We start from the raw sequence: 72089 nt of genomic DNA, 5'->3' as shown, positions 1-72089 counted from the left end.
GGTTTTCCCCTTCTGCCTATACCAACAGCTGTAATGCATAGGCACATCCATATCACCATTAACAAAACCATGAATTGCAGCTGTTCTAATCAAATGCACATCCAACTTAGATACTTGAACCTTCCTCTTCCAGTAACACCAACCACCACACCAACACAGCAGCTGCCTGTTTTTGGTTACTCTTTTAGGGACAAAAGCACCTCCCACTCTAAGGCAGATGTCAACCAAACTATCCTTGTCACCCATTATCTACCCACCAGTGAAAAACATATAAAACATATTAAAAGCCATGTAACTATACATGCACAATACGAATAAACAAATCCATCACAGCCACACAAACAAACACATAAAAAAATTGAAAATAAACATATACAAGCCAATGTAGGTGCTCAGTAACATAAATTAATCAACAAACCACACTTGCTAGTTTAATTAACAATAAACCACCTTAATTAATCTCTACTTTCAATTACGAAATCCAATTAACCTAAGTCGCATAGTCAGTTACAGAAATTGATTTATCAAGGCTTTCCTACTGTGGTCCCAAAATTTACCCTAATTACCCAATTATTGCAAGGTTTACAGCAATGAAGCACCAGTAATTGACGAAATTGCTATCAAAGGAGAGCAATTTTACCTTATTTTCTGTGAATTTCAAGCGGCTTTCGCACTTTTGTAGTTGAAGAAGATGATGAAGAAACCCTCCTGAGCTTATCTTCTCCAACGTTGACACCACCCTACACTCCACTTCTCAGCCAAGATCTCCTTTGGTTCAAAAGCGAAATCAATGAAGGTTCAGAAAGAATTCAATGCAGAAGGTTGCTGCGAATTCAATGAAGAAAGAAGTTTCGTGTTTTGCTGGGTGAAAATTGAAGTTCAAGCCAATTTGTGGGACCCACGTTAAATTTCCGTGACGGAAATCGTTAACTGGTGTTAACTTCCAACTTTTATATTTTTGGGAGGTGTTAAAATAAAAGTTTTTTTTTGGGGGGTGTTAAAAAACATTTTCAGCCTTTTGTAAGGTGTTAAAATCCAAAATATCCCATATTTTATATATGATTAGACAAATGAATGATACCGCCAAAAGAGCTAAGACCATTAAGTTGAATCAAACCTACTTGTGGCATTGTCGTCTTGGCCACATTAACATCAAACGCATCAAGAAACTTCTTCATGAAGGTGTTCTTGACTCATTCGACTTGGAGTTGTTTGAAAATTGCGAAGGATGTTTTATTAGGCAAGATGATCAAGCAACCATTCTCCAAGTTAGGAGAAAAGGCTAATGACTTATTGGCAAGGTTATCGATATTTCATCACCTTCACCAACGACTATAGTAGATATGGTTATGTCTACCTTATGTCGAACAAATCTGAGTCTTTTGAGAAATTCAAAGAGTTTAAGAGTGAAGTAGAAAATCAGCTTGGCAAGAAAATCAAAGCACTACGGTCGGATCGAGGTGGTGAGTATTTAAGCCATGAATTCGACAATCATCTAAAAGAACATGGTATTATCTCAGAATTGACACCTCCCGGAATCCACAATGGAACGGAGTGTCCGAGAGGAGGAATCGAACCTTGTTAGACATGGTCCGATCAATGATGGGTCTTAGTCCTATCTCTTTTCGGGGACACACACTTCTAACCGCGGCACTAACACTGAACTGTGCTCCATCAAAAGCTGTCGAAAAGACTCTATATGAATTATGGACAAAGAAACCTCCACGGTTGTCTTTTCTTAAGATTTGGGGTTGTGAAGCATATGTCAAGAGATTAATTTCTGACAAACTTCACCCAAAATCAGACAAGTGTTTCTTTGTGGGATACCCCAAAGAAACCAAAGGTTATTACTTCTACAACAAATCCGAGAACAAAGTGTTTGTTGCTCGTGATGGTGTCTTTTTGGAGAAGGAACACCTTTCCAAAATGACAAGTGGGAGGACAATCAAACTCGACGAGGTTTGAGAGGACGAGCAACAAAGTCAACCTGACAAAACTGACAATCAAAGTGCTTTAGAAGCAGCTGATGACATTGTTCAGAGTCAAACCGACAATGCAAATGCTCAACCTATTACCCTGCGTAGGTCGCAACGGCCAAGACCTCAACCAAACAGATACCTCTGTGTTGTCTTAACCGAAGATCAAGACATCCTTATTATGGATGGAGATGAGCCAGCGACATACAAAAAAGCTATGACAAGCCTCGACTCTACAAAATGGCAAGAGGCCATGAAATCCGAGATGGACTCCATTTTTGAAAATCAAGTCTGGGACTTGGTTGATTTGCCCGAAGGTTACACACTTATCGGTTTTAAGTGGATTTTCAAGTTGAAAACCGACAGAGACGGAAACGTATCTATACTGGTAAGGTTACAGGCAAATTCACGGTATTGATTATGATGAAACCTTTTCGCAAGTCGCCATGCTTAAGTCCGTCCAGATTATCCTAGCAATTGCCGCATATTATGATTATGAAATATGGAAAATGGATTTCAAAACCGCCTTCCTTAATGGGATTTTGGGAGAAACTGTATACATGACACAACTAGAAAGTTTTGTCGATTCAAGCAATGCTCGAAAGGTATGCAAGCTTAAGAAGTCCATTTATGAACTAAAGCAGGCAAGCAGAAGTTGGAATCTACGATTCGATGAAGCCATTAGTAAGTTTGGTTTTATCAAGAATCCAGATGAGTCTTGTGTTTACAAGAAGGTCAGTGGGAGTGACATCACATTCTTCGTCTTATATGTCGATGATATATTACTCATTGGAAACAGCACTAAACTGTTAGAGTCCGTAAAGAGCTGGCTTGGTAAGTGTTTTTTAATGAAGGTCTTGGGAGAGGCATAGTACATATTGGGCATCAAGATCTATAGGGATAGATCTAAAAGGATGATTGGATTGAGCCAAAGTACTTATATTGATTAGGTACTAGCATGATTCAACATGGAAGGGGCCAAGAGAGGGCACCTACCCATGTCACATGGCATAACTCTAAGCAAGAAGCAGTGTCCAAAGACACCTGATGAGCGAGAGATAGGGGTGAGCACAACCGGGTACCCGGCTAAGTTCATGGGACCTGGTCCCGGAATCGGTTGTACCGGGTATCCAGATCGTGGACCCGGTCCCACAACCAGTTGAAGCGGGTCCAGGAATTTCAGAACTGGTCCCGGAACCGATTGGAACCGGTTCCAAGACCGGGTACTCGGTTTTTCTTCCTTATTTAATTTTTTTAGCCACCACCCGAGCTTGGAGTCACAGAGGCTGCTGCGCGAAAGAGAGGAGAGGGGGAGACTGGAGGACACCGGCGGACTGCTGCGCAAAATACCGGCGAGGCGACGAGGCGGCCAGTCGTCGACGACATTGCGACAGATCTGCCGTTGAGACATGTGGAGATAAATCTGCTGTTGAGAGGAGAAGTGGAGATAAATTACTGGGTTACTGGGTTGGTATGATAATTTAAAATAAATTAGGGGTTTCATGGTTTGTATGATGACTTGTAAAATTAATTAAAAACTAAAAAGGTATTGGATTTAAATTTAAAATGATAAATGGTGTTAAAAGGTGACGATAAGAACAGAAACCAAAGCCAAAGGTTTGACTCAAAGGACAATATGACTTTGGGGTGTCGTGTATTTGTGTAAGCCAAACAAAACAAGAGTACAAGACACGTTTAATGCCATTTGAACCAATACCAAACCGGGTACCCAGTGGGTATCGAGTCCAAATTTTTGGACCCGGTCCCGGAACCGGTTGGATCGGTTCCGGGTTTGGAACCACCGGGTCTGAACCGGTTCCGGATCTGGTACCGGGTACCCTGGGTCTTTTCTCACCCCTAGAGAGAGAGGATGAGTCAGATTCCATATGCTTTTCTTAATGGATCGATCAGTATGCCATGATATGTACTAGGCCGGATGTATCGTATGCCTTGAGTGTTACGAGCCGATGCCAATCAGACCCAGGAGAGGCGCATTGGACTGCGGCTAAGAATATCCTAAAGTACCTGAAAAGGAACAAGGATAAGTTCCTATTCTATGGTGGTAGTGATGATTTGGTTGTTGAAGGTTATACCGACGCAAGCTTCCAGACTGACAGAGACGACTCCAAGCTTCCAGACAATGTAGCCGATCCCCTGACTAAACCTTTGCCTCAAGTGAAGCAAAACAAGCATGTTGAGGCAATGGGAATCAAGCATGTTGGATATTGGCTTTGATTTCCCTGTATGTGTGTTTTAATTAAACTTGATGTCTTAATGTAAAACACTATGTTGAACCATTCGGTTTTGGAGCAATTATTTTTTTGCGAATTTATTATTACTCCATTTCTATTTAATTGTGGTTTAGAACAGTTGATTTCTGAGAATATTCAAAACAGGGTATCAAGACCACGTCTTGGATAAAGAAACACCTGTTAAGTGAACATTGAATATTTCAATCGAAAATTATCCATAATCAAGGTCATTTAAATGATGGACGATTAATGACCACTTGAGATTAGTGTGTAGTATGATTTATAGCACCGTTTATTGTGCTACGAGGACATGATTGTCATAAATCATTTGCATAGGTATTGGTTTGGAACTGTACCGGATCGACCTATGAGAATACTTTAAAAGATTTAAAATTGTCATAAGTACATTTCTCATTATAGCCATCGGAACCTTATTCCTCGACCATGAGTATTGTAAGTTCTCTTGTTTGAGTACTAGTCTGTTTTGATGTTGTCAGACGTTTGCCGTAAATGGGGATTATAACGGCAACACTCGGGCGACTAGGTCCTCTTAGTAAGGGAAGCTTACAATACAAGACTAGGAATGTCCCCCTATTAATAATAGGGAATATGTCTTTGTTGTTTACAAGGCCTCTTGAAGAGCGAGACTGTGAAAATGCATGGCCATGCTCAGATGGATTTTAGAAATCATCTACATATTGACAGTCGAACTCGTGAATCGAGAAACACTTCTGGACGTAATAAGGATGACGAAGAATCTTACCTTATAGTTCATGAAGAGACATTAAGTGACATAGGAAAAGGGTTATACACTAACTACACACTTGTCTGGAAGAACAAGTGGGAGATTGAAAGGAATGGTGTCCTTCCAACAAGTGTATTATTTAGATAAAGGGTTCGGAATTATTAGAAATCTAATTCTTCAGTGAGGTCAAGTGATCGGAATTCCTAGGTGGAGGCCGCTTCCGATCAGTAATATTAATGTATAATTAATATTACGGCTTAATCTTGACTGAACCCTTCGGGTCGCACCCCAATCGTATAACCAATCCGAGACGACGAATCAATTAGAGTATTATGAACAAAGACGTCAGATATCGATCTTAGAGCGTCGAAACCGAGCGTCATAAGTCGAGTCGAATTCGGAATTCGACGAGACGTGGAATCAAGCAAGCGACAAGTACGAGCCAAGCCATAACATCACATTGGCCTAGCCATGCGAGTGCTAGGCTAGGCGAGGTCCCAAACCGCATGCGTGCTAGCGTGCCTAGCATTGTCCACTACACGCACATCGCACAGCACGAGCATCGCAAGCTGCGTGCCATGCGTGTGTGTTGTGGCTATGCGGGCATGGTTGTGCGTGCTTGCTAGCATAGCAGCACCAACCGCATCATCACCAGCACGAGCATCGCATCAGCGTGTTATGCGTGTTGTGCTGTGGTGATGCGTGCTAGCATAGCAGCATCATCCATAAGGGGATGTGCCTCGCATCGCAGCACTCTCGCACACTCGTAACACATCGCAGCAGCAGCCCGCAACGCATGCGTAGCCTGCTTGCTACACGCATGCGTGTGCAAGCTGGCTGGGTAGCCCAGCCTTGGTGCTAGGCGCCAGCTAGGCACCCTTGGCAGCCAAGGCAGGCTGCTAGCCAGTCAAGTGTGCGTTGGTCAGCCAGTCAAGGAGGGGACCATTTTCTTGGTGGATTTTGCTTGGGGAGCAAGGGGATTTTGGTCCCCCCCCCTTTGGTGGTCCTCACCAACCCTTGCTCACCATGTGCCACTTGGAGCTTGTTGATTGCTTTGTATTTTAACTTGTTTTTGATTAAATTAAATTGAGGGAAAATGCAACTCTCTCACATTGATGGGAGAAGGGAGATCAAGGCTTCCTTCCCTATAAATACCCAAGTTTTGGGTTTGGGAAAAAACACTTGAATTGAACTTAATAAGGGTTTATCGTTAGACTTGACCAAAGATAAACTAGAGTATTACAAACTTAAAGGTTTTCTCACTAATGATGAGAGGATTTTAGTAGGATTACTTCAAAGCACCATTAAAAAATGAAGGGAGTAACTATTTATGATAAAGACCGCTCGGGTCGGGTCAAGGGTGCGAGCCGCTGGAGGCCTTCGCACTTACGAGGCTAGAGCTTTGAAGTAAGAGCTCGTAAGCGAGTGAAGCACGCGTCGAGTGTAAGAATGTCATTTCTCTTTCTCTCTCTTTTGTTGTTTAATTATGTGATTGCATGTTTAGTTGCTTTAATTAAAGGACGGGTCTTGGGCGGGTTTCTCTTCCGCGTAGTGTCGGACACAACGAAACCCAACACACGATGAGCAGCACGATAATTTTGGCCCACATGACGGCACGCGGCACGGCACGACCCGTGCAAAACGGCTATATTTTGCTGCTTCCAATAGTCATAAAACGGCTATAAAACGCCTATAATAATAAATTAATAATAAAATTAACATAAATAATAATAATGAGTAAAAGAACTATAATAATAAAAATAAGAATTGTAAAAAGAACAATAATAATACAATAATACAAAAACATAAACATAAATTAATAAAATTATTTAAATATACTCATTTTAAAAGTTGTTCAAAAAAAATATATATAGATTTTTTTAAAAAAAAAATTAAAAATTCTAGGCGGCTCGCTGCCCGACACAGCACACCAAACACGTAGGTTGTGCCGTGTTGTGGGCTGGGGTGTGCCAAATGGTGGCCAGACACAGCGAGGCATGGCCCGCGGTGGCCCGGCACGACACGCTGCCGACCTCTAGTACGGAGTATTAGACTAATCGTATTAGCCTTCGTAACATATATCCATTATAAATTACACATTTAAATACAATCAAACTTATTACAAATTAAAATTAACGAAAAACCTTAGCCGTTTTCTTTCTAGGGTTCTTCAAAATAAATGTTTCATAGGCTGGAAATAGCCAAATTTCCACCCTTTCCCTTTAGTTTCCTTATGTTTTTGTTATTGAATTCATTAAAACTACACTCTTCAAAGGTAGTAAGTACTACGGGTGAGCAAACCGGATACCCGGTCAAAATTTTAGGATCTGAACCCGAAATTGGTTGAGACCGGGTCCTAAAATTTGGAACTGGTACAACCGGCTCCTAAAATTTAGGAATTGAAATTGGTTCCACCGGGTACCGGTTCCGATTCCGAGTACCCACTTATGTACATACTTGTTAAAATATAATACAAATCATAATATTTTTTTGGTTTATTTTAACTTTTAGCGTTTAATACTTATATTTTTATATGCATAAGATATTTTATTTATGTTAAATATTAATTTTTTTTTTAATTTTACTAACTAGATACATTAAAGATTTTTTGTTTTTTTTTTTAAATTTATTTAATCCAATATATGTTGGGTAATCAGGTACCCAACCGATTGCGGTGTCAAAAACTGAGAATTGGAATTGGAACCGGTTGCAACCGGATCCTTATATTATTACCCGAAATTGGAACTACCGGGTCCAATTCCAATTCCAGACCCGCCGGTGCCTAACCGGTTCCGGTTCCAATTCCGGATACCCGGAATTTTTGCTCACCCCTAGTAAGTACCCTTATAGTGGATTTGAGTGTAGTAAGTGCCCCTATGGTGGGATTTGTTCTAGTTTTGTTTTTGTTTTGTAAGTTTAGTATGGTACAAGTTGTTTCATGGGTAAAGATTTGTGCGGGATCAATAAAGAGGTTAATTCTTCGATTACAATCAGATGAAATAAACAAAAAATTCCTTCACAACTACAACAAATCGATAGACCACCTTGGCGAAAAAAAAAAATTGTAAATCACAAAGATATAATAGAGGGCATTAAAATGTACAATTTTGCAACAACGGCCGTAACTCTGCTAAAAGGATGTTTTTATTTAAGTTAATTGTCATGTATTTATTATATTTAAATCTCTTTGTAAATGTCGTATGACTTTCATTTATGAATCAATCATTATTTAAAAAAAAACTTATTACAAAATAAAATTTACCTTTATAGGAATTACAATCTAATCTAATACATATATATAAAGAAGGCATTTTTGGAGAACATTCGGAGCGCCACATAAGCAAAGGTATACTTTCGATCAATTAAAAATTAGATTTCTATTTTATTTTGGAATTAAAAAATTCGTTTGCCACTTAAACAAAAGTGACGAATGAGATTTAAGAATTTTGCCACGTAAGTAAAAACAACGAATATTGATTTATTAGGATTTAATTTATTGAAAAAACTAAAAATTATCTTTTAAAATAATCATCTTTAAATATAGGATTTATATACCTACGATAAATTTTGATAGTGTTTATGATAAGAAATAAAAATTAATCCTTAATTAAAATTAAATTAAAAATTGTGACATTTACCATTATAAAACCCATGTTTAAATGTATATTTGTGATTATTGCTTAAATGTGTTTATTTGGGATACTTAATGATTATATGTTTATGTTTTGTAAACTGAATTTATTTTTACATCCAAATCTAATTTAATCAGAGAATTATATTCGTGCAAAAATCTTTGGAATATCAAAGTACGAGCTTCTCGCCTGATCCTATTGGATGAGGAGGTATTATATCTTTATAAATCGTTTACATTTATTAAATCTTTTAATGAACCTTTTAGTTTTTATCAATTAATTTTATGATTAAAACAAATTTTTTTGTGATTTAGGTAGCTTAATTAAGTCATAAAATTAACTTAATTTTTTATTTTTAATTACAAGGTGATTACGTTCATGCCTCAATTTAAGTCAACTTTGTTCTACAATTTGTTCAAAATTGATTGAAGGAAAATTTTACTCTATTAGATACTTTTCAGTCGTTACAAATAAGAAGCAATATCACACGCATTATCAGCGACAACAAAATAATAATTCAATTTTCCAAAATACTATTGTTTAGGCGATTGGGGACGATGAAAAAATTCCAATGCATAGATTTAATTTTGTATAATTACAATTTTTAGGTTAATTTCACAACAATTATTCACTTTCTGGTACATATTTTAATTTATTTTATAAGACTATAAAGATTAATTTTATATAAATTTTATTTTTGCTAACATGTTCTATTTATTCACTTTTATTAGATGGAAAAGATATGGGTGCGAACAAAGTTGGTGATCCTATCGAAATTTTTTTTAATACAAATTTTTTTACATTGAAATATTACATCTAATAACTATTATTTTTAATGTTCTTATCAAAATATTTATTAGGGGAATACATTACAGAAAATTAATAAAAAAATTATCCCTAACAAACAATAGCAAAGTAATAAAAATATTATGAGTATGATCTAATTACAAATACTATTTTTATGAGATTTTATGTATAAAAAACCGTGGGATATTGGGATTTAAATTATTAAAAAAATAATAAAAATTATCTTATGAAATTAATGGTTTTATCTAAATACCCGATTAATAAGATGTTTTTTTCATAAAAAAAATTTAAAACTTATAACGTACAAAAAAAAAAAAAAACTTTTCCTTCTTTTAACATTTTATGTTTAAAAAATTAAAAAGACAGATAATTTGTTAGAGATTAAGAGATCATAAGAAATATACAAAATGATATATAGATTCGAGAGTTTAATTTCAAGTGTAAAAAGCAACGAATAATGATTTAGAATTTAAATTATATTAAAAATGAAAAATTATCATCTTTTCACATTAGAGATTTTATCCTAATATTTAATTAATGAACATATTTACAATTTTTTTTTTGAAAGATCATATTATTGTCATATAACTAACAACAACGAATAAAATACAAAACAACAATAAAATACGCATTATAAATTACATTAAAAAAATTATACTTTTGTAATTGACAATATCATTTTGATTAAATTATTATTTGTTTTTTTTTTGTCTGAAATAATTAAATTGTAAAATAAATAAAATAATTATATAAAAAGAAAAAAAAAACTTAGAGTATATAGGAAAATATCTTTTCTTGAGATATATGTATGAAAAATCATGCATCGCACGGGCCTTTATCTAGGATTTATATAGGATTTATATTTTATTTTAACATCGCACGGGCTTTTTTTAAATGCAGATCTAACACATCATACGACACAAATAAAATTTCGTATCAATACAAAGCCACATCAAGCGAATTTTGTGTTAGTAATTTTGTGTTAGTTTTAGGTCATAAATGTCCGGGTATTATGTTTAAATGTATATTTGTAATTATTAGTTACATTGTATTTATTTAGGATACTTAACGATTATTTGTTTATGTAATGACACACGATTTGATTTTGTATACTTAATATATGGATGGGTTTGGTTATTTTTGGAGATGATGAAAAAATTCCAATGCATAAATTTGATTTTATATCGCAACAATTTTTCATTTATTGGTAAATATATTGATTTATTTTATATAAATGTAAAGATTTAATTTATATCAATTTCAGTTTGGCTAACATTTCACGGTTCAATTTATCCATTGATGTAGTAGGTTGATTGTGGATGAGGTTGGTGATTTTATTGAAATAAAAGATATGGTAAAACAATGAATAATGATTTAAGATTTAAATTATTACAAAATCTATCATTTCACATTATATAACGGAAAAAATATCTTTTCTTGAGATATATGTATGAAAAATCGTCCATCGCATGGGCTTTCATCTAGTTTATAAATAAATTAGGCATTTTTGGAGAGCATTCGGAGCGTCACGTAAGAAATATAATTATTTCGCCAATAAGAAGAAAAATTTGTATTTTATTTTTGAATTAAAAAATTATGTCGCCACCTAGATAAAAGTAACGAATTAGATTTGATATATCTAAAATTTTAATGCCACGTAGATTATAATCCACGAATTAAATTATTTTAATGAAAAAAAATAAAGTAAAAATATAGGAAAAGATAAATTTATTAATTCAATACTACAAGTATAAGAAATCCAAAAAAATTATACTAAAAAATATTTAAATCATAAACGCTTATAATAAAGTTTGATACCTATCATTATAAGATAAATTTTGATGGTATTTATGATAAAAAAAATATAAATTGTTCGTTAATTATAATTAAATTAAAATTTGTGATACCTACCACTATAAATTGACACATTATACGACACAAACAAAATTTCGTATCAATAAAAAAAGCCTATCAAGCGAATTTTGTGTTAGTATATTTGTGTTAATTTTTTGTCATCAATGGTCGGGTAATTTTTAGCTTAATTTTTAAAATCCTATGTTTAAATTAGTATTTCTAATTATTACTTACATTGTATTAATTTCGGATACTCAACAACTATATGTTTATGTTTTATTTACTAAATGTTTTTTTACATGCAAATCTAACACATCATACTACACAAACAAAATTTTGTATCAATAAAAAACCCCATGAAGCAAATTTTATGTTAGTAATTTTGTGTTAATTTGGTCATCAATGGCCGGGTAATTTTTAGCTTAATTTTTAAAATCCTATGTTTAAATTAGTATTTCTTATTATTACTTACATTGTATTAATTTGGGATACTCAACGATTATATGTTTATGTTTCATTTACTAAATGTTTTTCATGCACATCTAACACATCATATGACACAAATAAAATTTCGTATCAATACAAAATCCCATCAAGCGAATTTTGTGTTAGTTTTAGGTCATCAATAATGTCCGGGTAATTTTTAAAATCTTATGTTTAAATTTATATTTGTAATCATTAGTTACATTGTATTTATTTAGGATACTTAACGATTATTAGTTTATGTAATGGCATACGATTAGATGTTGTATACTTAATAGGAATATTCATTGGAATAATCCCACCTTTGGGCCATTCGTTTTTAATAATCCCACCTTTGAGATATTATTTAATAATCCGACCTTTATCCCCCATTCTTTTTTATTGGACTTATTTGACCAGAAACCGGTTGAGTAGGTAATTTTTTTTTAAGTTTAATTTACATGTGTCACAATTTGATTTGTCCAAAATTAAAAAAAAAACCCTACCCTGAACCCATCCATCAGATCTTCCCCTGCCACCCCTGCCGCTCCTCCTCCCCTGCCTCACCCTCCATCACACCCTTACACAACAACCCCAACCTTCGCCTACTCCCCTGCTCCCCACCGCAACAACCACCTAACCAGCCCGTTGCAACAAACCGCAACCAGCCAGCCATCTCCACCTTCCCTCAACAACCGCTCAGCCGCTACTCCAGCCACCTCCTCACCGTAGCCAATTCCGGCACCAACGAACCACAACCCTTCTCCGTAACACCTAACCACAATGGCTTTGGGCTGATTTGTGGGTTGTATTGCGAATTCTAGGCGCTATTTCTGTTTGAATTGGTGGCTGTTGGGATTATTTTTGGGCTGAATGAATGGTGGAGCGGTGCCGTTGGTGAGGTGCGTGGGGGTTTCTGGGTTGGTTGATGGTGGTGCAAAGGTGGGATGGTGGGTGTGAAGAACTCTAAAAAAAATCAATTTGGGGCTTTTTGTTTGGTTCAGCTACTCTTGTAATTCATTGCACCAAATGAATCTTCGTTGGATTGTGAGCATTTTGATACAAATTTCATGCATTTTGGTGAAGAAATGAGTAGGTTACCATTATGCCATGAACTCCATATGTGAGCTTCAATGGAGTTTCCTCCATTGTTGTCTTCTTTAAGCTTAAAAATGGGGTTGTCGAGGAAGGAAGGGAAGGGGAGGGAGGCCGGCGGCTGGCGGCGCATTTGCCGGAGTAGGTACCGCCAGGGGGCTGGCTTAGGCTGGTGGTTGGGCTGGCTCCCTAGAGGCTAGCTGTTTGTTTGTTTTTTTTTTTTTTTTGGTTTTTTTTTTTCTGTTTTTTTTTATTTTGTTATTTTTTTTCAGTTTTTATTTTGTTATTTTTATTTTATTTTTGACCAATCACAGGACGCCGCGTGTCATGTAACCGGTTATAACAGGTTACATGACCGGGTGGGACCAATAAAAAAGAATGGGGGGTAAAGGTCGGATTATTAAATAATATCTCAAAGGTGGGATTATTAAAAACGAATGGCCCAAAGATGGGATTATTCCCATGATTTTTTCCTACTTAATATATGGATGGCTTTGGTTATTTTTGGAGATGATGAAAAAATTCCAATACATAGATTTGATTTTATATCGCAACAATTTTTCATTTACTGGCAAATATATTGATTTATTTTATATAAATGTAAAGATTTAATTTATATCAATTTCAGTTTGGCTAACATTTCACGGTTCAATTTATCCATTGATATAGTAGGTTGGTTGTGGACAAGGTTGGTGATTATATCGAAATAAAAGATATGGTAAATTTAAATTATTAAAAATTGATTTTATATTATGGAAAAAATATCATATTTACAATATATTTATATTTAATAAATTCATTATAAATTATAGTAAAAAAAAATATTAAACTTTTGTAATTTTGTCTGAAATTATTAAATACAATAAATCAAATAATTAAAAATCTTAGATGAAAAAATCGTGCATTGCAGGGGCTTCTATCTAATTACCATTAAAATTATCAAAGTTACACTTAAATTAACCAACTTATAATAAAATTAAGGGAAATTATCAATAATACCCTCCAGGTTTTGGCTTTTATCAATAATACACATCATTAAACTTTCATTATCACCGGTACGCCTAAACTTTTCCCTAATTTACTACAGTAAGCTTAACATTAAGTAAATGTTAATTATACTTTGTTGTCAGTGTTTTTAAGGTTAGGAGGCTAAAAATACTACATTGCCCCTCTCATTTAATTTCCCTCCAAACTTTTCCGTAATTCTCTTCAGTTTCTTGGCTGATTATCGGCCTGCGAAAGCCACTATCCTACCTCCAAATTCCTACTTCACAGGATCAAAATTGAAGCACATAAGAACTACAAACCCCATCCAAAATCATCTTCCCAAAATCAAGATTAAAAATTCTAATTTCATGGTAATAATCTTATAGGGTTTAGCTGGGTGAGGCCAAAAGTGTTTCCATTTGAACAAATAAAGCTCAATAGTCAACAATGTAAAATTAAAGAAATAAAATTAAGCAGTAAAATTAATCAAATAGTATCTCAAATTACAAAAATGAAACTAAAACAATAGTGGGTATTCACTAATTTACAAATTTCTGTAAGCAATTAGGTAATTAAGATAGGAAATTGAAGAAATTTTGAAGAATATTAATTGAATAGAAGAGTATTACTGATGTGGGTTTTGTTGGATAAGAAGTTAGCTGCAATCCTCCACCTCCAATAATTTGTAGTGAGAAATCCCATTTTATCGTCAGTTCTTCAACAAGCAGCAATACGAACAGTACAGAATTTGCCAAATTGAAGAAGCAAACTGATACACATAATTAAACAAAGTATAATTAACGTTTACTTAACGTTAAGCTTACTGTAGTAAATTAGGGAAAAATTTAGGTGTACCGGTGATAATAAAAGTTTAATGACGTGTATCATTGATAAAAGCCAAAACATTATTGATAATTTTCCCAAAATTAACATAAGTGCCTTATAGAAGATTTATTGTTTGAATTGAGGTCATTCGCGAAGTGAACCTAGCGAACTCACGTGTAGCAAGACAGTTGAATACCAAATCCAGGTAGACTTTTAAAGGCGGTGAAACCGGTTTGTTCGGGAATCAAAAATACTAATTCGAGCTGTGAGAAAAGAAAGCATGCGATCAGGGTTTTCGATTAAATTCTCATCAATTACTTGGAGTCCTTAAGTTCTTTCAACATTGACATGCTCGAACATGGCGGAAGATGACGAATTTCACAATAAGGAAGACGGCAACAAGAAATTGTGGGGCATTGTACTCTTCAGTTTGATTGGCGCCACTGCAACCACTTTTGCGGTATGTATACAATTCAATTTCAGTGCTATTCAATTTGTTTGCATTTCCCTTCTATTTGATTGAATCCTGGAAACTATGCTTGCTTTGGAATTCGATTCATAATAATTAATTTATGAACTTTGGCGTGGAATTGTTAATTGCTGTGAATTTTCTCATTAATTTGCTAGGGGGAAATTGTTTGATTGATGAATTTTGTTGGCTAATTGAGTTTGGTTGATCTTGTTCGAATGATATTTTGGTTAGGTTGTTTGATTGTGGGAATTGGCAATGAACTTTTAAGTATTTTGCAAAATGTTGTAAATTACAAAGCTAGATTTTTGTAACCTTTTTGTATGGCTAGATAAACTTTTGCAATTCTTTGTGAGCTGTAAAAGCTGCTGAATTCATTTGCCCTGGTTTAGAGTAGCTTATTTCGCCTATTTTGATTGCAATGGGTGTGCTCATACCCCTGGAGGGATGGGAGTTGTCAGTTGATCTCTAAATATGATAGTTAGTTTTGGTTTAAGTACTAGTAATAGTAAAAAAGTATAACTGTAGTCAATTAGCTTACGAATGACTGTTATGAGTGGCGTGGGAACATCCATTAAACCCGGATTGAATATAGATGTATGACCTGAATCTAAGTTGATGACTTTTTTTTGCTCTGAAACAACAGTTGGAAAGGCTTACATGAAGTATGAGCTAATGATGTATCTTAGGTGAATAAAAGCTCTTTTGAAGGTCAAGGAATAGTGGATGAGGCCAGAGAAATTATATGTGAGAGCTTTTATCTTGCATTGCCAGCCTATCGGGTGAGATTGCCCTAGGGGATTGGCAAAGCTTTCTCATAGAGTAGTATGTGAAGGAGTCTTTTTTACCCTGTTTGCCCGATTGGATGAAGCTAATTTCTTGGCAAACTCGTATGATCTTTCAAAGATTTTGGATTTTCAGCTTGCACCAATCAGGTGACTTTGCTCGATGGGGTAAAGTGGCCTCTTGGTTACAATTTTCTCAAATTTTCCTTTTACTTATTTGATCTTGACCATTCAAATATAATCCAAGGGCTCTTATAGTTAATGATTAGGGTAATGTTAGCCACCTATATAAGGGGGAGTAGTACAGTTTAAGCACAACTTTTAATGTTTTATGAATTGAGGAGAGTCTCTCTCTCTCTCTCTCATTTTTGTGGAAAACAACTTAATCTATGTAATTAACAATCTTTAATCATCAAACTTTGTGTGAGATTAGTGATTGAAACCTTGTTCACTTCAAACTTAGTGGTTTATGAGACAATTTTATCCCTTTTGCTGTACTATATCCTTGCTTTTCCTAAAAAACAAAAAAAACCCAAAAATAGCATCTTGAAAGGTGAGAAATTTAAAGTCTTGGATATTTCACATCAATGAGTGTCTACAAGATATTGATTCAGACTTTATTACTAAAGTTTGGGTAGATTAGGATAAGTTTTGGTCAAGGAGAGTTGGTGGAGCCTGATGGACAGCTTCTTGACCTTTTTTTTTTTGTCTTTTCCATGTCAGTTGTGTTGCTATACTTGTTAGGGATTTTTTAATTTTTATTTATTTATTTACTTTTATTATTACTCTCAAGTGATTTAGGGTTATGGAATTATAGCCCTCAGCTTTATCACGTTGGTGATAATTCAGAGTATTCATGTTGAGAGACTTTTGGGTTTGTTGTGCTTCCTACAATGGTTTGGTGGGGTTTTAGGTTAACCCACCAATGTACGATTTTAAGTTTTTATTTTTTTAATTTTTATTTTTTTAAATATTTTTTTAAATTGCTAAACATAAGATTGAGAATCAGCCTCACACATAACAGATGTTCCTTTTTGAAGCAATCCTCGTTGCAATTCTTTAGGACTAAATGGTGTCTCATGTCACTAGGAGACTTGATGGTTGAGAGTAAGCCTAAGACTTATACTTACTAGTTGACGCATTTCTTTTTGGCAGACAAATTAAACAAACAAAGGATAAATACTAAAATACCCTTACTTTCATCCCTACCTACCCTTTTCCTTCTCCTTCTTTCATGTTGACTAAACAATCAACCACCTCCATGGCTCACCACTACCTCACTTTCATCTACTCCGCCACTATCACCGCCTTTTTATTCACCTCAAACTTTATCTCCCCTCCCTTAAACACCCAAGTTTTCTTTCATTCTCCTAATTTACAACCGCCCTAAATTCCCAATCATTTAATTAAAAAAAAAAAAAATCTATATCTATAATTTTTCTAGGTGACGAAACTACTAGTCTTTTTTAGGAAATGAAAAGAGGAATAACAAGCATGTGTTCATAGTGAGGATGATAAAACCCCTCGTGGGTATCATTTTCGACATTAGAGAACCAATTATCTTCACCTAAAATGCTATATTTTCATTGAAATGAGATGCAATGTGAGATAGGTCTGTGATGTGATCCTATGGTAGATCGATGAAATCAAGATCTTAATTCTATCTCGTGGTGATAGGAGGTGGAAGAGGAGGCGATAGCTAATGGTGGTGCAGTGGTACGGTGTGGTGGAGGGAGGAGAAAGAAGGAGGCCAATGTCTAGTGAAGGAAAGAAGAAAGGGAGAAGGAGAGAAGAAAAATGCCGATGGCAAAGGAATATAGGGTGTTGCGGCGGTGGTGGTTGTGGACTTGTGGTGGTGGGGAAGGAGAGAGAAAATAGAATGGTGGTTTGTTGATAAGGTGTGAGAAAGGAGAGAGATTGGGTATTTTGGGTCTGGTATGGGGAGGACCGGAGGAGATAGAATAAGGGTAAAATTAATTATTTACCAAAAAAATGCTAAAATAGAAACGTGTCTCCTAATTAGAATCTTCCCAAATAGAAATACGTGTCTACGGATGATGTATGTATAATTTTTCTAGAGAGAGAAGCCTCAAACCTTATACTTCTAAATCTTTGTATTTCCTCTCTCAATTCGAACTTTTCGTGTGGTTGGTAAGCTTGTATTGTTTATAAAGGATATTTATTGGTCTGGTGGATACTTGGCAGGGTATAAAAAATCTCTTATTGAGGCTAGTTTGACTTTTGGCAGAGTATGGTTTGAGTTTTGATCACCTATTTTTTGAGAGACCCTTGTATTAGTCCAACCAGAGGGTGAGGGTGGAATGGGCGTTGTACTCATGTATATGTGCAGTAACTGTGTATTAAGAAGTAGGGGTGAGCAGAACCGGGTACCCGGCTGAGTTCATGGGACCCGGTCCCGGAACCGGTTGTACCGGGTATCCAGATCTTGGACCCGGTCCCGGAACCGGTTGAAGCGGGTCTAGGAATTTCAGAACTGGTCCCGGAACCGATTGGAACCGGTTCCAAGACCGGGTACTCGGTTTTTCTTCCTTATTTAATTTTTTTAGCCACCACCGGAGCCTGGAGTCATGGAGGCTGCTGCGCGAAAGAGAGGAGAGGGGGAGACTGGAGGACACCGTCGGACTGCTGCGCAAAATACCGGCGAGGTGACGAGGCGGCCAGTCGTCGACGACATTGCGACAGATCTGCCGTTGAGAGATGTGGAGATAAATCTGCTGTTGAGAGGAGAAGTGGAGATAAATTACTGGGTTACTGGGTTGGTATGATAATTTAAAATAAATTAGTGGTTTCATGGTTTGTATGATGATTTGTAAAATTAATTAAAAAACTAAAAAGGTATTGGATTTAAATTTAAAATGATAAATGGTGTTAAAAGGTGACGACAAGAACAGAAACCAAAGGCAAAGGTTTGACTCAAAGGACAATATGACTTTGGGGTATCGTGTATTTGTGTAAGCCAAACAAAATAAGAGTACAAGACACGTTTAATGCCATTTGAACCAATACCAAACCGGGTACCCAGTGGGTACCGGGTCCGAAATTTCAGGACCCGGTCCCGGAACCGGTTGGATTGGTTCCGGGTTTGGAACCACCGGGTCTGAACCGGTTCCGGGTCCGGTACCGGGTACCCTGGGTCTTTGCTCACCCCTATTGAGAAGTAACAGTAATATTGAGTCTTATGATTATTGTGGGGGTAATATTTATGATGCTTTTTCCTTGAAGTCTTGTACCCGGACTCCTGTGGTATATGTCCTCAGAAGAAAGTATATATCTGAAATTATATAAGATGCTGTAAAGACTGTAGAAGTTTTTCTTTTCTCATGCTCACCTTTGCAAGTTTAATTTTCTGGTTTATCTTATGAGCTAGAAAATTAGTATTAGGAGCATATTTGAAAGCCTACCTTGTTGATTTATTTCTTCATCTCTTCTATAAAGGCATCCATTATGCTCTTCAGTCTTTTGTTTACTTTTATTGCTTTATGTAACTCATATTATACAGAATTTAATTATTTGACTTTCTTGCTAGATATTATTATTATAATTCTTTTTTTTTTACTATCTTCTTGAATGAGAATAAGATGCTCGTGAAGGCCAGCTTTGCATGAAATACACTTATAAACATCTTGGTGTGGTCTCTATAATTCCAAGCTCCTCATAAGGAGAAAGTCTTTATATGACCTTGGTTTAAATGTAAGTAGGCATAAATCTATTTACTTCCTCCGCTCTTTTTTAATCATACCTTTGGGGTTTTTACACTTGCCAATGCACACTTTATACTTCTACTATCTTGAAATATGTTTTTAGTAAAGTTTTAAAAAGTTAATATTATGAACGTATATTTGGAGACAAATCTAAAAAGACACTGCATGATTTTGTTTTTCCTAAAGTATAAGTCACAAAATGACAAAAAGTTGTGAAAAGAGTGTGTGAATAAATAGAATATTGTAAAATCATGTTGCGATTAAAAAAGAACGAAGGATGTATTTTGCAAACCTTTCTAATTATGGATTTTCTTGACACCTTGGGTTGTGCTATGTCTTAAAAGTAGCTAGACAAATTGCATATCCTTTTTTCATGTTTTTTTTCTTGAAAACTGAGGTTGTGTGGGATAACAATTGAATGCTTATTATTTATATTATTATTATTATTTTGAATTATTTTTGTTTATGATTTTATTTATTTATTAATTTATTTTTGAATCCATTCTAGATACCTTTAAGCCGTTTAAGGGAGGCTATGTTAGATCAGGGCTGAAGGAGGAAAAGAGTACTATCTTTGTTAGAATATATAAAGTACTGTTAGGAAGATACAGATTTCATTTTTTGCTCATACCACTCATAGCATAGAGACCATATTTTTTATTTTCTTACCAGGCCTCTTTTGATGCAACAAATATATAATTGACACTTGACAGAAGATGATATCATAAGTTGATTTGAATTCTAGGCCTGAGGAATGAATGGAAAATTAATGTGAATAAGTTTCATGTATGTTTTCATCTAATTGAAGTCATTGAAATTATTTCAGGTTGGACAACTAAGACAGTTTGGACGAACTGTTGACTGGATTTCTGCCCAGGTAAACAGTTTCCTTCAAGTGGTTTATGAACTACTTTAGAATGAAGATGGTAAATGAGCTGATAATCTGTTATTATTTATGAATTTATTAGCTTGTTTTTATCTTGAAACTCTTTATTATTTCATGGTTCATAGATTATAGTTTTCACACTTAACAAATATTGAATTGTTAACATATATGAAGCCTGTGAAGTAGGAAGATCAATAAATAATTGCTTGGTCTAAACTGTAGGTTTTTTCTATTGGCTTCCTTAATGATTAATGTTAAATTGTTGATGTGTGTTTGATGCATAAGCTTCAATATTGAATTAATGGCAGCTTTTTCTAGTGTAAAGAAGAGACCATGTGATTTTGCACGTACCCTTCTCCACATTTTCTGCTAGTGCAAGGCTTAAATGTTTTGAGTGATAAGGAAAATATTAGTAGATTCAATTAGGGGTGCCAATTCAACTAATTTGTATGACCAACGAGGAGCCTTTGACAACTGAGCGTTTTACTACGTTTTTCCGGGACAACTCCAGCGCCCTATTAATTCTTTTTTTCAATCTCCCTTCTCTCATGTTGACAACTGAGCGTTTTACCACATTTTTCTGGGACAACTCCAGCGCCCTATTGTAGACATCTACTTTTGGTCCCCTGTCGCGACCGGAAGTGCTATGACGATAAATAATTCCATCTTTGTGCTGGATTAGAGTAAGGAATGCTTATGGACTACTGATTAAGGCCTAAACACACAAAACTAACTAGCTTGACCCAAACAAAATGAATCAAAGCTCATTAACACTAAGCCCAATCAGAAATTAGGCATAATCCCAAGGTTAAACCTAATTTCGAACGGATTTAGAGCGCCTAGGTTAAAATGTAGGGTTGCCGCAGGAAAATGCACGCGCAACTCCTTTGAGTTGCGCTGGCCTAGCGCATGCAACTCACAAGGTTGCGTGCGGCATCAAGCGCAAATATGCGCTCGCAGAAGATTCAAAATTTCAAAAATATATTGAATCGAAAGCGTAACCTATGGTCTTGCGCGCAGTAGCCGCGCGCAACCTCCAGAGTTGCGCTCGCCACCTGCTGCGGCAGACTCTCCGGAACCCTAATCTCACCCATTCCCTATAAATAAAGGTTCAATACGAGCTTTGAACACAGAAAATTCGCCTAAAAGTCAGTAGTATCATCTTTGTGAATTTATGCAATAATCAATCCTCTTTTCCTAAACACTCACCCCTTAATTATTTTGTTCTTACGGTGGAGGCTTCCCAACAAGGAGTCCATAAGTGTTCTAAATGAAGATCTAGCAAGGAAAAGTGGTAAATTTATGAGCACTTAGATAAATCACATTATTTTTCTTGTCCAAATTTAATTAATTAATTAGTGTTGTTTGATCACTTTAAATAAACTTTAATTAATTAATTTCACATAGTATTCTTGCGTTAATTAAAGACTAGAATTGAATGAGTAATTGATTGTTTTATCACCTAAGCCAAGACGAGTCTTGTTTATTTATTGTTCTTTACACGAATTTGGAATAAATAAGAATAAGGACAATCGTTGCAATGTAATCTTTATGTGATTGATGCGTGTAAATAAAATTAACTAACTTAGTTTTAGGTACCACGTTGCATATATTGTTTGGTGATGAAATTGTGAAAAAGGAAGAGATAGTAGAGGCCGCTCTTGGGCTAGGATAGCGATTCCCCCTAAAGGAAACGTTATTTTAGTACCCTCACTCCCGAACTCATTTCTGGTACAAGTAGACCAATTTGGGCATGGGTAAACTTATAATTCATGCTAAATATCCCTTCTAACTCTACTTGGGAGAAAAGCATGAACTAGGTTTATGGGTTTTCCTAAAACTCATTGGCGACTCCCTATTAGTTTCTTACAAAAAAGCATAAAGATAGAATCAATTCTAATTCAAGGTCCCCTAAATAGTCAGGAAATCCTAACACACCTTTAAAAGTGTAAAGTCCTAGGCTTTTAAAAGGCCATAGGCATAGAGGAAGTGGGATCCCCAACGACGGGTTTTCCTCCTCACACCTATTAATTCTTTTTTTCAATCTCCCTTTTCCCATGCCTTTTGTTATGTCCGAATAAACTAACATGCTCTCAAAATTATGTCGAATATATTATGTTGTTTTAAGCATGGCTACATTATAGAATTAGGAGTGAAAGCTCAGGTTTTGGTTTGGATTTCGGCCAAGTCCAAATTAAATCCGAGTTAGAATTTGGTATTTGGATTTTGAGTCCAATCTACTACAATTTCCACCAAGTCTAATCTAATTCAATCCGATTTATGACTAATTACATTAGATCCAATCCAAAAATCGAAATTAATGAAATCATTATTTTTTTCAGCATAATGACCTAAAGCCTTGTTCACAAATAATAAAATAACCTTTCTAAATTCAATCTTTGATCCACAAACCTTACGTAAGTCTTAAATCTATATATTTCTCCTAAGAGTTTAACTAAAATTCTAAAAATATAACACCAACATGTTGTAACACTTAAAGGTTGATCATTTATCTATATAATTTTGGTCTAATTAGATGTTTTGTATCTAAACACCCTAAATTCGATTAAATCCCGTAATTGGATTTTTATTTTTTATTTATTTTTTAATTATTTTTTTTAAAGAAAAAAAGAGTCAATTCTAATCTGATTTAAAAAAAAATGCATTTCGAATCGGTGATTCGGTTTGGATTGGACTAGACATCATCACTAATTCGGTTTGGATTGGACTAGACATCCAAAAAAATTTCACCCGATTATTAGTAGCCATGCATTGAAATCAACCTTGATATTGAAAGCACTTGTGGCTCATTGTGCCACTTTTACACAAGACATAAAATAGAACGTAAATATTTTGTAGAGTTTCATTTTGAGGGAATGGGAAGAACATATATGGCAACATGGGACTACTACAAAAAGAAACCAAAACTTCCAAATATGGACAAGCTGAACAATTCTCCTAAATTAGGCCAGCTATTAGACTTCCATTGGCTTCAATTAATAGGAACTAATGCGATTAGAATTAACTCTTGCATACACCTTTCTAAAAAGAAGTTTCTATTGATCACTCGAGAGCCATTATCTCTAATATGCTTGATTCATCAGTCTAAGTTTTTATGGTTGGATTCTTGGGTTTTTGTTCATCTTATAATACTTGTCTAGCAAATTTTTGTGAAAAAGTTGAATATTAGTCAAGAAGTGAACTTTGTGCTAATTTGGGAAAATGTTATTTTATGTTTGAAGAATGATTTTTGCTTGGTCATGTGGTTTCTAGTTGGTGCATCGGGGTTAATCGTGCCAAAATGACATCATTGATTGTTTCCTGCCCAACTTATATGAAGGGGGTGAGGAGCTTTCTTGTGCACATGGTTTTGTACCGGTGATTCATAAAGAAATTTTCAAAATCTCAAAGCCAATCACATTAAAAAATGCCCTTTTGTGATTGTTATGATTTCTTGTCAACTTCTTTCGAGAATTTTTTAGTTATTTTAAGCGAGTATAGAAGTGTCATTTGGTGCACCATTTACGACATTAAAGAAATAAGTCCCTCTTTGTGGATGCATAGAATTTTGCTTGATGATGATCATGCCTCTTTGATTAAGTACCTAAGAAGGCTCAATCCAAACACTAAAGAAGTGGTGAAAAAGGAGGCTTTGAAAATTCTTGATGCAGGCATAGGGTGTCTTATATGGAAAGTGGGTTAATCTAATTCAAGTCTTTCCAAAGAAAGGAGGAATGATTATCATTAAGACCGACAATGCTAAGTCCATTTTTATGGTCATTGGATGGAGAATGTGTACTAATTATAGAAAACTAAACAAATCCACTCATAAGGATCATTTTTCCCTCCCCTTTATGGATCAAATATTAGAGAGATTAGTCAGTCATAGTCACATTTAAATGGATTGGTGCTCAAATTCTTTCAAATGTCGATTTAAAATAGTCCTTCCGGGTGGACTCTGTAGTTTTCTACGATTGATACACATTCTCCATTTGGTGACTAGAAATGGCCTCATGTTCAATCTTGGTGATAGTCATGCCTCCTTTCGTTGGAAACACTTCAAGTGGATTAACCCACTTAGTATAAGAGATAGGGTAAATTATGCTCGCATCAAGAACTTTCAAAACCTCCTTTTTCACCACCTCTTTCATGTTGGATTGAGCCTTCTTTGGTGCTCAGTCTAAGAGGCATGATTATCTTCAAGCAAGATTTTATGCTTGCACAATGAGGACTTATCCCTCACCTTTGTCCGTGTTGCTAAAAAACAACATTGCAGAAACCGGACACTTGATCTACAAGTATGCATGGACGTGGTAAATACGGTATGAACGTGTAACCTGGATTCTTTCAATAACTCAAGATGCTTCTGCCATAAGTGGCACTGACATGCCAAAGTGAAATCTTCAAGTAAATCAGTGCTACTTCCCTACCTGAAGTGTGCATGGATGTTCACAGTTAAGCACAAATGTGCCAAATAAGTTCAGCTTTCTTCCTCTTTGTTTCCTTTCAAAATTGTTAAAAGAAGAGATCGAGGTGCATCCAAGCACTTCAATATGCACTAAAAACATTGAAGCACCCATGTAAAGCACAATAAACACAAGACACCCGAAATAGAGATAATAGTGGCCTAAAAAGAGGTTGAGTTCTCACAAAAGTAAAGGCCAAAATGCACTCTAAATTTATACAGATAAAAAGTATCTATAACGTATGGCTACTCTGGAGATTAAGTAGTCTTTACTTACAACAATCCTCATAAAAGAAAATATTAAGGTTTAAACATCCAGCCTATATAGTCATCAACCAAGTTTGGACCCTTTAGACCCAAAATACAACTTAGGAATTAAAATAGCACATATGTATAACCCACATCTTAACAGTAAGATATTAACATGCGTAATCAGCAACAGAACGACTTTTCTAGAATGGATTTTGGATTTGTCATTCCGCACGTTACTTATGCTGTCACAAAATCAAGTCCATTTTCCCTCGCCGTCCGTTACGTAACGGTGATTGGCTACGTTAGAACATTTTTCACCCGTTACATCTGTTCTTTTATTTATTTTGACCAAAATATCTGAGTAATTAATTGTATATCTTATAAACAAAATATTTTAAGTAATCTTCTGCTTACCAAATATGTTACCCACCATTATTTTGATAGATTTGATTATATTATGTGAAGGGATACATTTTTATACTAAAAAAAGATGAAGTAGATAGCGATTCTACTCATTAATGCAAATTACTTGAAAATATCCTCACTGCATTAGCTGCGATCTGTTCTATTCGTTCGTAACAATCCATTTCTATGACAACACAATTGCAATTTGTATAAGCCTATAATATGTATTCTCAATCCCATGAGACACAAAGTTGGATTTTCCATTTGTATAAAAATTAAGCCTAAAGATTCAATAGTCTCATATGAAGGCTTTTTATCAACCGTTGTGTTAATTAAGGGTTTCTCTGACTTGGAAGAGGATTTCTTAGAGACGGAGACTCATCAGAAGCATATACCAATTGATGAGTTAAAAAGAATGAAATTAAGATTTCAAGTCATTCTCATACCGTTTTCTCTATGTATTTACTGTGAAAGGTTCTTGTTTTGAGTATTTCTTGTAAATTACCCACTGTGTAGAAAGATGTTACACTAGTTCATTTTCATAGGTTTTGGAGTTTGTGTTTGTGTCTTTGTCATCGATCAAATTGCAATATTACTTAAAAGTTAAGAAAAATATGGAGAGATTTCCAAAAAGTTCCATCTATAGATCCTTGCGTCTTTTCTAAAATAAGTAATCACTTACTCACAGATTAGACTGGGAGGAGAATCGTAGAATGTCTTTCTTTTTTAGAATTTAGCATGTAAATGATATGAATGATGTACATCTGTTTTATTTTCCCTTTTTTCAGCAAAATAATACTTACAAATGTATCACCAAGTATAGGCTAAGCTTACTTAATCGAGGGTATTCTCCAAAATTCCAGAAACAAAAGTGTGCAAAAACTGATAGAGATTACAATTCATCCTTTGCAGCCCTGGGGAATTAGTAGAATGACTTTGAGGGGAATGGAAGAGATTTAAAGGCAGTCTGGAAAATCTAAGGCATCATATAACCTTAAATGTAACAAAGGAAAAAGAATTTAACAAAATTCTAAAAACAATATATGAGCAGATTTCATTGACCAAAGTAGTTAAGATTGAGATTCTACTTTTGATCGCCAAGGATTGCGTGAAAGTGAATTGTAGAATCAAGTTGCAGTATTTTAAGATTCTGCATAACGCTAAAATTTGGATTATACCATTGTATAATACTAATAATCATTCATCTTTGAGGTTTAATGTACGAGAAATCATCCTTTTAACTCTATGTATCAAGCTGCTATGAAATATATAGTGAAATTATCTGGATTTCTTGGATTTTGTCGACTTGAAGGTTGTTATTATCAACAGCACATGTAGGTCATATATGAATTCGATTAGTGAACAACAGCATGTTAGAATGATTTTATCATTTCAAGTTACTATCGTAGGATCAAATCAATGGATGGTACTATTATAAAATTGTATTAAGATTGTGACACATCAAATGTTTTCCTGTATCTTGATAGGATTATAAGATTATGCAAAACTAAGATCCTACTTAGAATCAGAATCGATCATCTATTTTGAAATTGCTATTCTAACAATCATGTCTTTGACCCTTTTTCAATGTTTCTGTTTCAATAGATGTCCAGGATGCAATCACAGAAAGGAGGAAGTGGTTCTTTTAGATCGTCTTTCCAGGAGGAAGCACGTAGAAGGTACAGACAGCGGATGCAAGAAGAATATGAAGAAGAGCTGGAGAGAGTGGTAAGATCTTCTGTTTTATGGGTTTCTCTGAATCAGTTCCTGCCAAAATTAAATTGTAATTGCCAAACTGACCTTTTTGGAGTCAGCTTGATTGATTTTTTATTTTTTAGTTGTTAAAAGGTGGCACATGCTTATTAAGAATAGTATAACACTTTTCCTCCTAATGTCAGTCTTTTTTTTGATTTATCATGTTGATGTTTTCCCTCGTAGTGGCTGAGGAGTGCATTTCTTGAGTTTTTTGTCAGCATTTTTTTTGTAGGTTGTTGTCACTGGGATTTGCTGTCTTATGTTTTAGGTTCTGATGCATTCTCTTATACCTTTGGTTCATACTTCATAGATGAGTGCATTTGCTGATTCCTGCTCCTTGCTTCCTTCTAGGAGGAGGCATGGAGGAGGTTTTCAGCTGTTGCTAGATTATGAAGATAAGGTAAGATACTTGCTAAATGGGTTTGTGTGAAGGAATTTTTTATTATCTTAAGTTGAAATTTGAAACTTCCCAAATTTTATTTGAAGCCCACTTGATTGATATTTTAAATCAACTATTATTTTAAAGCAATGATGATACTAATTGAGTCATATTATACCTCACTCTGCCTCTTCCTTCACGGTATCGTTGCATTCTCTTAAATGTTTGTTATACTCTGTATAATTTTCCGAGTTCTTGGATGTTTGGTGTCTAACTAATTTTATGCTGGCGCAATTTCTTGTGTAGAGTGAATTTTCACAGTGCCTGTTTTGTAGATTCTTACATATTTCAATTGGAGAGTCATTTTTGCTGTCTTCCTTATTGTTTACTTTTCTTGTTTGTGCCTTATTAATGGTCTTCTTTGTATTTCTCTCTCTCTCTTTTTTTTATTTTTTTTTATTTTTTATTAGGAGCGTATACGTCGTATGCAAAGTGTGTTCAATAGAGAGAGAAACAAGTATAAAAGAAGCTATGAGAGTTGGAGAGAGAATGAGACTGGTGGGTATAATCAACATTTTCAGAGGGAGGACTGGTATTGGACAGCTGAGTCATCCTTTAGAGATCGGAAGGCAAACTATAAACAGACGCCTCAACACAGTGGATCTTATTCTTTATCTCGCCACTATGCAGTCTTAGGCCTCGACAGGTAAAAGATTAGTTCTGTTCATCCATTGGAACTTACGATATGTATGGGAAGCATCTGAGTTGATGATCATTTCATATAGGTCCTTGCTTATATGACACGGGAGTAATTTATTAGGGATGAAAAGATATTAACAAATAGAGGAAAATAATTTCTTAAAACAAAACCTAAAGAGACAAATATACATTCAAATCTTGTTGAAGAAGTTGTTGTTAAGACCAGCCCTCATCATTTATTACTAATCAACTTTATTTATTATTTTTTCTCTATTCCAATATTAAAATATATTGGGCCACTGGTCTTTGATCTTTACTTTTTAGAAAGGTGCCCATTTTTTGAAATATGACATTAGCATGATCTTTCTAAACCTATTACAAAAGATCCCACAACCAAACCCGTTTAGAGGGTGTTTGGTCAAGTAGTTTAGGTATGAGGTATTGGTTTAGAATAGGTTAAACCCATATCTCGTGTTTGTTTAAGAAATTTTCAATTTTCATAGAAACCCAAGGGGTAAGGTGGGTATGACTCATACCATGCCATTAATCAAATAAAAATAATGCCCATTCTGAAAGATAACCAAATACATGGTATTACGTATCAAGTTCCAACCTCATCCCATCCTGATTTTATTCTTGATCCAAACCCATACCACTATGTGAACCAAACATCCCCTTAGAGGTTAAATCAACTTTGAAGCTAGGCAAATTTTATCCCTCTTTTCCCAGCACCATCATTGTTGTAGCCTAATTCCCGCAATGACAAGTGGCAGAAGGCCCAAAGTCAAGTGCCATGTGTGGCTCCTATTATCAGGCGCATTCTTAGCATCCTAAGGGAGAAATCAGCATTTTTCTTCTCTGATTTAATTAATTGACATCAGGAGATGTGACATGTGTCATTTGATGGTGCTATCTCACAAATTCTGTAAAAGGAAAGTTGAAATCTTGTGTGAAGACATGTGTCTCACCTAACGCAACCAAAGGGGGTGTAAGAACCCTACGCAAGAATGCCATTACAATAAATTCGAGTTAGGACATGTTCTCTTCACCTTAAAAAATAAATATTCAGTAAAAGTAATTTTATTTGAGTAAATATAAGTTTAGTTCAACAAAAATTGATTTCAATTTAGTAAAAATAATTTTTAATAAGTAAATCTCAGTAACTTCAAAGAACAAATATATAATAGAGATTAGAGAATCAGCAAAAATAAGGTTTAATCAGTAAAAATAATTTCAGTTCGGTATAAATAATACTATATGTTAAGTAAAAATAATTTAAGTTCAGCAAATTTTTGTGAAGCAAATATAAGGCAAAGAGAATAGGGCCTTCATTGATGGATTGTATGAATTTCATATTAAATGTAATGGCTAGACCTTGATTGTATGGTAATGACATTTGAGTTGTCTAACCATGTACTGTATTGTATATTCTGTATCCTGATTTTTGATATATTATGCGACTGCCAGATTGATATATGTGAGCTTAATAGTGACAAAGATTTATTACTTTGACCTGACACTATATTTTTGGAGCTACATCATGCTGTACAAGCAATTTAAAATTGAATTCAAAAATAGGAGCATGCCTTGGCGATTATTAAATGTGTTATTAATGTTGTTTTGTATAATTTTTTTTTTTTAATTGGAATTTAAGTTCATTTTTCAACTGAATTACATTTAAAATAAAGGAAATTAATTTACATTAGATCTAAATGAAGATTTCCATCTCAATAAGTTCCATATGATTAGGAATGGTTTTTGAACGGAGCTTCCACTCCTGACTTGCCATCTGTAGTTCATAAAGTTTATGTGAATGACTTTGTTTGTTACAATGTATATTAAGTTTATCTTATGGGAGAGTTCATCGGACTCATCATCCACAAAGCCTTACAAAGATATTTATTTTTTGGTTAGTCATTGTCCAATTGGAGTGACTAGTACAACTTAATACTAATAATATGCTCCCATGTTGTGGACCTTTTAGTACAACTTCACGGGGAAGGGGGATTTGGGGGTGTATACACTTAAGGACTTAGGTGACCAAGGATATTCTCCTATGGGTGTGGTTCCAAAGTGAAGGAAAAGAAAAGCAAGTACTCTCCTTTAAAGATGGATGTGTGTAAATGGGGTTGATTTTTTGCATGAAAGTTTGCAAATGACAATAGTTGTATCAAAGGTTAGTTTTCAAAAATGTTTTAAATAGGATAGTAGTTGAGCTTACAAGTGTTGCTGTTTTTATGTTGCTGTTACTATTGTTTTTGATCAATTAAGGGCATGTAGGATTATGAGTTCGTAAGAAGGATAGAAGAGGATCACATCATCTAGCTTAGGAGATCTTCTAGTTTAATGTTTTGTATAGATTAAAAAATTAATGATTACTGTTTTGTTTGATTGAGGTGTACTAAATAGGTATCTTTCCTTACTATATTGATTATGCTTTGACTGTTAGCTTACTAAAATAGTGATGGATCACATTATTTATTATTTTGGCTTGCATTTAGTTAATGTAATAATTAAATGTGGTGGTGGCTGCTCCTAATTTAGAATTGCTCTTCATCGATGTTGAGTCAGTTTTATTTGTCACTATTAATTATTAAAAAATTTATGGTTTTACGATCAATATATGTTAGAAATTCTGGAATCTCTTATCTAATATTCCTAACATCCCAAAATAATGTCACTGCTCTTGGGCGCAAGATATTCAGATGAGAATTTATAATGGAGTTTTGTTGATTATCTAAAGCAAAGATGTCAAGGCCTATTATGTTCACTTTATTTTCACTTATTTCAGGTTAAATAAATTTAGGAAAAATAAGTTTTAGGTAACTGATTTTTTTTTATTATTCAATTGAGTACAAGATGAGGGAGAATCGCTTAAGATGGTTTGGCCATGTAAGAAGGAGACTAAGTGACGCTCCGTTAAGGAGGCTTGAAGAATTGCAAAGTGTTGGGATCACGAGAGGTAGGGGAAGACCTAAGAAAACTTGGAAGATGGTGATTGAGAGTGACATGAGAGCTTTTAGGATCGAGGAAAATATGGTGTTGGATAGGGCGGTGTGGAGGGAGAAAGTTCACGTCAACGACGTGTCATGATTATATATACTTTATAAATTTATTTCCGTATTTAATTTTATTTTTAGCCCACCAATGTTTTATGAACTGTATTGTTTTCTTTGCTAAAGTTATCTCAAACCTTTATGTTTTCTACTTCACCACTCTTTTAAAACTTTTTTATTTTTCTTTAATGCTCTTTCATTTACTCACCTTTTTTCAAACTCTTTTAATGATGATTTTGTTATGTCCTTTATATCGTACGATTTCTTATGACGATTCATGTTAGCCGACCCCAAATCATTTTGGGAGTAAGGCTTTGTTGTTGTTGTTGTTGTATTTGATGAGAGTAAGTGAAGATATGTTGATTAAAATTTGAATATAAATTGCAGGATAGGGGTTAGTTAATTATTTTTGTATATGTGGAACTGTTGGTCTAACCCAAAGTAAGAAATGGGAACTTTATTTGGGGACAGAGAGAGTAAAGATTTGTAACTGCTACTCTTGTTACTAGAGTTGTCAAATAGGGTAAACGGGTTGGGTTTGGGTCTGGTAGTGTGGGTCACGTCAACTCAGGTCGGGTCAATTCAAGTTAATGTTGTAACCTATGCGGGTCGGGTCATGCTTGAGTCGGGTCCTACATCTTATCGTGTTTGGTTCGGATTTAGGTCGGTCAATAACAGGCCAGGTTACATTCGAGTTAGGTGAATGTGAATAATAGGTCGGGTTTAATTCGGATTTTAACGGGTTAAAACGAGTTAGGGTCATTCTCGGGTTCAGTTCAAGTCAATACGGATTATAAACAGGCCGGGTCATGTTCAGGTTCGAGTCTGAAATATTGGGTTAATTTGGGTCTCGGGTTGATTTCAAGCCGGGTCATATCGGGTTTGGATTAATGGTTCATGTATTGACGTTCACCTTTAATCATTATCAATTTCTTCATTTATTGTAAGAGAAATAATTTTAGATAAGTTCAAATATAAGGTGTTGACATTAATTTGGTTGTGCCAATTTAATACTCCATTCTTTATTATTAGCTTAATGATTCGGATTACAATCCTTCTCAATCAACTAGCTTCATTAAGGGAGACATTTTAAAGCATTAATGTGCTAAACTAGATTACTAGCTATATTAGATCAGAGTATAAGAGTTAAGATATGTGTGTGGTGTGGGAAAGTTGATTTAAGGAATCAATGTGTAAGCAATGTTAAAGGTAGATTTGTCAATTTGAGTGTTTGGGTCGAGTTAGATCGGTTCAGGTCAATTTGAGTAAATTGCAGTACTATTCGGGTCGGGTTACATCAGGTTTGGGTCGGGTTAAATACAAATCGGGTTGAATTCGAGTCGGATTGGTAACAGGTCGGGTTGAATTCGGGATTGGGTTAGTAATATGTCGGGTTGATTTCGGGTTTCAATGGGTCAAAGCGGGTTTGGGTTAACCTCGGGTTCGGGTCGGGTTTGATTCAGGTAAATAATTGACGGGTTACATTCGGGTCGGGTCATGTTTGGGTTTGGGTCACGAATCCTAATGTTAACTCGGGTCTCGGGTTGGTTTTAGGTCGGGTCATATTGGGTTCGGGTAAAATTTTCGGGTCAAGTCAGCTTTTGACGGCTCTACTTGTTACTGTGTGTTAGTATTTGACCATTTTATAGGATGCAGTGTGTGCCATATTGCCTGTATAATTGGTTGTATCTTTTTCTTTGAAGTAATGGAGGCGTCCTTTTGAATTTTTCTTGTTGAAAATTTTTAGAAGGTTGCAGGTTTTTTTTTGGTTCCATTATTGTAAATTTTTGTCTTGAATGGTTCCATTTACAAGTCTGTGAAGAATGCAGAAACTGTGACAAAGTTGAGTCTGTGGGCAGAGTATGTCTAATTGAGATGTGTCCTACCATATTCTACTTTCACTTCTTCTTGGAGTTGTGCTATATGGGCTTTAAAATTTGTTTATTTGTGCCCTCAACTACGTAGATCAGGCTATTTACAAGTCTCAATTTGTATCTACTTTGTTTCTGATATGTGCTTTCACATACTGCCTTCATTTTGAAATAATTGTTGCACTATAGTCTTTTCCATTTTATGTCAATGGTCACATTATATATACATCAATCCAACTCCCCTACAAGAATTGTATCCTTTTTTTTTTTCTTATTGTTTTCTTACAGGGTTCCACGTTTTTAGTCTCTTACTTTCCAATCATTTCCTTGGTTTTGATGCATATCGACGTGTAACTGCTTTATTTGTACATTTAACATAATGTTAATGCTTGTTAAATTGACTTGGCTTATTCATATTTGCAGGCTAAGAACAAAACCATACACAGATGATGAGATAAAGGTACATAGTGCTTTCGTAATGTTGCAAATTTATTTAAGGCTGCATTTGGAAGCATGAAATTCATTTCAAATGGTGGAACTCAATTTCAGAATTTGAAATCTTGGAATTCAATTCCATTAACATGTGTTTGGGAAACATCAGAATTTCAATTCCAACATTTCAAATTCCAACTTATATTTGGAGGTGAATGGAATTTGGAATCAAGGTATTGAAATTTTCAGGAGTAAGATGTTAGTCAATGATGGATATTTTTTAGAATTTAAAAAATTAGCAAAATCATAAAGCCTAAAATTTTGAGAAATATGTGATTGTTGCATAATAGACGAAGATTTAGATTAAATTACAATTAAAAACTCTTTTTCTAAGGTTAAGGCTCCATTGACGAGTGAAGGATTCAAAACCTTAATTAGCATTAGGAAGAAGTTGTATGCTGCCGGCGATTTTAGTTGGAGGAGAGAGAATCATGGTGGTTAGGTTGGTGGTAGTGGAGGAAGAGAGAGTCATGGTGGTTGGGACGATGGTAGAGGAGAGAGAATTAGTTTGGGAGAGGAGAGAGAAAAAGTACTCTCGGACTATTAGTGGCTTTGTGAGGTAATTGCTAAATATTGAGCTAACTCTAATGGTTGCCAAGGAGAGAGAAAGGGAAGAGAGCAACATAAGAAATTGAAATGACAACATTTGAGATGGAATTTCAAATTCAATGAAACAGTCTTATTCCTCTAAGGGCTCGGATTTGGGCAAACGCAAATCCAAATTCTTGAATTATCCAAACAAAAAGTTGGCCCAATTCTAGGATTATGAAATCCATGACCCAAAATAGACCATTAATTTTTTATTAATGTCCAGCACTACCTTTTTTTTCCCTATCTGTTGTAAACCACACCCTAAAATGAGAACAGAGAACTAATTGGGGCCATTAGATCATCCGAATCGGACAATCAAGCTGCTTCTCGTGTCATTAGTGGCACTTTTGTAATTTTGCAACTTCTCAAACTGATTCTTTGTTTATTTTAAACCATTTTGATATACTTTTAAAACGACTTGATTTATTTTTTGTGGTTTTTTCTCTACGTACTTTTAAAATCAGGTAACTTATCTAAAATAATTTTACCTCAAGAGATTTAAAATTGTATAGTTAATGCAACTTCATGATTATTAGTGTTTTGTTCATGAAAAGCTGAATAAAGATCAAGATAAAGAGTTGCAAATATGAATACTCGTAATACACTAAAATGAATATGCTTTACTCTAATGTTTATTTGCTTTACTTGTATGGGATGAAATTGATTTTCAGTTCTCATTGGAATTTCTCTCGCTACAAATTCGTAGTTTTTAGAAGAGTCGAAGGGAAATAGAAGGATCCAGTTTCTTTTCAATTATAAACAAAATCCTGTCAAAGGTAGTCCTTCCTTCCAAAGTTTTGGAGGAAAACACAAGCCCTTTTCACAGGTTTAAAGGAAAACATAAATCCATTTATTCCTTCCCTTCCATTACCTCTCTTTTTCATCTCTTTCCCTCCTCCATTGCTTCCGTAAACTTTGTTTCAATAGCACACCTTAAACTGTGTGATCCATATCCCTCGACTCTTAGTCCCCTAATAATATCCATATAAATGAAATGAACCCATCTCTTCCCTCCCTCCCCCTTTCAAAGCCAAACCCATGGTAAGACTTGCTGGATTCTCTTTTTATTCTAGTTACTGAAATATATGGGATTGAGTTCCAATTCGTGTTTAATTGATGTACACTTTGGCAGTCTAAATTTTTTGTTAAAAAAAGTTCTATGCTTAATTGTATAGCTTCAGCTTCCGGGTACTTTTATAACATGTATAATTATTTTCAGTTGCATTTGTAATTTCAGTGAGGGAAGATGAGCATGAATCATGATGTGATTTAATGTACTACTATTGGAAATTAACACTGGTGTGAGATATAATTATATTTTTCTAACCTTGCAGTCAGCCTTCAGGGCAAAGGCATTGGAGTACCACCCTGATCAGAACCAGGGTAATAAAGGTGAGAAGTTATATTCCGTCAAGTCGAATGGTTACTTTAGCCTTTGGTGGATTATTCTCTTTTGCTGTTCACTGACAAATACATTGGGTGTTAACAGAGGTTGCTGAAGAAAAATTTAAAGAGGTAATGATGTCATATGAGGCTATAAAATCGGAAAGGAAGATTGCAAAGTAGTAAACAAGTGGACAGATCAATGAGTAGTACACAAATGTGTCTTGAATACATCCTTTGAGCTGTGTGGTTCAAGAGCAAGTGTTTTACTCTAGGATGCTTCTTTCATCGATCGATTCTGTCAGCTTCTCAAAGTGTGAGGGACTAACATGTGAGCCCTTTGGCTTACCACAGGGTGTGACAATAAAAACGAAAATTTCATAGATGATCCCTTTTATGTATAAATCTACACTTGAGTATATATGTATATTCTGGTGATCATCAATGTTGTAGTGTTTAAGTGAACCATCCTTAGGCTGTACCATTTACCCATTTGTTCAAAACATCGACCGAATCATAGAGTAAAGACAGTTGGCGATGTTTGAAGTTTTGCAGAAAACATGCAGGTATACCATGGTGTTGCACATAACAGTTTCAATTAGTTACAATAAATGATAAATGATAATAAAGTTATGTTCGATTATTTATGGTTTTACACTAAAAGAATTTTAATTAGTTACAATTAATGATCAAAGTTGTGTTCCAATTATCTATGCTTTCTGTGATCAGTTGGCCAAGTCTCTTATATTCAGGTGAGAGACTTGGATTCGATGCTCATCAAACTCACCTTGGAAGGATTTCCCTTATTTCCACCTCTCAAGGTGAGTGTTCACCTTACCATTAAAATAAAAATTATCTATACTTGCTAGTAAAAGCTTATACTTTTATATTGAATATTTATGCTTCATTTGTTGTACTTTCTTGTCAAAAAGTTTAGCATATTGTGATCAGTTATTTATGATTAACTAGCTATACTTATCAATAAGTCTCTACTAGATGAAACCTATGCGATTTATGATTTGTTTGTACTTTTTCAAATAAAATATTTTACTAAATATATAATTATCTACAAAAATTTGTGATATTCGTTTGCTTACTACTTGAATTTGTTTTTTTAATTATAAAATGAATTATTAATTTTGTTTCCCGTATTTAGATAAAATTCGTAATATAAAAAGATAATATTTTATTTCATAAAGTTTCATATGTAGCTGGTCACACCGTGTAGTGGAGATTACTTAGTCAGGGGTTGCTTGGTTGGTCAAGGATTAATCAATCGATCAGGGGAACTCGATCAGGGTGTGTCTCAGCCGGCCACACGAAATGGTCAACCACACACAAAACGCGCTGATTTTATTTTTATAATTAATTTAAAATTTTAGATCTAAAATAAATTGCAATTCTTTTTTTCATTAGCTAAAAAATAACATTTTCCTATGTGACGCTCTAAAAAACTTTCCTTTATGTAATTTTTGTAAAAATTTATCATATTGTCAGTTCCATTAATCACCAAAATAAATCATTTAATTTTATTCATGATAATTTCTTAAAAATAATAATCTTATGGGTCGCTCTGATAATTTTTTATTTTTTTTATTATAATCGATAGTTTTTTATTTTTTTTATTATAATCCTATGTAGCGCTTTTAAAAAATTAATCTTACGTGGCATAATCCTATTATAGCGTTTTAAAATTATTAATCATACGTGACGCTTTTTTTTATTAATAAATTACGTAGCGCTTTAAAAAAATAACTAATCTTACATGGCATAATCTAATTGTAGCGCTTTAAAAATATTAATCATAGGTGGCGCTCTAATAAATTTTTTAAAACTTAAAATCCTACGTAGTGCTCTATAAAATAGGAAAAAAACTCCCCTTTATATATATATATATATATATATGTATGTATATTGGTACCCGTATGTTGTATGATGATAAATAATTTAACCTAATTTATATTATATGATTAATCATTATCATATGTTTTTCATTTAGTGGGATTATAAAAGTTTACTTGTTCTTTTGCTTCTTATAATGTATTTATTCCATAATCAAATGAGTGTATTGAAGTAATCAAAGAATCAATTTAGTTTTGTATGTGGCTTAAATTTTTTTTTTTAGAATATATTATCAATACTTCCATCTAGAAATACCATCTCAATGCTATATATCATAGTCATCTGGATAATCAAAGTTTGGTGATCAAAGTTTGGTGGCTTCTTATAAGCGTATTATTCGTTTCTTAATTGTCATATTTTCCTTCATTGGAGTTATGTCTTCAATGAACTCATATTGTTGTGCAGACATTTTCATATATCTTGCAAGATGAGAAAAGTCGCTACCGAATAATCATAATAGTTGACATCAATATGGGTAAAACCAAATTGCAAATTGAAGTGTGGAAGACAAATATTTTCGTACCTTCAAATACATAAGACACACATTGAACAAAGGTAATGTTGAAAAAAATACAATGCACATACATATATTAAAACAAAACACCAATCGCTTTGGATAATTATTACTTTTTTTATTTACAACTATCATCACAATTAAATAGGAGGGAAATTTGGATAATTAAATAGGAAATTTCTTTGGATAATATAACGTGAAAACAATTCAATTTAGCATTGAGTCCAAAAGTCAGACACTTTTCATTTTGATAGTTTCCGTATTCATAAGTTATAGGTTATTTTTTGAATGAATATTGGTTATCTTATGAACTTTGATGGTTTTCGTATTTATAGGCCAACAACAGTAATAGTAGAGTATGCACTATTATCTTATACATGTTATTATACACATGTAGTGTAGTTTTTTAAAAAATAAAAAATAAAAAAAATCATTAATGACATCATACAATAAAATGGCGGGAATTTTTTTAATGAGAATGTGACCCATAAGATAGGAAGGGGGATGTATGATGTCAGCAACGTTTTGTTTTAGTAATTTTTTGGTGAAGAAAAAAAAATACTAAAACAAATGGATAATAGATTTGTGATCAAATGGTTTTTTTTCTTTATTTTTAATTTGGTTTTTTAAATACCTATATATTTATTTATTTTTATAAATAAGTTATGGATTTGGAGTAGTAAATATAATTCTAATTTGATTTAAGAATAATAATTTCTTAAAATCATATATATTTTTGTGTTAATATAAATGATTTTAATAAAACTATTATTAATAATTATTAGATTTATAAATTATTAATATTTACAAATGCCGTGGTAATAGCTGAAATCTTCAGGTATATAATTACGAGTACAATTTTATGAATACGTAATAGTTATGATGTTCTTTTTAATAATTACTCTCCTGATTTTATTTATTTATTTATTTATTTATTTATTTGTTTTAGGCCCATTTGTAATCTTGAATTAGATGAGAAATTAACTCCGTAGATTCTTCAATTTGACATATACAGGGTAAAACCCAATGTATAAATATATCTATGTGAAATCTTGTTAGATTTGTCTTAATGCCTAGTTTCAAGAATCAACTGTTTATTAGGCAGGCGTAGTTAAATAAATTAATTTTAAATATATGCATTGGAAAGTGTTCCAAAGAAATGGGGCCAATAAAATGCATAGAAAGGACTACAATATATAAGTTGATGATTATTGGCTTATTAATTATGCTTTGCGGGATCATAGTTGTCAACAACATGAGAATTAATTGACCAAACTTGAAGCTAACCAACTAAAATTTAATTTGATTTGATTTGATTTGATTTGATACAGTCCTGTATGATCCAAATCTGGTACTCCTTCCGTCCCCGAAAGAACGACCCTTTTGGGTTGATTTTGCGTGTATTAAGAAAGTTATTGGAAGTATAAGAGTGTATAGGGAAGCTAAGAAAAGTAAATTGAAAAGAGAAATTTACATTGGAATTGCAAAAAAGTAGATAGAGAAAGTAATAAAAGTATATAGAAAAAACAAAATTTGCATGGGAAAGCTAATTTTGCACAAATATTATTGCAAATTAGAGTGTATTAAAATGCAAATGGGATGAATATTTTGGGACTAAAATTAGGCCAAAAGGGTCGAACTTTTGAGGACGGAGGGAGTATAATTTAACCCTTTAAGAACTAATTTGATCACTCAACTTGATTCTTGGGCCGCAACTGTCTGAAATAGTGATGTTTGATGCGTATTGATGATGACAAATCTTACTTTTCTTGGAACTTTCTATCATTATTAGTAGTATTATTTTATTAGTTTGATTTAATTTATAATTTTTTATCTAGGTGGCCAAAATTAATTAGGACATAATTGTTGGTATGATTTGGTTATTAGAAGATAACTTAGCATTAAAGATCATATTTACAAAACTTTATCTTTACAAGTTAGGATTAGTTTTCCTCTTTGTATTAGGTTTTTTTATGCATGATATTTATTAGGCTAATTATTTAGCTTATATGTGACGGAGTTAATGAATGAGTGAATAGAAAATTAATTGATTTTGATATTTATAAAGTTTTACATAAGCTTGTGCTTGTGTACTCCTGTCCTTGTTGAGGTTAAACCTCTTGTAACTTAGTGTTTCTTGTCCGAGACTTAATATCACAAACCTTTCAATTGCGCTTGAAGGTTATATCACATTAAATCCATATCAAATTGGTTAATAGACCAGTCGAATTTTTTTTATTTATTTGCCTTGTTCTCCCTTGTAACAAAAGATTTTTCATCGATTATTTTTTTGAATTTGGATTTTTTTTGTTTATATTTCACCTGTATTATTTCAGGATTTATTGTGGTAGTTACTATTAAAGTAATTAGGTTTTTGAAAAGAGATTTGTTTTCGCATCAATTCTTAACAGAAGAAAATTTAACGATCATATCTGGAATTGTACTTGGATTTTTTTGCTTGATTCTTTTTATGTGGACTCTAAAAACAATGATCTTTCATATTGTAAATTTTCGTGAATTTTCGTTGAGTAACGAATTCGCAGCAGCACCAAACTTTAACGAACCTAATTTGCCTAGCTAGGTTGAATAAAAGTGTTTGCCGCGTTGATGGAACGAAATCAAGAAAATCAATGCAAAGATGGATAAAATTGATGAGGCGATTGAAAGGGACATCGAGAAGCTCTTAAATTTTTCTTAGGTCACAAAGGGTAATTTTTGAAGACAAAGATGAGAAATTAATTGGTTTACAAGGTGTGTCTTGTGGTGGAGAAGGAAAATATTGAACCTCTATCATATTCTAACCCTAAAGATCAAATCTAGGATTAAAAAAACAAAATGAATGATAGGGTTAATCCGGCCAACTAATAAGAATTTAACCCACCAGAGCAAAACTTAGGTCCTTCAATTAATAAATGATGCAAAAAACCTAGGTCCTTCAATAATAACATGTTATTAATTCCCAAAAATATAGGTCCCATATATGATAAAGCTAAGTCAATAAATGATGTTATTTCTTTTTCAAATTTTCAATTCTCTATACTGTAAAATAATACTATGTAATACACAGTAATTATGAAATCTCATTTATAAAAGTATTTAACGTTTTTGTATGGAATCTTTCTCTCAAAGTATTGTAATTTGATTTGCAATAATATTTTTGGCTAATATTCTACCAAAAAAAAAAAAATACAGAGTATACAAAGTATGTATATGATAAATAATCTAGAATTTTTTTTTTTGGTGTCCATTGCACAATTTTTTAATTTTTTCATAATAACATTTATATACGTAGTATCAAAATATACAGAGTACTAGCGTAAGTTTTATGCACCAACAAAAAAAGTACTACAAAGTTTTCATTTTTTTATACAAATTGATTAATTTGGCTCTTTTTTATATATGTACTAGTTTAGGACCCGTGCCACGCACGGTAACTCCAAAACAAACTATATATTAATTATCTACTTATGTATTATCAAACAAAATATGACAAAAAATCAAAGATATGAAACAAAATATTGAAGACCTAATTAAATATAAATAATACAAAATGTAAACATAAACTCATTAAATGAAGTAAAAATATAAATAAAGTAGAATGGTGAACTAAAGGTAGTTGATCACCAATCGCTTTACAATTTTTTCTATTTTTCTAATTTATTTCATGGAGTATTTAAGTAAGATACACTTAGAGTCCACAACTTGTGATGATGTTAATAATGTCTAACGCAATTTCATCAGTAACACCAACAGATGTCTCGTCAAAAAATCCATTATCCGATTCACATTCTTCATCAATCATCAACCTCTCAAGTAAAAGAACAAATTTAATCGTTAATTTATGAACAAATTTAATCTTCAGTTTCAGAACAAATTAAATTTAATCGCTAGTTTAATGATATAAACATGGTAATATATTCGTTTAAAATAATTATGCATGATACTAATTAGGACTCTCATCACAAATAGTCCACCAGACCACCACACAACAAAACAAAACTTAAGTTTTTTGACTTGTAATTAACTTTAGGCTTCTCAAGTAATTTGTATAACTTAGCCAATTAGTAGCTTTAAAAATGCAAAACGATGGAAACATAAACTTCCTTAACGTAAATGATTTGATTTACTCTAATGGATTATTGTGTAGTGATCTTTTATAAAAAAATATAGCTAGTGCTTTATTACAGCTATCGTTAGTAGCTAATTTAGGTATATCGTACAATATATATTTGACTTCCTTAATGTAAATGATTTGATTTGCTCTAATGGATTATTGTGCAGTGATCTTGCTTTTATAGTAAGAATCAAACATATTCACTGTTATAGAATATTGTTTACGTTAAAAATCAAATAAAGAATCAATTTATAATAATAAAGATAAAAAAAAGAATCAATAATTTATTATAATAAATAAACAAATATATTTATTGTTATAGAATATTTCCTATTTTAAAATATTTTCATATATTCAAATTATAGACTTATGTACTTCCTCTATTTTTTTTTAAATGCAACACACCTTTTTGACATGCTTTTTTAAAAGGTGATTCGAATAGGTAAACAAGCTACTTTATTAAAATCATATTAACACCACGATTAGAGAAGGGTTAACTAATATGTGTATAAATTATTTTGATTAATTTGTATGTTTACTTACTTTAATCACCTCCTAAAAAAGCGTGAAAAAAGGTGTGTTGCATTTAAAAGAAAACGGAGGAAGTATATTTTATAAATCAAAGTACTGTGAAATATTTTATTTAAGGAATGAGATAGTTTAACTACTAAAAAAAAAATTAAAAAGGAGGGATGTTGGAGGGAAAATAACAGCATCAAGAAATTACATGTGTTATTCCTGGTGTCTGTTTTAGTATTATGTTATTGATGTAAGTTTTATGCACCAACAAAAAAAAGTACTACACAGGTTTTTTTTTCTTTTTTTTTTTATTTTTTATACAAATTGATATATTTGGCTCTTTTCTATATATGTATGACAAAAATGATAAATAATTTCTCTATAATTATTGCTCCGTATTAATCTTTTTTAATTTGTAATAATCCTAATTAGAGAATATATATTATAAATTGGTCCACGTCCACAAATAAAGAAAAGGAAAATATTTTTGGCTTGTTAGTATCATATATTTTTTTGTTAAAGAATGATTCATTAGTATAATAAAATCCATATGTTTTAGGCTTTTAGCAATTAATATTTTTATCCAAATAGACAAGTAATTGGTCCCTTAGTATGAAATTCAATTGGTTTTTTTTTTTTTTTTTTTTTTTTTTTTTTTTTTTTTTTTTTAATTTATGTTATCTCTTTGAAGGAAAAAAAATATATAAAGATCAATAATAATTTTAATATTAATAGAGACTATTTTTCTTAGGGGACTATCTTTTTTACTCACCTTTGATTAGTATTTGGCCGGAAAAGTGATTGTAGGTCCCAAAGGTGAAAAAACTAAAAACTTAGACCCCAATGTTATACTTAAGTCTCATATATTCATATATGTTCAAAATCAAATTATATAATTAATAACGAAAAATAATGATAAATAAATTGTTTAAAATATGTTCATTGTAAATAGTTATATGTTCATTTTTAATGTACTAAATGTTCATTTCTAAAGTATTACATGTTCATTTTATTTAAGAAGAATTATACAAAATTTCGATTGTAATTATTCCAACTCAAAAAAAATTGAATATTTACCTTAAATCTAGACCCGATCATGTCAAGCCCCGCTAGGAAAATGCTCGTGTTTGGGTAGAATATTTGGGCCCGGCCAATTTTTTAAAATAAAATCAAGAAAAAAAAAACAGGTTTGGACTGCTTGAAAAGCTAATTTTTAATTAAAATTTTGGCCTAAAAAGCCCTTTTATTTGCCCGAAATATCGGGTTAGGGCACACTTTTTTTGGCCCGAAATAGGCCGAATTTTTTTTTTGCAAGGCTCGGTCAGGCCCATGATCACCTCTACTCTAATCTAATTTTGGTTCATCATATAGAAAATAATTGTCGATTTAAAACATGATTTGTTAGGAATGAAATGGCTACAAACATAAGAAAGAAAGACTAGAGAGAGAAAAATGAGTACAATCAATGGAAGTTCATCACATATTCAACAATTCAATTGATATTCCCTCAATTGGGAAAAATTTTCAGGATCTATTCGCTTAACAGGTCGATTTGTGAACAACTACTCGTTAAAAAGTTTTGTAAAAAAAAACTACCCCTAAAATTTAAGAAGTTTGGGTAGCACTACCCTTTTTCATTTTCCGGCAACTTATTCCGGCGAGTGGGACCCATTTATTATTTTTGCTCCAAAAAAAAAATATCATCACCCTCGCATATATTAACCAACCCTCCTCTTCTTTGCAAAAACTCAATCCAAAAAACAAAATCTTTGTGAAAATCGGCAATTAAACAAGGAAAAACGATTTGGTTTTCACTAAGATTTTATTTTTTGGGTTGATTTTTTGCAAAGAAGAGAAGGGTTAGTTAATATATACGAGGGTAAGGATGTATCTTTGGAGGGAAAATAACAAATGGGCTCCACTCGCTAGAATTAGTTGCCGGAAAATGTAAAAGGGTAGTGCTACCCAAACTTTTTAAATTTGGGGGTAGTTGTTTTCAAAAAACTTTTTAGCAAGTAATTGTTCACAAATTAACCTGTTAAGCAAGTAGTTCTTGACAATTTTTTCCATCAATTATTCAAATAATCAAACAATAAATCCATTATGATAAACGAAATCAAACAAATTACAATATAAATTATATCTTCTACCTTTTCCAACATTTTATCAAGAACAATTGTAGTGGTGTAATTTAAAAACAATTTTGCTCTTGAGGATAATGAGTTGTGAATGGATAATAAGAGGAGAGTGAGAGAGTAGAGAGCAAAATTGATAGAGGTAAGAAAAAAAAAAGGAAAATAGTTTATTTTTAATAAAACGAAAGAAAACCAAAAATCCTGTTCATTTTTAGAAAACTACATATTCATATTAATAGCTGGTCCAACTAGCTTAGCTGCACAAAGGAGTAGCTAAGGATTTGCGGAGGTTTTAAAAAAAATTCTATACTTTCTTGAGTTTTATAATTGAACAGATAAACTAAAGATTGAATAGCATGGGAAACTGTGATGAATTTCTGATGAATTTTACCTAGCACATATATATTGACCTTATTCCAATCGGGTTGGAAAGTAGAATTCTAGAGATTTTCAATGGTATATTATTTTCCATAATACGAGTTCGCGATCAAAAGTTGACAAACACCATATATTTATCTTGATCTGCGAGGTTATTTTCTACCCTTATATAAAACTCTTTAAAAATTAAACCATATATATAAATATATCATGGCCGATCGTAAATTCCTAAGGCCTTAATACAATATTTAAAATAAAATGATATAAACATAAATCACAATCCAAACCAAGAAAAACAAAGGAGGTGCTCCCCAAAACTTGGGGCTAAAACACGAACTACTAGAGAAATTCGTAGCCTCAAGGACTAAACTCAAGTAAGGGGTGGGGCCCTCCTGTGTACAGCACTTCATAATTAGAATGCAATTATAAAAAAAATAAGTAAATGTGAAAATAAAATGGAGGACAGATTTGTGGGGCCCTCCCTTGTCATTTTTCGTCTAGCTTGTTGTTTTTTCCGCCAAATTCATTCATAGCAGGAGTTTTATTTTTCTTCCTACCAATTCACTGCATTATTATTTCCAAAATTTTATTCTTTTTCCCACTGAATAAAATAATGTAATTGAATTTAATTTCCCATTGAATTCCTTCCAATTCATTACTTTGAGTTTTGTAAATTAGTTTTTTTAATGAAATTCAGATATTCGTTATTTGGGTTTTTGATTTGTTGTGTTGGTAATTTATTGTTCCAGATTTGGAAGGCAAAATTGTTGAATTACTTCTGCCATAACTGAAATTGTATGAAGATGCATTTTGTCGATGGATGGAGCGATGTTGGTGGTAGTCCGAGTGCACAGATCAGTGTTTTTTAAAAATTTTGCAACTCTAATTTGTTACGGTTAATGATTCATGAATGCGCCTATTGGTTTTGTAAGTAGTCAAATTATTTGTGGAATTATTAATAGTAATATTAGCATTAATTAGTATTGTTGTTGTATAGCAACTTGTATGCTTTGTATTGTAGAATTTTGTAGTTTTAATTTGTGGGTTTAGAGATGTAGTTATTTCTTGTTGCATGCTTTCTATTGTAGTATGAAATTGGGGATATAGTATATGCTATGCACGTTATAAGTATGGAGGTTGTTCTCAATTTTGACCTAGAATGTGATTTTATTGTGAGCATGTAATACCAATTAATGATTAGTTGGTATTTGATATTAATACCAACTGTCAACTAAATGGTACTATTTTGATAGTGTGTTATGATTTTCATTGAATGAGTTATTAATGGTCGTGTGAAAGTTAAATTGTTTACACATGGTCTATGTGAAGTTAAATTGTTGTTGTTGATATTGTGAGTTAATATGTTTAAGAATGTTGGGGTTTAGAACTTAGTATAAGAGTGGCGTGAGTTAACAATTTATATTTGTCCATGACAATTATGTTGATGTTGAGGCAACGACCATGGATCGAGACCAAGAGCAATACGATAGTTCATGTTCTAGTTTAGATGAGGAAAGTTTGGGAGAAATTGATGTATCCGATCATCTAGGGGGTGATGGTATTGACTTAAATCAAGCTGCAGAGGGAGGTGATGAAGGAGTGTTTCTGACAACGTTGAGGAATGTAGGATCATCTGGGGCAAATGATGGCCCGTTGGTGCCTCGTCAATAAATCGGTATGGTATTTGAAAGTTGGGAGGAGTTAAACAAGTATTACTGTAATTATGGTAAGCAACAAGGATTTGGGGTTGTTTGTATTGGTAGTGGAAAGGCGGTGAAAAAAAATTAGGTAAGTCAAAATCAATGGGTACTTATGTGTGGAAGTATTGTTATGGAAGGACAACGTATAGAAGGAAGGTGAATGAGAAGAGAACTGTTGTGTATGATGAGCCGATTGTGAAATAGAAATCCACTCATTTCTTTTTTATTTTGCTCAATTGAATTTCTGTTTGCTCATTTTTCTTTTGTTTTGCTCATTTTTTTGTTAGGGAAACAAAACGTGAATATTAATTATGATATTCTTACATTTCTTTCTGATGTTGATAAAATCAAGGACTTGAATTGGTCAAAGTATATCCTTGAGTGTCTTGTGAAGGGCAAGCTTTTCTGGGAAGAACGTTCAACTCGTTCTTTTCCTCGGTCTTTATTGTTTCTTATGGTATTACTATAATTTTTGTTCATTTTTAATGTAGTATTTCTTACTTATTTGTTGATTTTTAATTTACTAATTTTTTTTTTCTTCTTGTTTGTAGTTATTGTATGTTGATCAATTTGTACTTGAGGAAGTTCGAGCTGCACGTGAAATTCCAATCTTGAAAGGGTGGACAACAACTATGTTGTCAACACGTGAGAAATTGGAGATCTTTAAAGGGAGGCGTGGAAATATTCGTGTCAAAAAGCTTGATGCTGGTTTTTCTAGCATGACACAGCCTAAAATGGTATTTAACTATAATTTTTTATTTTATTCTTTTCCTTTTTATTCTACATTTTTAACTTTTTTGTTTTTTATTTAAGAAAAATTCATTCCTTCTGAAGTGGAAACTCAAGTAGGTGCCAATAAGGTAATCGTATGTACTGTAATATTCTTTGTTCTTTATGGAAATGACCGACTAATTTTTGCTCATTTGCTAATAAGCAAGCAATTACTTGCTCATTTTTGAAATGAGCAAATAATTTTTTGCTCATTTGACAGATGAGCAAATTATACAATTGGTTATGTCTTATAAGAAAGCTTGGTTTATATTTGTTAGGATATTTGCTTTCAACTTGTTCTAACTTTTTTTTTTTTTTTTTTTTTTTTTTTTTTTTTTTTTTTTTGGGTTTTTGTTTTTGCTTGATTTTAGGAACAATCTGATCCAATTCGTAGAGAAAAATGAAGAAATTGAACAAGATCCGAAGAAGGTATTTATATGAGTTTTCTGGAAACTTATATTAATTCTTTGCTCATTTTTAAAAATTTTGAGTGTTGGATAACTCATATTGACATTATGACATGCCTGAAGAATTACATGATAGAAGTCAGAAACCTGTATTTAGGTTGTTAGTTGGTTTAATTAGAAACATGGCAGGAACCTGTATCATTTAATCATTATCATGATTGAAGCCAGGAACCTGTATTTAATTATGAGCCATAAGCATAAGATACTAGTTATAAACCTTTTTGCTAAAAATCTTACCCACAAGACAAGTAGCAGAGGACAAGATATCATGAACAAAAGAGTTAGCTACAGGGGTAAAAGGAAACTTAGGCTGACCAGAAAGGTCAGGAGCTGAATTAGAGGTAGTATCATTAGGTGTTTTGCTAGAGGGGTGAGTCATTGGTGATGAGGAAGGTAAAACCATATTGACTAGAGGCATATGATGTCCTGGGTTAAGGTCAGGGGAAGAAATATTCTAATTTTGATATCCATGAGGAAGGGATTGGTGGGATAAGGTTTTAATGTGAGTTCCATTACAAGGGAGAACGTCAACTCCCACAGATCCTAATTGACATCCTAAATGAGCAATTAATTTTTTGCTCAATTGTCAAATGAGCAAAAACTTCAGTGCTCATATGTAGTTTAATTTGCTCATTTTTATATGACTTTGTTCATTTCACATCCACTTTGCTCATTTCATATTCACTTTGCTCATTACATATTTACTCTTTTCATTTATATTCATCTTATTATGATTTTTTTTTTTTTTTTTTTTTTTTTTTTTTTTTTTTTTTTTTTTTTTTTTTTACAGAAATGCCTTATGGAGCTTGCAACAACATCTACAAATCTAGTCTTAGCATACATGGATTTCAGTCAAAAATATGAAGTTGCCGTCAAGTATTTTCCAAACAATGAGAAGATTCAAAAGCTGAAGGAAGATACAATGAGCATTTGTGATGAGCACAAGATGAGCTCTAAAGCTTTGACTGAAGATATTCCTCTCTCATTTAGCCAAGATAAACATTATTGGCAAGATCCAGCTGTAATTGACGCTTGGGATAGGTTTTCAAAGATTTCAGGCAATGACAAGCATGCTGAATCTACAATCAATGCTAGGGTTGATCATCTAAATGAATCACAACCAATTGTTGTTATTACTAAGATCGTTGCTGAATGTGTTCACATAGCAAGTGGTATATTTGATGTTGAAACTCCATCCGTTATCATACAGCCTAGGGCTGCTGAACATGTGTTTCCAAAAACTTGGAGAGTCAAGTATCAGATATAGTTTAAGAAGTTCAGTTGCCTAAGGATGTGGAACTCCTTCATTCAGCTTAGGTATCTCTTCTCAAGAAACTGATTCTCAGAATAAGTCCCCTAGCATTGCACCTACTGATGAACTTGTAGTTGCTCCTGTCAGTGCACAAGTTGGTGCTTCTAAATCAGTTGTTGCTGCTGTTGCTGATGCTCTGAATGCTCAAGAAGATCCAATTGTGCTTAAGAGAAAAGGAGATGCTGAAATGAGAGTTCTATTCCAAAGAAGAAGCGTAAAGTGCAACCATCGCTGCAAATAAGATCTCCTTTTAAGTCTCGGATTATCAACATTTATACACCATTAACAGCAGTTCAGAAAGGTGTTATGCTCATTTTTTCATGAGAACAAAAATCGTTTGTAAGTATTTATTCAGTTTTTCAGTTTTGGAAATTGGCAATTGACCTTATTTTTCTTTCTTAAAACAAGTCTAGCTCTATATTCTCACTTTACTTATCTTCGATTGAAATTATTTTAACTTCCCTAAATCTTATATGTAGTAATCCAGGGTTTTTATGCGAGGGTAGGGGTGGCAAACGGATCAGGTCAGGTCGGGTTCGTGTTCGGGTTTTCGGGTTTCGTGTCAGCTAAATCCTAACCTGAACCTGATCCATTTAAGTTTTCGGGTTGAAAACCCCAACCTGAACCTGATATTTTCAGGTTCGGGTCAACCTGAAAACGACCTGATTTGACCTGATTTTTTTATTTTATTTTTTTAAATTTTCTTTTTGACTTTAATAACCTGATTTTTCAGCCTGATTTTGTACCAATTAACAGAATGTATTTTATACCAAGAACTTGTTTTTTTTTCAGCCTGATTTTGTACCAAGAACCTGTTTTTTTTTTTTTTTACCTAATGTTTTCAAACATGATTTCCAAACTTAAAGATTTTAAGAAAAGTAGAAAACCAAATAAAGTCTAACAAGTCTAAATACCTAATTAACTATTACATAACAAAATTAGTCTTAAACAAATTACAAACCACAATTAAAAAGAAATAAATGTTTTTTAAAAAATCAGAAATGATCAAACAATGTTCGAAGAAGCATTCTCATCAAATTGTTCAAGTTCGGGCGAGGAACGTGGTGTGTCATGATTGTCGTTGTTGTCCTCCACCTTAAGCTTCATAACTGATCCACATAGCATTTCCATTTGAGGATCCATATTTGCTACAAGAAAAACAATAGCAAATTACAATCAATAATGTATGACATGTACTAAAAATAAAAGTTAGAAGTATTGTATTACTTCATTACTTGTATAAAAAATCATTTATTACCTTCCCCAAAGGCCCAATCCCTTAAGCAAATGATAGCTTCCACCGTTTCTGATTTTAAAGAACTTCTATAACAATCAAGCACCCGACTTCCAGTACTAAAAGCTGATTCGGAGGCCACGGTTGATACGGGGACAGCAAGAACATCCTTAGCAATTTTAGCTAATACAGGATAGCGGACCGAACAAGTTCTCCAATAAGACAAAATATCAAGGTTGGTGCCTCGAGGGATAAGTGGCTCCTCATAATACATATCAATTTCAGATTTGATTGCCACACTTGATTGCTCTTGAGAGAAACTATCAAAATCCTATATACCAAGATTTAGATTACATCAGAAAATAAAAATCAGATTAGATGACACAAAAAATCAGAAAATATAAATCAGATTATAAAAATCAGAAAATAAAAATCAGATTAGATGACACAAAAAATCAGAAAATAAAAATCAGATTATAAATAAAGATGCAAACTAAAAGCTGCTGAGTTATATAAGGATTTGCTACTCAATCATTAAAACTTGGCATTTGTTTCACTTGCAATATAGGTCAATGCATCAGAAAGTTTGTTTACCATCATAAAATCATCAGAAGCTTCATTGGAAGCATTAGTAGTGGGAATAACTTTGCTTGATGAAGAATGAGTAGATTCATAAGCCTCGTATAACCTCCGTAGAGCATCCTTAACCTTAGAGAACTCAAGCTCGTATTCAATACTATGCTGACCATATATCCTCATGTAACCCCAATTGACACATTGCAACTTATATCGTGGATCCAACACCACAGCAACAGCCATAAATGTACTAAATTCTGACCAATATTTTCCAAATTTCTCATACATCTTACAAGCCATTTTTTGCATAAAAAGATCTGAACTTTTCATTTCATTTTGTAACAACAACCTAACCTGCAAGACTCTATGAAAGTAGAGATTGGAAGTTGGATATTTGGTCCCGGAAAAGGCAAGTGTGACATCATGGAAAACTTTCAAAAACTTGCATATTTTCTCAATTCTACCCCATTCTTCCGCAGAAGGACAATGCACATAATTGGCATCAACTTTTTGAAAATGAATTAAAGCTTTTTTAAAATACAAAGCACAATCAAGCATCATGTAAGTTGAATTCCATCTAGTAGGAACATCTTGTTGTAAAATTCTAGTAGATTGAATTTCAACATGTGCTACACAACTTAAAAACCTTTGTTTCCTACCTTGTGAACTCTTACAATACTTGGCACTCTCTCTAATCTTATACACAGCCGCATCAATCTCTTTTAAACCATCTTGAACAATTAAATTAAGAATGTGAGCACAAAACCTTACATGAAAATTCCCCACCATTAATCAACTCAAGTTCCCCTTTTAGATTTTCAGCAAAAACATCATTTGAAGAAGCATTATCTAATGTAATTGAAAAAATATTTTTCTGAATACCCCATTCCTTTAACAAACCATACACATGATCACATAAATGAATTCCTGTATGGGGAGGACCAATGTAAGAAAAGTTCAAGATCTTTTTTTGCAAACACCAAGAATTGTCAACATAATGAGCTGTTAATGATATATAACCATCAGTGGTTAAAGAAGTCCAACAATCAGAAGTCAATGCAATTCTACTACAAGTTGAGCCCAAAACCGCTTTTAATTTCTCTTTCTCTCTTTTATACATCTTAAGCACATCATATTTGATAGTGTTTCGAGTGACAGGTTTGAAATCAGGATGCAAATAATTAAAACATCTCCTAAAACCCTTGAACTCTACAAACTGAAATGGCATATCATGCTCCACAATAGCAATAGACAATAATTCACGGAAATAACCAGCATCAAAATCAGGCAATCTATTTCCTAAACCAGAGGATGTTTTCTCTAATATCATTTGACCAACATCCCTAAAAGACCTTTGTTTACAATTTTTCAAATGACGATGAAGATTCCCAGTTCCATTCTTACTATCACCATTAAAACGTAAACCACACTTTTTACATTTGCAAATCAGATTACCATTTTCATCAGGCTCATCTAAAAACTCAAAATGCACCCAAACACCAGAAGAAAGACGACGTGGACGTTTCTTACCAGTAAGAATCACACGAGGTTTATCAGAAGAAGTGTTCTGGTTTTTACCCTTTCCTTTGTCTTTTATTGTAGAGTCAATCTCCTCCTCTTCCCCGGAAGAAAGCTGGTGAACATGGGTGTCCATTATTTCTGCCAAAAATTATAACAAAATAAAACATTTAAAACAAGAGACAAAACCTGATCTAATAGTAATTAGTAAAAGATATAATTAGAAACACATAAAGAAAAAGATACAACTTGACATGAAAGATATGGAGATTGAAATTAAAAAGGAAGTTAAATGCAAGAATATCTAATATCCATACTCCATGCTCAGATTGCTCACAAGATCAGAAGTCTTATTGATTAATATCGTACCTTCTTAAGAACTAAGAATGTGATCGACTCAAATGTCGTGAGTTGCAATCAAGGTACTAACTTTCTGTGTGAATATCTTATTATATGAAGTAGATTAAAATAAAAATTAAATTAACACTATATTAAGTATAAGTGTATAACTCTACAAGACCACTAAGGCACTAATATGAGTAAAAGCTAAAGACCACTATCAAAAAGAGCATTAAAAGTTTAATACATTAAATTACACATCTAATCAGCCTTACACACAAGTAAGTAATAATTACATGTAACCACTTGATCAGTATATCTACATATACACTACAAAACGAAACGAAACGAAAACAAATTAACAAGAAATTACCTTTGAAACAGAAGAAGACAGAATTCAGAGAAGAAGATTAGAAGACAGAAGAAGAGGAGTGAACTCAGTGAAGAAGACAGAAGAAGAGGATTAGAGGAGTGACGAGAGAAAGAATTGAGGTTTGACTGTTTGAGGAGAGAGAAAATGAAAAAAGATGAAATGATGAAAACGGCTGATCAGCTGATGAAAATTTTAGGGTTTTAGTGTTTTATAGTTCCTTTTGGGCTTGGGCAATGGGCAGTTGGGCTTGGTTAGTTGGTTGGGCCATAATAATGCCATATATATATATTTTTTTTAAAAAGACTTTTTCGGGTTATAAGGTCGGGTTCGGGTTGACCCGACTTGATTTTGACCCGAAAATAATTTCGGGTTACGTGGGTCATTTTCGGGTTGAAATTTTCAACCTTAACCTAACCCATTTAATTTCGGGTCGGGTTCGTGTCAACCCATTTAAGTTTTCGTGTCGAAATTCTCAACCCTAACCCGCTGTTTTCGGGTCGGGTTCGGGTCGGGTTTTTGGGTCGGGTCAGTTTTTGCCACCCCTATGCGAGGGTGAGCATGATAGTGAAGTAATGCTATTTCAACTTGAAATGCTAAAAAATCAGAGCAAAATTCATGACGATATCATTAATGCATGGTCTACTATTCTGAATTATAATGAGCAATATAGAGATATCAATTCTAGTGGACGTTTCTTTTTCAGTCTTAATGCAATTATAAGTTCAACTCATTCATTTTGTTTTGTTTTATTTTGTTCGTGTTCACTTTGCTCATTTCATATAATTTTTTATATTTGAATGTAGATGTTGTTTTGTATTTGCAAAAACTAATATTAGTTCTATGCTTATTTGTCAAATGAGCAAACTATTTAATGCTCATTTGTCAAATTATTCTTGCTCATTCATTGAAAATAAATATTTATTTTTTGCTCATTTGTCAAATGAGCAAAAAATAAATACTGAACTAATTTAAGTCTCTTATTGGATACTAAATAACATAAAATCTTTGGATTAAGTATTTGAAATACTGAACTAATTTAAGAAATTTGCCTATTATAGTTATCTTCAAGGCATAATCATGTCATGGTTATTTGTTTGCACTTTGTAGTGTATTGTCTTGCATTTGCTGGATTCTTTTGTTCCCTTTTGAACTAGCTCTGAGTGTGATGTGATACTCCCCTTTGATTTCTTCATGTCTACTTTTTCATGGAATCTGTCTTTTGTCTCGAATTTGTTATAATGATTGATTAGCATGATTAGATGTGTTCTAGAGGAAACTGTTTCTTCTAGGTGGTTAATGTTTGGCCTATGAAATTATAACTCCAGCGGGAAGCGGCTGTGATCTCATCTGTTTTAAAAACCCTAAGGTTGTTATGCCGAGGACTTATTCTTTGCTACAATATATTTCCAGCTCTGAAAGTAGATGTACTTGAAGTTGCAAGTCCTGATGGTGTTGTACTTTAATAAAGGAAAGTTTTAATTTGAGAGATTTAAGAACTATTACTAGACTATAAATGTAGTCTTATAAGTTTCAGGGATTTGTTGAGGGAGTTGTTGCTAGTGAAGTGATTTATATAACACTGTCTTTTTAAACATTATTTGTGGGGTTATGACATCACTTATGAGGATCTGCTTACTGAAGAATTTTGAGATTTGCAAGATATGTATGTATAGCAGTAAAATACTAGTCTTAAATAAAAAAGCCCCAAATAAGAGTTTGAGTGCACCTGTTAAGGAGTTCAGTAATGAAAATCCTTTGCAAAGTATTGTGGTAGTGGCTGAGAAGACTACAGAACCTGGTTCAATGGAAGGGAAAACACCATCAAGTGTGGTGAATGTGAGTATTTTTTAGTAGGATTAGGAGACTAAATCTTTGTCCACAACTTAAAAAATAGGCACGGTTTAGGGGACTAGTGGTGACAAAAGTGTTCGTACTTGGAAGAGAATTGCTAGAAAGGTGTAGGTGGGAGTGATCCTACTTTGGTGAAAGACAAGTTGGGTAAACGCTCTCGGGAATCTGAGTTTGCTGATGATGGGGATGGGCACATCCCAAACAAAGTTGTTGTTCTTGTCACTAATTATTTGCTCATTTGACAAATGAGCAATTAATTTTTGCTTATTTGACAAATGAGCAATTAATTTTTTGCTCATTTGCCAAATGAGCAGTTAATTTTTTGCTCATTTGCCAAATGAGCAGTTAATTTTTTGCTCATTTTTCAAATGAGCAAAACCTTCAGTGCTTATTTGTCAAAAAAAATTCAATTTACTCATTTTATATGACTTTTCTCATTTCATATTCACTTTGCTCATTTCTTATTTACTCTTTTCATTTATATTCATCTTATTTATGTATTTTTCTTTATGTATTTTTTAGGAATGCCTTTTTCAATACGAAAGTGATCGTGCTCAACAAAGGAATAAAATGTTTTGTGATATTGTGGAGTTGGAATTCTGCAAAATAGTCATCCCAAAGAAAGATATAGAGCTTTTCTTTTTCCCAGTAGTTGAAAAAGATCATTATTTTTTGGTATGTTTTAACACAACCACAGAGCGTGGTACAATGGAGGTTATAAATTAAAGTGAAGGTCCTAGAGAAAACAAGAAATTTCTTAAAAATTTGGTATGGCTCAAGATTTTGTTAGATTATTTTAGAAAAATGATTAGAGTTTAGTTGTTTATCTTGATCTTATTCTGCTTATATTTTTTCAGACTATATTTATTCTGTCTGTTTTTGTTCTTATTTTAATTTTATTTGTTCATTTTCAGAAAAGTGCATTTTCATATTTCATGGATGGTGAAGGAGCTATACAAAGTGTTGTTTTGTCAAAACAGATCAAGTCTATGGAGTCTGTAGTGATTGATTTACCCTGGAAGTCTTCAGATGATGATCATTTGCATTGTGGTGTTGCAATGATGAGGCATATGGAAACATATATGGGTTTGCAAAAGTGGAATTCAGGTTTAAAGAAAAATAATGTAAGTCTTTCAGATTTCATGCTTGTTGTTGCAACTTACAGGCTATGTTCCTCTCATATCAGTATGAAATGTGACTATGTTCCTCTCATATAAGTATTATAAATGTGGCTATGATCTAAAAGTATCCTTGAGCTCTGTCGTGATTTTTCTATATGCATCACAATAAGACATACCAATAGTATTGAATTACGGGCAGCTATTGCTAGTATATCAGCACAGTACAAAACTCCACTGCATGTACTCTCCACTGCACTTTTTATCCATTTTTGATCTTAATTGCAATTTAGGTTAAAATTTGTGAGCACCTTGTTGATATGCATGCATGAAGCCATTACTTACCCTGAATTATTGCTTCATTTTTTCTCTTTTCAGGTCATAATCATTAAAAAACTTTGTTTAAAGTATAGCTTCTCAATTATTCCAAGTGAAGTAAATACTGTTAAACTTGGTAAACAAATTGTCCAAAAGAAAAAAAAAGGCCGAGGAAGTAAGTGATATTGAAGAGAGCTAGGGGCAGCAATCCAAGAGCATTCAACGGAGAGAATTGAAGACTGAAGTTCATCAATTGTTATAAAGTTCTTGGGATTTGTATAGAACAATAGAAGTGTTAGTTTTATGGGACTAATGTGACAAATGTTCTTAGTTGATCAAATGTTTTATGATTTTCTTAATGGGACAAATGTGACAAATGTTGTTAGTTAATCAAATGTTTTTATGATGTTCTTAGGATTTTCTAAGTATAACTTTTAGTATGTCAATGTAATGGAAATCATTTTCTAAAAGTTGATCTTATTAACTAAGCTGTTGCTCATTTGTTAAATTGCTAATTAACTATTTGCTCATTTGACAAATGAGCACCTAACTATTTGCTAATTTTTTAAATGAGCAAAAAATTAATTGTTCATTTGCCAAATGATCAAATAAATATTTGTTCATTTGACAAATGAGCAACTAACTATTTGCTCATTTGTCAAATGAGCAAATATTTATTTGATCATTTGGCAAATGAACAATTAATTTTTTCTAACTATTTGCTCATTTGACAAATGAGCAACTAACTGTTAGCTTATTTGATAAATGAGCAAAGAAATGTTTCCTTATTTTTCAAATGAGTAACTAATTATTTTCTCATTTGAAAAATGAGCAAACTAATGCTTACTCATTTCACAAATGAGCATAGAAATGGTTGTTGATCTTAAGAAAGGTTTGCTCATTTGACAAATGAGCAATTAACTATTTGCTCATTTCAACAAAATTAAAAACACAAAATGCTAAATCTTATATTTATATAAAAATATTAAATTTTATATTTATATAAAAGTATCATTACACTTTGTTTGAACAATTTCTAACATCATGATGACTCAATTCACCACAACCTCTGCATAATCTCTTCTTTTTCTGGTTTTATTCTACAACCTTTTCTTTTTCTCCCTTCTGCCTTTTTGCACTTCTATCTCTTGTTTCAACATTTGACACATCAATCTCAACCACTTTCTTTTTTGAAGTCTCTTCATTTGATACATGAACTGCAATCCCTTTATTCTTTGAAATTTTTGGAGGTTTAACAATTATTTCAGTTGGCACACTAGCGCTAATCAATAGCTCAATGTCTTGTTCTTAGTTGTTTGTACTTCCAGTTGTTGTTTCATTATTTCTTGTAATCCTCTTAGCCTCCAAATCTTTTCTTATTCCTTGAAGATTTATCACAAGGTCTTGAATATCTTCATCTTTACCTTTTGCCAAACTTACACAAGTGTGTATCTTTGACCATAAATCATTTAACAGTTTTTTCTTGTCAATTATATTAGCACATTGCTCCAACAGGTTTCCTCCCAAGTCAAAAATTGGTTTCTTCAATGCCATAGTAGTCCATCTGTGTAGCATATTCATTATAAATAGAGGAAAATCCTCATTTATTACATATTCATAAATACAAATACAAATACAAAAAAACCGAGCAATATTAATTGCAGAATTCTCCCTGAATCAGAGAGAAAAACCTTTACATTCTGCACTCTTATACATCCGGGCACGTTCTAACTTGATCGTCGGAGGCGGAAATCCAACCAACCGGAGTTTCGTGTTTTTGCAGGTATAGACGGTCGGCGCACATTCTTGGAATTGTAACTCTCCTGAGGGACTCCAAAAACCCTAAAACATTTGGCGCCGTCTGTGGGGAGAGTCCGAGATGGCATCCGATTCTGTACCGCCTAGTGAGGGCAAGCGGCCTACGGTCGAACATGAGGTCCATACGGACTAGGATAGTGGTGTCGACACTTATGTGGCCCCAGACGGGTCATTCCGAACTAGGCGCACCCATTCTAAAGAAACAAAGGAACGGGGGGAAGACAAAGCTAGTCCCAGCAACCCAGTCGGCAAGTTTGCTGGGCAACCCCAAGCAGCGGAGGGTACTGCCCCCGTCACCAGAGACGAGCTCATGAAATTCATGACGAGTTTCAAAGGGGAAATCACGGACATAATAAAGAAGTCAACTGGCTCCAACAAGGGTAAGTCGGCCAAGAAGCCTTCTCCCTCCGGGAAGAAGCACATCAAAGATCGGGTGCCTACTCCTCATGCTAAACCAAAGGGGGTGGATGAACCCCTGATCGATTTACCCAGACTTCGTTTCCCTGAATCAGGGCAAAGGAAGGCCATCCGGCAAATTCAGCCAGATGGGTCAAAGAAGACTTACTCTGACGCCCGGATGTTCATCAAGGAGAAGAGAAGTCAACAAATGTCTGAGTCGGCCTCCACGTCGACTTACCTAGACAGTTTCCGTAATACTTCAATGAAGTATTTAGAATCAAACCGAGAGAGTTAGTCACGCAGCATGTCCGGACATACTAGCCCTCAGATTATCCAGCCGGCTCCATATGTGCCCCAACAGCCATACATGCCGTATGGATCACCATACATGCAGCCGGCCCTCTTCAGGGGATCGACGGCACAGCAGGTCCAGCCCATGGACTGGCAGCTCAGGCTACTAAACCTTGGGGAATAGCCGTCGGCGTTCTCTAGGGAGATAACCGAAGTGGCTTAGCCGGCCAAGGTTAAGAATGTGTTGGTCGGTACCTATGACGGTACCACCAACCCAGAAGACCACCTAATGGCGTACACCAACCTCATGTAGCTACAAGGGTTGGATGACGTCGCATGGTGCCGATGCTTCCCGGCAACGTTGAAGGGCATATCCCAACGATGGTTTGGCAATCTGCCAGCCGGATGCATCAACAACTTCAAGACGCTTGCATACCTGTTTGCGTCCAACTTCTCCATGAAAATCCCTGCCAAAAAGACAAATCTCGACTTAGGGGCTATTCAGCAGGGAGACAAGGAGGGACTAAGGTCCTATGTCAGGCGGTTCAATCTGATGAGAATACAGATCCAAGGGTTTTCTGACAAAGTTGCCTATACAGACTTCTTCAAGGGTCTGAAGGACGGGTCGACCTTTAAGTTCGACTTGGTCAGAAAAAGGGTTGCTACCATCCAAGAGGCATTGATGGAAGCCGAAGCCTATATACAGGCGATGGTCTCTGTGCCATCAATCACTCGTCGGAACCTAGAAGGTCCGACAGGAAAGAGAGCCGGTCTGCTCAGCCGGCAAAAAAAAAGAGCAAGAAAAGAAAAGAAGTCTGGGCGGTGGACCGTTCTGGTTAGCCGTCCCAGAAGAAAAAGAGAGAGTCTAAGCCATACGTCCCCAAGTACGAGTTCAACAAGGACTGCTCCTCCAACCTCATGGAGATCAAAGACCGGTTGACCCTTAAAAACCGGCTGCAATGAAGAGTCCCATCAACAGCCGGGACAAGAGCAAGTACTGTCAATTCCATGAGGATATCGACCATGACACCAATGGCTGCTATAGCCTCAGGCGGCTATTAGACTGTTTGGCAGATGAGGGGGCTTTAAAGTCCTATATGGTGAAGTCCAAGGGTAAACCCAAAACAAACAATGGACAACCGTCCAAGAAGATGGCTGTGAGCTCTGACACTGATGAAGAGCAAATCTTTACCATAGCAGGCGGCTTTGCGGAAGGGGGTCTCACCATCCGGGGTACCAAGGACAACATCCGAAAGCTGGTCAACTCAGTGGATGAGGGCCAAGCGTCGAAAAACACCTTCCCTGTGGTCGAGGAATTTACCGCCTACAATTTGATATTGAGCTATCCAAGCCTCAACGAGTCCAAGGCAGTCATCATCCTATCCCTCATGCTAATCAAATTTGAAAGGGATGACGGGTCAGTGGGTTCCCTGAATGGGGATCAAAAGACGGCTAGGGAGTGTTATCTCTCAGAAGTCAAGCCTACTGTGGCCGCAGCCAGCCAAGGCGAGGAATCCATCGACCTTGATGACTTCAAGGAAGCCGCGCCTGCTCCCCAAGCTGCCGGCAAAAAGAGAAAGGCGGACCACCTTGTGGCCGTAAAAAAAGAGAAACAATAGCAATCACTGATCGGGTACGATCAGATGATCTCCGTCCCCAGCCGGCTGGTGAAAATATCGACATTGTTCTTGACGACAGCCGTCCGGAGCGAACAATTAAAGTGGGGACGGTTGCTTTTGCAAAGTTGGGTGCAGACTTGCACCAACTGCTGAAGGAATTTAAAGACATTTTTTCCTTTAAAGTGGAAGAGATGCCAGGTGTCAGCCCAGATCTTGCTGTCCACAAACTTGTCGTGGATCCAAAAAAGAAGCCGGTTAGGCAAAAGAAAAGGAACCACGGCGAGGAAAGATCTCAGGCGGCAGCCGTCGAGGTCAAGAAGCTACTAGATGTTGGGTTTATTCGGCAATGCTACTACCCGGATTGGGTAGCCAATGTTGTTCTTGTGAAAAAGCCGAATGGTACCTGGCGGATGTGTGTTGATTACACAGATCTGAACAAGGCATGCCCAAAGGATAGCAATCCACTTCCAAAGATCGACAGTCTGGTCGACTCTACAGTCGGTCATGCCTTGATGAGCTTCATGGACCCCTACTCAGGTTTCCATTAGATACCCTTGTGGAAAAAGGATCAAGAGAAGACGACATTCGTCATTGATCAAGGGTTGTTCTGTTATACGGTGATGTCGTTTGGGTTGGAGAATGTGCCTGCTACCTTCCAACGGATGATTAATACGGCCTTCATCAATCAAATTGGGAGGAACGTAGAGGCGTACATTGATGACATGATAGTCAAATCCAAGCTGCAGACGGATCACCTTGCTGACCTCCGAGAAACCTTCACCACCCTCAGGTGGCATAAGTTCATACTTAATCCCAAAAAGTGTGTCTTTGGTGTTGAGTCTGGGAAGTTTCTCGGATTCTTGATTGATCAAAGGGGGATAGAGGCCAATCCGGAAAAGGTACAGGCGATGATTGACATGAAGTCACCTCGCACTGTCAAGGAAGTCCAAAAACTTACCGGTTGTCTGGCGGCATTAGGGAGATTCCTCAGCCGGTCAGGTGACAAGTGCCTCTACTTCTTCAAGGCAATCAAGAAGAAGACTAGATTTGAATGGAGGGAGAATGCTTAGGAGGCATTCCAGAAATTGAAGGAGCACCTTCACTCATTACCACGTTTGTTTAGCCCTGTAGCAGGAGAGGTTCTCTATATGTACTTGACCGTCTTAGATCATGCCCTCATTACCGTTCTCCTAACTGAGAGAGACGACATTTAGCTTTCGGTCTATTTCATTAGCCATGTTCTTTGAAATGCTGAGCTACGGTACCCCTTGGTTGAAAAATTTGGCCTCGCCCTGTTCATGGCAGTGAAGAAGTTGAAGCCATACTTTTTGGCACATCCGGTGGTGGTCTATACAGACCAACCCCTCAAGCGGCCAATGACAACCTTGGAGTCATCCGGTAGAATGCTCAAGTGGGCTATTAAAATGCAAAGTCTGGAAATCTCCTTCGAACCTAGGAAAGCAATGAAGGGTTAGGCGTTCGCCGACTTCATTGTTGAAATGACAGGGCCGGCTCAGCCGGACAATGTTGATCAAGTTTGGAAGGTTTACGTAGATGGGAGCTCTACGATGAACAACTGTGGTGCAGGCGTAATTTGCAAGTCTCCGGAAGGAGACAAATATGAATATGCACTACGATTGAAGTTTCAAGCCTCAAATAATGAGGCAGTGTATGAGGCTTTGCTAGCCGGTATCCGGATGTGTAAGGCGGCAGGGGCAAGGAAAGTTGACGCCTACTCAAATTCTCAATTGATCGTTAGTCAATACCATGGTGAATATGAGGCGACCTGTCCGGCTATGATCAAGTATTTGCAGGCGGTCAAAGATGAGGCCGGGACACTTGACGAATTTCATCTAAGTCAGGTGCCCAGGTCAAAAAATAACCAGGCAGATGCACTGTCTAAGTTGGCATCATCCGCCTCTTGTGATGCGCGTAGGTCAGTCTTCTTGGAAGTTATGGAAAAAAGAAGCATTGAACATGATCCCATTGGAGTTCTTGACTGAAACTCTACCTGGACGGATGTCATCCGGGATTATTTGGCGGACGACACTTTGTCGGATGCCCCTTCAGAAGCGGCTGCGTTGAAAAAGCGAGCCTTAAGTTTTGAAATCTACAAAGGGGAGCTCTTCAGAAAGGGTTACCTCTAGCCGTTGCTGAAGTGTGTTATCCCTGAAAGGGGGAAAGAGGTTCTAGAGGATCTACACTTGGGATTTTGTACATCACATATAGGCCGCAGAACTCTAGCAAAAAGGGCAAGACGACAAGGCTATTTTTGGCCCACTCTTGAGGCAGACGCCATGGAAATGGTGAAAATTTGTGACAAGTGTCAAAGATTTGGCCGGCTTATACACCGTCCGGCCACTGCCTTGACGACTATCTACAACCTGGTTCCATTTGCAAAATGGGGCATGGACATCTTAGGTCCGTATACGCCTGCTACAGGCGGGCGGAGGTACATTCGACTGTAGATTACTTCACCAAATGGGTTGAGGCAGAGGCGGTCAAGGGCATTAAGACAAAGGATGTCATCTCTTTCATCTGGAGAAACATCATCACCCGGTTTGGGGTTCCTATGTCTATGGTCTTAGACAATGGCCCTCGGTTAGAAACGCCTACCCTCAAGAGCTGGTTGGGAGATTAAGGGATCTCACATTGATTTGCATCAGTTGACCGCCCCCAAGCAAACGACCAAGTTGAACCCTTCATCAAGCTCATCTTAGACGACATTAAGATGAAAATTGAAAGGGCTGGCGGTCTATGGGCGGATGAGTTGTTTCATTTCCTATGGCCCATCAGAACAATTGAAAAAGGGGCAACCAGTGAAACCCCATTTCTCATGACATACGGCACTGAAGCCGTCCTGCCAATTGAACTTTATGAGCCAACACTCCAAATCATGCTATATGATGAAGAGGCAAATTGGGAGGACATACGTCTAGCATTAGATTCACTCCCGGAGCGCAGGGGAAATGCCACCTTACGTCATGAGATTTACCGTCTGAGAATGACGAGGGCCTACAACAAAAGAGTACACAAATGGCCCCTCAAAGTGGGGGACTTTGTGCTACGAAAAATGGAGGGAACCGGTAGGGAAAATGAGCAAGGGAAGCTAACCCCAAATTGGGAGGGCCCCTACCGGATTTTTGAAGAAGTTAGTGGCGGCACCTGCTGTCTGGAAACTCCAGACGGCAGGCAGCTAGCCAGAACCTGGAATGTAGATAACTTGAAAAAGTACTACTTCTAAGGACTTGTAAATTTTTTGTAAATAGAGTATATTAATGAAAGAGTACTTTATTTCTACTATCTTTTGTATAAAGTATCATCTGTGCAACGCACAACCGGGCAATTGTTGGCTCTAAACTGAGTAAAAGGCTAAGTATCAAACTTAGCTATTCATAAGGCCAATGGCCGAACATATTTTAAATCGCCTGCTCCAACATGAGCAAGCATCCGGCGATGCCCATTTGGGTGAATTCGTCGAAGAGAACATCTCCCTTCCGGGTGGTACATTGTTCTACAGATAACTCATGGCCGTTCGAATGATCAATCGAAATCAAGATACAACCGGTCATTGCCTCAAGGCAACACAGATGGTAATGTACATCTTGGTTTGTAGCCGGCTTTTACCAAACAAGCAGTACAACTGGCTACAAATTCCATAAGCAAGGTCAAAACCTTGTCATTTAATCCGCGATTGGTTAACCAATCAACGGCACTGCCGGATACCCAAAGGGTAATCCGTAGCCGGTAAAAAGAATAATCTAGGTTGGGCATAGCCAGCACTGCCAGCAGATCCAACCTAAGAGTAATTCTATTTGAAAAACGGTCAAGGACCGCCTATTTATTAGTCCGTATGCTTGTATGGACGGCTCCCTGCTTAGAGTTGGATCAACTATAAGCAAACAACCGTCCAAGGGCAGACAGAGCCAGTGCATCCGGCATACCGCATGTATCGATTCAAATCGCAAAAAAAGAAAAAGGGATTGGTATGAGGCATAAATCACAAAAATTGCACAAATTGAAGCAAATAATATCAAGTCAAAACCGACTCAGTCGGCAAATATTTTTATTAAGGAGTTAACGATTGTTAGCCGGACCCGTGTCCGGGTAAAGAGATACAAAGAAAATACATGGCACGCAGGCCGGATGAAGACATGAAGCATAAAATAAATTAAGCTATTGCTGCTGTTGCTGTTGTTGTGACAACTGACCCTAGCCGGCAGGAGGGGCTTCTTGAGTTTTCTGGGCTTGGGCTTCGCCAGCCTCACCCGCCACCAGCTATTCCGCATGCTCCTCCTCCTCTGGGATGCCGGCCCACTCTTCAAAGGGCGCCGACTTCTCGGTCCCGAGAACTAGGGCGTCAAATACTTCAGTAGCGTATTTGTACCTAAAGTCGAAGAAGGTATAGTCGGTGTCCGAATGGATCATGGACCAGGCCATCTTCATGCACTCCTCCTCGCAGTCGCGCTCGTTCTCAGTGACCAGCCGGTCTTGTTTAGCCGCCAGCTTAACCTTGTGCTCCGCCTGGGTCCCGGCCAACTCATTTTTCAGCCAGTTCACCTCAGCCCGCAGCTCGGTGTTCTCCTTATCAGCCTCCCCCAAGGCTTTGACGTCAGCCTGGAGTTTTTTGACTTGAGATCGAAGTCGGCTGCTTTTTTGTTGGCTGCATCAGCAGCAGCCGTGAACTCCTTGATCAGCTCCTCTTGTTTCATCTCCCAGCTTTTAGTTTGGATTTCATACATAAAGGAGTTATATTGGGTAACATCTATGAGTTCGGTTGCCCATCTCTAGGCATCCGTTACCTCCTCTTACTTTTTCCACAAGGGGACCTTCATCCCATCTACCCTCAACATCACCTGCAAAATCTGCTGGAAAGAAGTTAGCTTCTCAATTATGCTACAACCGGCAATGAAGAAAATGGCACAAAAGCACCCCAACCGGTGAATTACCTCAGCAAGCAGTGAGTTAATGCGGTCAATGTTGACCTGATTTATACCCGGTACCGCCTCCTTTTTGGACCGGGTAAGGGTCCTCAGCATTCTCTTGGCATATTTTTGCAGATCCGACCAACGAGAAGAGGCATCTACATCATGAGATTTATTGGTTAAGTACTGAGCATATGCAGCGCCTATATTCTGCCGGATGCCTGAAGAATCCCCTGACTAGGTAGCTTGGGACTTGACTCGCACATGCCCAAGTGGCCAGGGGGGATCAAAGGTGAGAGAAGTACCTTGAGCTGAGGGGTCACACCACCCCCAGCCGCATTGGAACCGGATGCTACAACAAGCACCCGACTTAAGGGAACCTCGGGCTCCCCAGTCCTGGCCTCAGCCGGCCCTGAGCTCAACCGCAGATCTCTCAGGCTTTTTCCTACTGAGGTAGGACTCCCAGGAGCCGACGGTCTTCCGGCAGAGGCAGGGGTAGCCGGAGCCCTCCATCTTTGTGAAGCAGGCAAGGAGGGATCCTCTCCCGGCCTCTTCAACATTTGTCTAATGGAGCGAGGAACATTCTTGCTCCCTGTCTGCAGAATAAAACAAAGCAATCGGTGAGTATCAACATGAGCTGCAAACAATACAGACGGAAGAGAGATCAGTCGGTGCTTACCCCATCATCTTTGGCCGCTAGCTGGGCCCTTTTCTTCTCCAGTTGTTCCTTCCGGATTTCATCGGCTGACTTAGCCGGAGTTTTTTCTAGAGGAACCATATCTAGTCCTTTCTCTACAAAGAAGAAGAATAAGAATCAGAAACTATTCAAGCATCATATAGACGGCAAAGTGTGACGGTTAACAATCAACATACGTTTACTCCAAAAGGTGCTAAGGCCACAGGAGAAAAGGAACGCCTTGCCCTTGAGCCAATCCGGATGAGGGACCCAATAATTGGGGACAATGATTTCTGTCCCATCATCTAGAGGCAAGGTGGTCTTCTTGAAAAGACCCGTCTCCACGATTTGATCTCAGACCCTCTCCGGTATTATAGGGAGAGCACACTTCTTTCCCAAGAGAGCCGGGTGTTTGTTGTAACGACGCAGCCGGTGGTTAACAGACGGGCAAAGGGAAGAGACCATGTAAAATTTGCTCTTCCAGCTGCTCCATTTAGACGGCTTTTCCAGCATCATCATAAACTCCGGATGCGTGGTCAATGTATACCACACATTCCAGCCGCCTGGGGCACGACTGAGGTAATGCATATGTGCAAACGCCTCCCAGCTAGGCGTTATGTCCTGCATCTCGTAGGCGGCGATATATCCAAGAATGTTCACCCATGAGTTGGGTGTTAGCTGCCAGATGCCAAGGTTGTAACCCCTTAGAATGACCTTTATTGTGTTGTGGAGGAGGAACCGGAGACCGACTTTGAATGCCGCCTCATAGCAGCCAAAGTAATCATCGGCATGATCTAAATCGTCATCCCTGACGACAGATGCCTCAACAGGCGACATAACGATCTCCCATCCGGCCCCTACTAGGCGCTTTTAAAAAAATGCTGGATGGGTTGCGTTTAAAGTTACTACATCCCGGGCGCTCATATTCGTCTCTGTTGGATTGTTTATTGAGGGCCAATTACATGCCTCCTCGTCCTCTTGAGGGGCATCCAGTTCCATAGTTGACTCAGTGGAGTCTAATTATTGGACGATTTCTTCGCCGTCTGAGCTCCCGGGCTCCTCTAAGATCTCATCTCTGGGCGTGCTAAGTACGCCCGGTAGGTCATATGGTGCATCATCAACCAGAGCTTCGGCTGAATCACCTGACTGATACTCGGGGTCTACCGTCCATCTACTTCGAGCCATTCTGTCCTGCACATGAACAGAGAAGGTCGGATTAGCAGAAGAGTAAGGGTGGTCCAAACACCCCCAGACGGCATCCCCAGTCCTAGATTCAGCCGTGTCCGGTGACCGGTTGACAACTTCCCTAGGCCGTGCCGTGTGTGTGTGTTGGGTGAGTCCATTATTCTCTAACAACCTATACAACCGCAAAAATTTCAAAAAAGTTGCAAAGGGCAGAGACGGTACCTTGAAGTTGTAAGAAACTTTGAAGACGGTAGACTCGCTTAAGTTAGCAGCCGAAAATCTTCTTTGTTGCTTGGAGATGCCCTAGACGGTAGCCCGGACATACCCCTTTGAAGAGCAACTAAAATTTGCAGAAGACCTAACCGTTTCTCTAAAATATGGCTTGAAGATACCACAGGCGGTAGAGAACGGTTGTGGGTGTTTTGAAAGCTAAGGAAAATAAACAGGAGGTCAAGCGGTTTTGAAGAAAATGGATTGAAGATGCCCCAGATGGTAAAAGACCGGCTATGGGTATATTGAAAGCGAGAAAAGGAAATTGTCTAAAGTCAGGCGGTAGAGAATTGAGCAAAGAGCACTCAGACGGTATCCGGATGAGTGTGAAAAGAAGAAGTGGTTCAATACAAAAGCAGCCTGTGTCAGAGCTTTTTCTCTCAAGAAGTTTTTGCGAAAAATTTGTAAAGTGTTGAAATGAGAGGAAGAAGGCTTCTATTTATAGAAAGAGGAAGAAAGCGAACCGTCACCTCCCCTTCATATTCAAATTCGAAATTCAAATTCAAAAAAAAAAAGGTGACACATGTCACATGTGCCATGTGGCTAGCCACGTCACACCTGTGAGGGGAAAATGTTTAGGGTAAAATTACCCCCCCCATGCCACGTGGCCCAATTGCATACTGACACGTGTCAGCCTCAGAGTGGCCCAATAGGATCCAATCCTCTATTGACACGTGGCGTCGTAACCTTAAAAGGGGAACTGATCCCCTTTCACTATAAATAGAGGAAAATCCTCATTTATTACATATTCATAAATACAAACACAAAAAAACCGAGCAATATTAATTGTAGAATTCTCTCTGAATCAGAGAGAAAAACCTTTACATTCCGCACTCTTATACATCCGGGCACGTTCTAACTTGATCGTCGGAGGCAGAATTCCAACCAACCGGAGTTTCGTGGTTTTGCAGGTACAGACGGTCGACGCGCATTCCCGGAATTGTAATTCTCCCAAGGGACTCCAAAAACCCCGAAACAAATACAATGCTCAATTTTCAAATGAGCAAACAACTTTTATTAGAACATATAGATTATTCATGAAACATAACAGACTTTAAAAGTGTTACCTTAGAATTATTCACAATTATTTTTTTGTGCAATATGTTCATTTTCCTTCCTTCTTTTTCGAAGAGATTGCAACTAGGTGTATAAAGTGCATGTGTATGTCCCTCATGAAATTGTGACACTATGAATTTTTTATCATCACAATGCTTTATGACAATAGGTGCCTTTCACCCAGCACGGGTAACAAGTCTCTTCCTTTTGATTAAAGCTTTTTCTTCATTGCTTTCTCCTTCCTTGTTATTTAAATCTTTTTCAACAGTAGCCTTTCTTTTCTCTTTTTATCCTTCCTTATTGCATAAGATATATTGTGATTTCAATTCTTTGCTTCTTCTTTGTCTTTTAGTTGTAGACTTCCTTGTGTTGAATCCAGCAGCAAATGCGTAACTTTTATAAAATTCAAGGCCCTCTTCAAGATTATTAAACTTCATCCCTATAGCTGGTTTCAACTCATTAGGGCATATTGGAAGCTATTCTTTTGTTCCTCCAAGAGTGAACAAAGGTGTTAATTTAGGAGAAACTACTATTGTAGGAGTAGTTGGCACATTTGTGATGGTACTAAAATGACTGTCAAGTTATTCGTTGTTGCACATCATTTCTGACATCAAATATAATAGAAATAACAAGTCATTAACAATTCCACAAAATAGTAACAAGTGAATATGCACCCCCTTAAACACACTTACACACACACGCACACAAAATAATTTCATTATGTATATTAGAACTAAAATCAGTTTCAAATATCAGAAGTGCAAGCGGAAAAATGAGGGGGTAGGGGGATAGGTTTGTATAGGGAAGTGGAAGAAGGGAGTATGGTTAGTGTGTAGGAAACAGACCAAGAAGAAGGTGGTGGAGCTTGTGTGCAGGAAAGCAAACCAAGGAAATCAGAAGTGCATGCAGAAAGATGAGGGGCAGGGGGTATAGGTTTGTATAAGGAAGTGGAAGAAGGGAGTGTGGTTGGTGTTCAGGAAACTGACCAAGAAGAAGGGGGTGGGGCTTGTGTGGAGGCAAGCAAACCAAGGAAATCAATGTTTATTTGTGAAATAAGTAAACAATTCTTTGATAAATGATCAAATAATTCAATGATTTGTGCATCAGAGTATTATTGGTTCCACAGTTTTAGGAAGCTCACTAAAAATCTCATATCAGAACACTATATTGCTGAATCATGTTTTTAACCATATTAATTACTACTTAGAGCATAACTCTTACACTCACTCACTCACACACACACACACACACATACACACATAATCTAAAATTAGAACTGAAATCAGTTTCAGAAATTAGAAGTTCAAGCAGAAATCAGTTTCACAACCTTGTGATTATGTGTCTATGTGATATTTAGAACAACATTGATAATAAAAGGATATTAGTAGGTTTAAATGCACCACCAAGTTTATATACATAGTAGTTTTGATAAATCTTGCTCATTTGTCAAATGAGCAGCCAATAATTTGCTCACTTTCCAAACGAGCAAGGAATTATTTTCTAAACTCCTTGATGGATATAATACGTAGTATGAAATTCCAGTTTTCATTGCAGAACTTACCACCTTCCCCCAACACACACATACACAAAAAGAGTTGTTTCCTACTTCACATAAAAGTCTCATTCCAAAAAAGTATAAGCTTTCTTTCGTTTAAGAGATTTGTATAGGGAAGTGGAAGAAGGAAGTGTGGTTGGTGTGCGGGAAACAGACCAAGAAGAAGGGGGTGGGGCTTGTGTGCAGGCAAGCAAACCAAGGAACTCAATGCTTATTTGTGAATCATGTTGCTAACCATACTAATTACTACTTAATATGAAGTCCCTTAACAATTACACACACACACACACAAAAAAAATAATTTTAGAATCTTAATTTAGAACTGAAATCAATTTCAAAATTTGTCTAAAAAAAGTGTAATGATACTCATAATTGAAATCACACTTTTTTTGGACAATTTCAAATATTACGATGACTTCAAATTAAGCTAATTACTCCAAATCCACCAATGTATCTCCTAGGCTGCTGCCTACAAAAACCATACACTCTTACACACACACACACACACACACACAGTAATTTCAGAATTTAAAATTAGAATTGAAATCAGTTTTTGAAATCAGAACACACAAAAGTGCTCAATCTAAGAAGCACAACCACTAACAAAACTAACTATACTAGCAACAATAACAAGAACGCAACAATGATGCTCAAATTTAAAATAACAAAACAAGAACGATTGTACCACAACAACACAACTTATTTTGCTCATTTTATAGTTGCTCATTTTTTTTGTATTTGCTCATTTTTAATTCTTTTTGCTCATTTTAATTATATATGTCCAATTTACATACCTTCAATTGAAATACTCAAATAAAAAATTGAGCTCATTCAACTGGACATAATAACATTAATAGGCAGTTTATTAGTTCTTAAATACTCAAATCGAAAATTTCTCATTGAATTCTAACGAATATAATCAAATTTTTTAACGAAAATTATCAAAAAATTTAACGAATAATTTGAAATTCTCAAACACGAAGATTAACATGCAATTGAAAAACTTTTTGTAAATTTTGATGTTAAGATTAAACTAAGATCATTGAATTTACAAAATTTACAAAACTAAAAGAATTACAAACCTCTATAATTTATGGAAATTGATACTCGTGAACAAGAAGAGGAGAGATAAATTGTCGAGTTTAAAAAGACGCCATTGATAAATTCTTGAAGCTTCATGGTGGAGAGAGAGCAGAGCAGAGCAGAAGCTTAGAAACAGTTAAGCATGGTTGTTAGAGAAGGTTTATTAGAGAATGTTTATATCATTAATCTCAGCTGTTGGATTTATTACAATCCAATGGCTGAGATTTG

The 72089-nt window shown here is 35.3% G+C and overlaps 1 protein-coding gene and 1 long non-coding RNA gene across 4 annotated transcripts; both read left to right on the top strand.

Annotated features, from left to right (window-relative positions):
• The first annotated feature begins 14787 nt into the window (after nt 1–14787).
• LOC110719983 lies at nt 14788–36687 on the top strand. 2 transcript variants are annotated; one of them, XR_002511220.1, is made up of 8 exons: nt 14788–15095; nt 20438–20488; nt 27225–27347; nt 28224–28459; nt 33803–33839; nt 35797–35854; nt 35952–36411; nt 36598–36687. XR_002511220.1 is itself a non-coding variant. In XM_021898984.1 (7 exons), the coding sequence occupies exons 1-7, from the start codon at nt 14994–14996 to the stop codon at nt 36026–36028; spliced, it is 684 nt and encodes a 227-aa protein (XP_021754676.1). In that variant the 5' UTR covers nt 14788–14993; the 3' UTR covers nt 36029–36488. The 2 variants fall into 2 exon arrangements, 1 of the variants encoding a protein (XP_021754676.1); XM_021898984.1 differs by lacking the exon at nt 36598–36687 and having other exon boundaries at nt 35952–36488.
• Nucleotides 36688–45806: 9119 nt separating this feature from the next.
• Nucleotides 45807–50461, top strand: LOC110719981. 2 transcript variants are annotated; one of them, XR_002511219.1, is made up of 5 exons: nt 45807–47564; nt 47659–47844; nt 47921–47967; nt 48250–48307; nt 49136–50461. It is a non-coding gene; the product is annotated as an uncharacterized LOC110719981 (long non-coding RNA). The 2 variants fall into 2 exon arrangements; XR_002511218.1 differs by having other exon boundaries at nt 47659–47967.
• The last annotated feature ends 21628 nt before the right edge of the window (nt 50462–72089 follow it).

Source organism: Chenopodium quinoa, unplaced genomic scaffold, assembly GCF_001683475.1.
Source record: "Chenopodium quinoa cultivar QQ74 unplaced genomic scaffold, ASM168347v1, whole genome shotgun sequence".
Taxonomy (NCBI): Eukaryota; Viridiplantae; Streptophyta; class Magnoliopsida; order Caryophyllales; family Amaranthaceae; genus Chenopodium; species Chenopodium quinoa.
The sequence above is the reverse complement of the archived record's forward strand: the minus strand, read 5'-3'. Positions and strand labels throughout refer to the sequence as shown.

Coding starts and splice junctions, on each gene's coding strand:
- LOC110719983 (XM_021898984.1), top strand. CDS start 14,994: ATGGCGGAAGATGACGAATTTCACAATAAGGAAGACGGCAACAAGAAA. Junction 15,096..20,437: donor CCACTGCAACCACTTTTGCG/GTATGTATACAA, acceptor AAATTATTTCAG/GTTGGACAACTAAGACAGTT. Junction 35,855..35,951: donor TCAGAACCAGGGTAATAAAG/GTGAGAAGTTAT, acceptor GGGTGTTAACAG/AGGTTGCTGAAGAAAAATTT.